The 72089-nt window shown below is 40.0% G+C and overlaps 1 protein-coding gene and 1 pseudogene across 7 annotated transcripts; both read left to right on the top strand.

The window, feature by feature from the left end:
• Positions 1-11777: 11777 nt before the first annotated feature.
• Positions 11778-48399, top strand: LOC109694664 (antigen-presenting glycoprotein CD1d). 7 transcript variants are annotated; one of them, XM_074047758.1, is made up of 8 exons: positions 11816-11940; positions 12475-12884; positions 40873-41024; positions 44758-45024; positions 45324-45602; positions 46085-46363; positions 47089-47191; positions 47291-48399. In XM_074047758.1, the coding sequence occupies exons 3-8, from the start codon at positions 40991-40993 to the stop codon at positions 47310-47312; spliced, it is 984 nt and encodes a 327-aa protein (XP_073903859.1). In that variant the 5' UTR covers positions 11816-11940; positions 12475-12884; positions 40873-40990; the 3' UTR covers positions 47313-48399. The 7 variants fall into 7 exon arrangements, with proteins under 7 accessions (XP_073903858.1, XP_073903859.1, XP_073903860.1 ...); XM_074047757.1 differs by having other exon boundaries at positions 11778-12594; XM_074047759.1 differs by lacking the exon at positions 12475-12884 and having other exon boundaries at positions 11828-11940.
• LOC109694662 (dihydrofolate reductase pseudogene) lies at positions 35795-36550 on the top strand (annotated as a pseudogene).
• Positions 48400-72089: the final 23690 nt, after the last annotated feature.

Below are 72089 nucleotides of genomic sequence, written 5' to 3'. Positions count from 1 at the left end.
GGGAAAGTAGGCTTTTTTGGGGACTTTATTTTGTTTGTGCCTTTGAGCATTCTGGACTGCATCTCTAACATGTAGTTTAGGATGTATGAGGCAAAAAGAAAAGCCGTGGACTCATTGCTATTTCAGTACTCAGGTTCTAGAGTCCCCAGTTGATCTGCCTTCTTATCCACCATTCAGAGTCTTCTTATGTTCGTTTTCTGTATAATGTTTAGGGGTTTTTTAGCTGTGTTCATCAGGAGGAATAGGAGAAGTGTGTATGTACTCTAGTCTGGATTAGAACTTCTTGATGCTGTACCAAGATTCAGGCTGGTGATGGCGGAGTAAGACCCACAGGATTTGGAGCCCAAAGACTCACACTTTTATGCTAGTGACCTCAGTTAGGTCACTTAATCTCTTTGAGCCTCCATGTACTCATCAGAACTGGAATTATAGTGATAATACCAATTTTATAGGTTTTTATGGGAATGAAATGAACTGATAAATGCACAATAATTTTTCATACCATTAGATTTCATATAAATGTAAGTTATTTAAGTAAAACTAGAATGGAAGAGAAGGAAAGTGAAGAGAGGTGTCTAGAAAAGATAAAGCAGCTCAAATTTTCTCAAGTTGGTTCTCCCAGCTCTCTCATAAACTTGCAAAGATCTATAAAGAAATTGCTTCTCTTTCAACTCCCTGGAACAGGTGAATGTTACCTTACATGGAAAAGGATGTGATTCAATTAAGGGTTTGCAGGGGAGGAGTTTATCCTAGATTATTCAGGTAAATCTTAAAATATAATCAATGTATTCTTCTGAGAGAGAGGAAGAACAATTTTATAGTTCTTGTTTGTTTGTTTTGTTTTTTGATGCAGAGTCTTGTTATATAGCCAAGGCTGGCTTTGAACTCATGATATGATGAGCAAGTTTGGAGAGGGACAGACACACAGAAGAGAAGGAGATATGAGGACAAAGCAGAGAGATGTGGCTACAAGCTGAGGAATGACCACAGTCACTGACAACTGGAAGAGGGAGCATGATACTGACACTTTGATTTTCTTTTTTTTTCTTTTATTATTCATATGTGCATACAAGGCTTGGGTCATTTCTCCCCCCTGCCCCCACCCCCTCCCTTACCACCCACTCCGCCCCCTCCCTCTCCCCCCCCTCAATACCCAGCAGAAACTATTTTGCCCTTATTTCTAATTTTGTTGTAGAGAGAGTATAAGCGATAATAGGAAGGAACAAGGGGTTTTGCTGGTTGAGATAAGGATAGCTGTACAGGGCATTGACTCACATTGATTTCCTGTGTGTGGGTGTTACCTTCTAGGTTAATTCTTTTTAATCTAACCTTTTCTCTAGTTCCTGGTCCCCTTTTCCTATTGGCCTCAGTTGCTTTAAGGTATCTGCTTTAGTTTCTCTGCATTAAGGGCAACAAATGCTAGCTAGTTTTTTAGGTGTCTTACCTATCCTCACCCCTCCCTTGTGTGCTCTCGCTTTTATCATGTGCTCATAGTCCAATCCCCTTGTTGTGTTTGCCCTTGATCTAATGTCCACATATGAGGGAGAACATACGATTTTTGGTCTTTTGGGCCAGGCTAACCTCACTCAGAATGATGTTCTCCAATTCCATCCATTTACCAGCGAATGATAACATTTCGTTCTTCTTCATGGCTGCATAAAATTCCATTGTGTATAGATACCACATTTTCTTAATCCATTCGTCAGTGCTGGGGCATCTTGGCTGTTTCCATAACTTGGCTATTGTGAATAGTGCCGCAATAAACATGGATGTGCAGATGCCTCTGGAGTAACAGTCTTTTGGGTATATCCCCAAGAGTGGTATTGCTGGATCAAATGGTAGATCGATGTCCAGCTTTTTAAGTAGCCTCCAAATTTTTTTCCAGAGTGGTTGTACTAGTCTACATTCCCACCAACAGTGTAAGAGGGTTCCTTTTTCCCCGCATCCTCGCCAACACCTGTTGTTGGTGGTGTTGCTGATGATGGCTATTTTAACAGGGGTGAGGTGGAATCTTAGTGTGGTTTTAATTTGCATTTCCTTTATTGCTAGAGATGGTGAGCATTTTTTCATGTGTTTTCTGGCCATTTGAATTTCTTCTTTTGAGAAAGTTCTGTTTAGTTCACATGCCCATTTCTTTATGACACTTTGATTTTAGATTTCTGGTCTCTATACTGTTGGAGATTGAATTTCTCTTGTTTTAAACCACCAAATTTGTGGCTGTTTAATGCTGCATCTTCAGAAAATTCAAGAGCCTTAGCAATAATCTAGTCCAACTCCTTTACCTAATAGATGAGGAACCAGGTATAAAGGAGGAAAGTCACCAGAGTCACAGTTATTGGCACAGTAAATTATGGACTGTAATTTTAGTGTCTCATTTCTTAATCTATCAAAACACATTGTCTATATCCTCTTTTTTATTACATCCATATTGAGATAAAATTGATATACTATACTATATAATCTACTAATTGAAAGTGTACAGCCAATGTTTTCTAGCATATCCAGGGGATTGTTCAAATATGACTGCAATCTCATTTTAGAATGTTTCTATCTTCCTCCCCAAAAGAAACTTTATACCATTAGCAGTTTTATCCATGTCCCTTATGGTTCCTTGTTTCAGAGATATTGATCTCATCTCCCCAGCCAGACTGGGCTTCTCAATCCCTTATCTTTTTATATTCCTCTCTCATTGTCTAATCCAGTGCTGCACATGAGGTTATGGTTTGATGGGCAACCTCTAACTCACTTTACACTTGAGATTAGGTCACTGACCTGTTCAAGCAACTCATCATCCCCCAAACGCACTATCAAAGACATCAAGGCAGAATTGTTCTTCATTTATTTCTAAAGAGGCAGGGCCTAGCAATGGGGTCCTATTAAAGTGCTAGGAAGCTTAAATTCCCTCTAGGATCCCTAGGACAAACTTCACTGAGGAAGCCTTTATTATTGACTGAGCCAGCATGTATGGCTGTCTTGGATGGTGGCATCTGGAGGCCTATGCAAAATAAAGAAACAGAACACTGCATTGAGGTAACACTTTCTCCACATTCTTAGTGTTTTCTTTTTTGGGTGTAGAAGCCATATTAAACTAAGACTCCTGACCTCTTTCCACATTGGTGTCATTCCTTCCCTCAGCATGTAGAAAGTACCTATTTGGCCTTTCTTTTCTTAAGTTTTAGGGGACATACTCTCTTAAGTGTCAGGCCTGTAGTTTTCCGCTGATAGTTATAGGGTGGTGAGTCAGTCTAATCTTGAATTTCCTGTTGGGAAGCCCATTGTGGCTGCATACCTAAGCCATTTCTTCCAATACAGGCCATTATCAGCTAGAAAGGAGAGTTCTGCCATCTTTCTCACTTCTCCATCTCAACTGCCTACGTGAGGAAAAGAGACCTGTTATATATAGAGGTGCGGGGGGGAGGGGAATAGAGGTGTCATGGACTACTTGAGTCCTAAACACCCGAATCCTCTATGATTTCTGAGTCTTTTCATCTAGAGTCTTAAGATCCTCCAGGGTCCCATGTCTCTTGTATCATGTGAGCATTTAGTTTAAAATGGATAAGAGGAAATGAGAATTTACTGAGACTCCATTAAGATGCTGTCCTAGATGCTTTGACATATTATTTTATTTATAACAACAGTCCCAAGAAACAGTAATAACAATAATTTATTGAATTATTTCTTTCTTTACACCAGCTACTGGCTTAAGTGCTTTACCTGCATCATCTCACTTTATTCTCACAGGTAACTGAGGCTCAATGAGATTGGGTAAATTGCTCAAGGTCAATGAGAAATTAGTTTTAGAATCAGGCATTTAATTTAGGATTAAAAAAAATCAACACAAGGCTCTTTTTTATAATGTGCTTTAAATTGTAGTGCTGTTCTTATATCTCTCAGAAACCTAGGGTAATTAGATTTTTTTCTAATTTTTATTTTGAATTTAAATTATATATATTTAAGCTATACAACATAATGTTTTGATATATATAAGTATATATCATATGTGTAATTGTACATATGATTACTAATATAGTCAAGCAAATTTACACATTCACTTCCTCACATAGTTATCCTTTTCCCTCATAGTGGTGAGAGCAGCTGAAGTCTACTCTCTTAGCAAATTTCCAGCATAGTGTACAGTATTATCAATTATTGTCAATTTATTTGTATCGGCAAAAACTCATTCTTTGGCACTTATGATGCCCTCTACTGATTACCAGCTTAATCATTGTTTTCACTAAAGGGGAAAAACTTGACTCCCACATACCTGCTTGCACTTCCAACTTTCCCTTTTCTACCTCTGAAGAATTTCTCCTCCCACCACTCTCACCCTACCACTTCTCTACCTGTTCTTGTACTGGTGGTTGAACCTAGGGCCTTGGGCTTACCAGATAGGCTTTTAGCACTTAAGCCATACCTCTAGCCCTTTTTGCTTTAGTTATTTTTTAAAAATACGGTCTCACATTTATGCCCCAGCTAGCATGGACCACAAGTGTCCTATTTATTTATAGCTGGGATGACAGGTGCTTGCCATCACAGCTAGCCTTTTTTTTTTTTTAATTTTTATTGGTTGAGATGGGAAATATCCAAATTTCTCCCTTGGACTGTGCACACATGATTCTTCTGATCTCCACATTCCCTTCCTATTCCTTAAGTTCTCTCTTTCAACCTCACTTATGCAGGAAGTCTTCTGAAGGAAATCTTCCCCATTAGAAGCTGCTATATTCTGATCACCCTACATCAATATTCTCCCAGCCTATTAAGGTGGTTCATTTGTTCTTTCATAAATTCATTTATTTATTCAGCTCAAAATATTTAGTGACAATCTGTTCTGCAAATCAGAGCATCTACTTTTCAAAAGAGATGGAGCCCAGAACTCTGAGAGAAACAACTATAAGTTGGAGGTACAATTCGGAGGTGCTTGCATGACAGTATATGGTGGGGTTGTCAGGCTGAAGTAGAGGCAATACCATGATCCTTCACTGCTGTAGGCACACTCCAGGCATAGGAGGAAAACAAATACATAGTGAATGCCACATTTCAAAATTATTGCCCGCTAAGTGTGTGTTATCTCACTTACTATGCAGGGGCAAAATGTTCTTCCCTGCAGCTGTATCTGAGCCCCATCCCTTTGGGCCTAAGGGGTTGCTTCTTTCTCTCTCTGAGTCTCTCCCTTTCTCTCCTTATGTTTATAATGTCTTTCTTTCTGATAAGTCTCTCTCCTCAGCATAGAAAATTAATATTATTAGTAATAATATTTTTGTGTACTTATGTGCCAGCCAGATACTATATGTTGTAGGCAGAGTAATGCCCACCCCAAAGATGTCCATATACTAATATTCAGAACCTGTGGATATGTTCCTTATATGATAAAAATACTTTGCAGATATGATCAAATTAAGGATCTTGAAATGAAGAAATTATCCTGGATTATCTGAATGTGCCCAATGGAATCACAAGCATCTTGTAAGAGTCAGATAGAAGACAATGCGACAACAAAAGCAGAGGGAGGGAGAGAGGGAAGAGAGGGTGAGAGAGTGAGAGGGAGAAAAGGAGAGAAAGGTGCTAAACTGCTAATTTTGAAGATTGAGGAAGGGATGCAAACCAAGAAATATAAGAAACCTCCAGAAAATGGAAAAGGCAAGGAAATGGATTCTTTCCTAGAGTTCCAAAAGGAATGCAGTCCTGCCTACCCATTTAAGTATATCTGGCCTCCAGAGCTATAAGACAGCAGCTAAGTCACCAAGTTTATAGTAATTCGTTATAGCAGCTATAGGAAACTAATATATGGCTTCTTAAAAAAATAAAAACCCAAATCTCTTTTATCTAAAAACCAAAAACAAAAGTCAAAGAAACAGCCCCCTACTGATCAGGGTTTCTCTTTTAATCAAAGCCAAGCTTTTTGAATAGTTATGTCTCTAACCCCTCCATCTCCTCCCGAACCCCTACTTCTAAACCCACTTTCATCTCCTTCCATCCCTACTACTCAATCATTTTTCCAAAGGGCCAACACTTCATCCCAAGTATACGAACACTTACCAGATTTTGCCTTGACATTGGAATTGTCTAATTCCTCTTCCTTGTAACCCTTTTCCCCCTTAGCTTTAGTGGCACATATCTGCACAATTTTCCTACTATATTCTTCTTAGCCCCCTGTATCCAGTTGGCCTTCTGTGTGTTTGGTGTTTCTCTAGAGTCCACCCTCAATCTTTTTGTCTACTGAGATCTTCTCTGGGTTATTGCAAACATTTTCATTGTTTCAGTGACAATCTATTTGCCAAAATCTGTCTAATCTATATTTCTTCCTAGATTTCATTCCTAACCACACAGGGGTGAATTAATTTCCCATTGCCCTCATTAGTTTAATCTTCAACCATTCATAAGTGTTTCATACTCATCACATCCAAACTCATCCTAGTTATCTTCCCATTCAAATCATGCTCCTGCCATTGCAATACTCTCTGCCATGAACACCTCATTAGACCTGAACAGATGCTGGTGCCACGCTCTTGAATCTCTAAAACTGTGACCTGAATAAATTTACTTCCTTTACAAAATATTCAGCTTCAGGTATTTTGTTATAGCATACATAACAGACTAATACATCATGCCATATCATCAGTAGGCACATCTCTGAGTGTTGAATTCCAGGTAGCCACAGATCATCTTCTGTGTATCACTTGGTCCCCTTTATAAGCCAGTCATTTACTTGTGGAGCCTACTAATCCCTTGGAGATCCTGTCTAGGCCTAATCTTGAATGTAGAATTCCATTTGAAAATTGAACTCTGTTGAGACTGTCCAATCTTATTTTAGAATGATACCTTGGGTTACAGTGGCACATGTGCATTCTGATGCTCAGTATCCATCAGTGCCCAATAGAAAGCAAGGAGATACCATTCAAAAGACTCATATCTGACAGATGCCTCAGCTGACTTTTAGACTGATATACTCCAATAGTATTTTTCTTTTGCAATGGAATCCAATTGGCAGGCATGGGATTGTAGGCACCTGCAATTTTTCTGAGATAATAGGCTTTAAAGGTTCCAAAGGGAATGCCTGGTCCATGACTTGTTGAATGGCTTCCAAGGCCTGCTGCTGCAAAGAGCCCCATACAAACTTGGCATCTCCATTATTTACTTTAATGGAGCCAAAAGAACCCCAGGTTGAATAAATACTACCTCCAATACCCAGAGGCCTGCTAGCAATTGGGCCTCTTTTTATTAGTGGAAGCTGCCAGGGTTAAAAATTTTTGCTTAATATATGGGATACTTTTTTGGCTTCTAGCCCAAGTGAGGTTGGCATTCAGCTTGTGATAGTTCATTGTGAGTTTCCACATCCTGAAGGCCTTTTTGATCAGAAAGGCTGGGCAGTAACATTGTGACAAGATAGCTTATAACATTTTTATTTATAGCAAGTTTTGAATTAACCAAGTAATGTCCTGTTTTCTTTTTTAATAGGTAGTACTGCTTTTGTTCAATAATCCAGTAGGGCTTTGGTAATTTAGATGGCAGGCAGGAATGGATATATCTCACTGTTATGACTTGAATTATTTTTGTTTTATTTTTTTTGGTGGTGGGAATTGAATCTAGGACCTTAGGGACACCTGGAGAGCACCCTACAACTGAGCTATATCCCCAGCTCTTGTTTTTTTGAGTCAGCATCTCACTATGTAGTCCAGTTGGCCTTAAACTCATGATATTCATTCCTCAGCTTCCTAAATGCTGGGATTACAGGTTTTCAACACCATGTTTGACTGGCCTGAATTCTTACCTGTAAAGGGGCATATCCTTTAGGTGGCAGTGATGCTCTGTGCCACAAGCAGCCAAAATATCAATGTCTATAATGCACTCAGTGGTGAGACCCACTGGAACTCAAAATGGCCCAAAGAGACCTGCCTACCTGCAGATAAGCACCACAAGCAGATAAGAACCAGAAGCACTAGAGGAGTGGCTCAGATGGTACAGCTCCTGCCTAGCAAGTGTGAAGTACTGAGTTTAAGCCCCAGTATCATCAAAAAAAGAAAAAGAACCAGGAGCTGCTATGTTCACCCCAAAACCTCCTAACGTCATCAGTTTAAAATTTCCCCTAAGGGAACCTGGAAATATTGTTGTATGGGTTCCAGTACCCAAGATCTCCAGGAAAGTCTGAATTCCCTTCCTCCCCACTTTAATCTTGACAGATGTATACAGCCATTGACCTCACATGTGGACCTGAAGACCTTGACCCCATTATAATTGTGTCATTCAACCTGAGACATTTGGGTCAGCAGTGAAGACCCAAAGGTCAAGATCATGAAGAAGTCTATATGAGACTTCTCTGGCCTCCCTCTAAATCCATCCTTTAGATAGTGAATCTCCCTACTGTGGAGGCCCACATTGCATGTGTTGATTCTTCTCAGATGTCCTAGGGCCTTTCCCAATTCCTCTCAGGTGCCTGGAGTTTTGACTTCCTGAGCTCTCTGGCCCCAGAATAAGTACTTACATAGGTACCCAACAACTGCAAGACTATGCACCATTCTTCCCTATTTTCACATTCCATTCTCCCTGCTTCAATGCATGCAGTCAACTCACTCACAGTTGTAGGGGTAAGGGGAGATGACCTATGTCCTTTATATCACTCTTCCTACACCATACCTCATACTCATCCAGCTTCATGTTCAGCTCCTGTGACCCAGGCTAAAGTCTCTGCACTGGTCTGCATACTGGGGGATACCCACTGTACCCAGAAAACTTTGGTCCTATGACAAAAGTTTTCTGTGACCCTACTCACAGCACCAACTTTGTGAAGCAGGTTCATTAACAATCACCCCAAGAAGTGTTTCCATGGTATGGAGGACAACAGAGATAATTGCGATAATGAAGAATAGAAATATGACATAAGCACTTCCACTCACTGCATCATGGGCTGAAGTGATACTAATAACAGTATTCAGTGATACAGAACACACTCACATACAACAAGTAACATGAAGCAAGTTTTATTATCTACAGATAGTCAGCAAAGGACAAAAAGAAGCTTTTCCCTTTTGAGCTTGACTTCCCAGGCTCAAGAAAGCTGCCCTGAGTAGATGGAATCTTGCCTGCATATGTTTCACCTGCACCACAGCTGAGGAACCCCAAAATGCAGCCCACTCAGAGTTATATGCTTCAGAGGCAATGTAACTTGTTAGGCAAAGCTCTGAAGAACACCCTGCTTCCGGGGAGGTAGGGTAGGGTTTGAAGAACATGGGCCATGCTGTTCCGGGCAATTTCTCTGTAACATAAAATGCCTTCCTTAGAAGGGTCGGGAATGAGACCTGGCAGCATTCAGGTTTTTGCATTCTCAGCATATTCTACAGTTATTCTGGAGAGCTACATACAAGAAGAGTGGTGGATTTGGATTGATTCAAGGCTACTTGGAGAATTGTACTGTTCTAACTTTCTAGAGGTGTCATTAAAAGGTGAACAGTTGGGCTGGTGGAGTGGCTTAAGTGGTAGAGTGCCTGCCTAGCAAGCATGAGGCCCTGAGTTGAAATTCCAGTACTGAAAAAAAGAAGAGGTGGAAAGTCAACTGGAGGTGTGGCTCAAGTGGTAGAACACCTGCTTTGCACGTGTGAAGCCCTGACTTCAAACCCTAGTCATACCCAAAACAAACTAACAAGAGGTAGAAAGTCATTTCTGCCATCCTAAATCATACCCAAGTACACTATCCTCTACTTCCCAGAGAGATGAAAATTAACAGGACATTTCTGAGATCATGTATCCTCAGCCAAGGGATCAAGTACTATGCTTTTATTATCCTTTAACTGATGGGTCTTCAAGAGAATAAAAAATTGGTAAACTGGCAAGGACAGACTGACATCTCAATCTCTAGTTGGAATTCTAATGATGAGCTTGTCGATCTATTCTCTGTGATCACTGGAGCAGGGAGAGCGGACTGACAGGGAAACAGCCATCATTCTTACCACTTGGTTTAGCAAGAATATGTGAGTGAAATGAAGTGTTGAAATCAGTGTGAGTTTTCTGTGAATCAAATGAACAGTGTGGAACTCAATAGGATTTGAGTTATCTTGTTGGTTCTTTTCTCAAAAAGACTAGCAGGCAAGTCAGGGAGCCTAGTTATACTGAAAAGGACAAGAAGTGAGGGTTTGTAGGAAAACGTTAAGCTGGAGCATATTTCCCATCAGGAGACAGTGCACTTGGGAGGATCCCAGGAAACTAACCCAAGTGCCCATAAAAAGTGGTTTCAAGGGAATCTTATAAGCAGAGGGTATCCATGACCAGTCAGCCTTTGCTTGAAAGGCAGAGACCATCAAATGACTACAATTACATGACCAGTTAGGCAAAACGACTTCCTAACCCCCTTCACCCCTCATCCAGTCCTAACACAGTAAGTTTTTTAGGTAAAAAGGAGACTTTATTGAAGGATAGAATATACCAAATCAGTATATTCCCCAAATCAGTATATTCCCCAAATCAGTCCCACTGGTGAAGTCTGGCTGGTGCCAAGGGAAAAAAAGTGTAAAACTTGATGTGAGAATGCAGTTTTAAAGTGGACTAACTAGACTGGATTTCTAACAATCAACTGGACAGAAAGCTACAAAAGCTCTCAAAACTGGAAAGAGAGAACTGAGAATATGGTGAAGGCAGTAATTAATACCATTGCAGAGATCATGCAGAGTTCAGAATGTTCATTAAATTGTTTCTATATGCAAAACTCCCTCCAGTTGAGAGGCAGTCTGGTATGTTACAGGAACCTATGGTATCTGAAAATGACAGAGAAGGAAGGAAGGCTGGAGGACAAAGAAGAGGTTAGACAATGATAACTTAATTAAGGTATTTGGATTTTATTCTAGGGCAAAGGGAAGTCATGAAATACTTTAATGATCAAATTTGCATTTTACAAAGTGGAGACTGGAGATAGGGAAGGTAATCTGTATTGGCAGAAGGGATGAGAAATGTGAGAAGAATGTAGGTAATCATCAGGAATTCCAGACTGATGGTATGTGGGGTCCAGAGAAAGTCTAATTGAAACTTCTTTTTACCGACCTGTCCTTCTGGATGTCCTGTTTACAATTTTTTGTTCTGTCTTCATTCCTGCTCAGATTTTTGTTTCTCTGGTGCATTGTGCTTGGAGAGGCAGGTTGGCCCAGAGACCGCTGCCCTAGAACCTGCAAAGCTGTGGGTATTTACAAGAATCCTCTCATCAGAGGGAGGAGGCAAGCTGTGTCTCCAGTCATTTGTCTTCACAGATGAGGAGAATGGGGTCTCAACTTTTAAGCCACTTGTCCAAGACACCAGAGCTGGTTTGTTACTGAGTCCAACTCACCCTGAGCTTTAGGGGACTCTCAATAACATATCATGCTGCATCTCAGAGTTAAACATGGGGGAAAAATAATGATTAAAAAAAAAGCATCACCCTAAATAAGAAGCCTGGAGCATAACAATGGATACCACTAAAGCAAGCTAGGGTGTCAATATCTCTAGGTGCGCATGCGCCCAGGTCTCGGTCTGTGGCGAAGTGCGCATGTGCTCTAAATCGGAGCATTGGTGGCTAAGTGCGCATGTGTAGCTGGTCCAAGTCTCGCCCCGGAAGAGGTGAGGCCGGTCCTACAAAGAGTCGGTGGAGCAGTCCTGTGGCCTACGGAACTTGCCTTTCGTGGAAAGGCAAATGAGGCGACGGAAGATCCTTTTCTTTGGTTTAGGGAAAATGTCTTACGGTTTCGCTATAATCATTGTACCTCGGGGTGGGCAGCGCCCACCATTCCATAGGTAAAATTTGCTAGGGATGACCGGAAAGGGCAGGCCACTCGGCTTGCGCGGGGTCCTATGGGTGTTGTAGTTCTGGAGACCAACAGCTAATCCTTAGGGAGGAAATCTGAGTCTAGTAGGTCCGAGCTGGCTCAGGGAAGTTGCTTGCACACGCGTAGCGTATGTGGCCTTGATCTGCTGTTTCTCTTTCGGGTGAGACCTCGCTCTGTCACTCCTTCAAGGACGCTCCATTTCTCCTGTATCTTTGGGTTCCCCCTTTATGAGACCCCTGTCACCTACGGCCTTCCTTGATTATCCCAAGCTGGCTCCTACTAGTTTTAAGTAGTCCCCGTCCCTGGAATTTTCATCCTTTTTTCCCTTGTGAGTACCTTTTCTTGTTTTTGTCCTGCACAGAGCCCCTCTAACACTCTACTCTGTCCCAGGAGTCATGCCAAGGACCCGTGGAAAGGATCCCGCAGTGGATGCACGCAGGCACAAGTAGATCTGAGCCATCCCCGTCAGCAGCCTTGCAGTTGACTTCCGTTCTGATCCTTGTGTCTTCTGATTCCCACTGTGTATAGCCTATTTGCTTTTTATTTTTTTTTTTCTGGTACTGGAGTTTGAACTCAGGGCCTTCACCTTGAGCCACTCTACCAGCCCTTTTTTTTGTGATGGTTTTTTTCGAGTTAGGGTACACGAACTATTCATCCGGGCTGGCTTCAAAACACGATCCTCCTCTGTCTCCAGACTAGCTAGGAATACAGGATTGAGCCACCGGCGCCCGGCCGCTTGTTTGCTTCTTTTAAGTATGATGGGCGATTTTTGGCCATTGGACCTACCATTTTTTCCTATGGGCTCCCCAGCTTGGTAAGTCTACAGAGGTCCCAACCTTGGGCTAACTTAAAAGTCAGAGAGCAAAGATTGAAAGAAACTGGAGAGAAAAGTGAGGAACTGCTGGTCTTTTTTTGATGGAATTCAGGGAGATAAATGCTAAAAGAAGGGGAGGAGAGAGCAAACCTTACCTTATTGTGTCTTCAAAAACTGTTCAGTGCTGGCTGTGTGCAGGATTCTGTGGGCTCTGTTCTAGGCATGCATTAGCCAAAATCCACCTAGATTTTGGGTGTCCAGCCCAGGAGGACACAGACATAGACATGCAGGTAAGCAACACTGCAGGACGACATCAATCTTTTACCTTTCTGAGTGTTCTCATTCACATTCTTTCCTCAGTTCATTCCAGATTATTTTGTCTCTTCACATCTTCTCTTCCGTTTTTCTCTTTCCACCTGTAAATCCCTGTCTTCCCTTGTTCTGACCCCAGCTAGTTAAATATGTTGCTGTTCGGTCACTTTTACATCAGACACTTTTGAGGCATATCCATGTTTGGTAACAGAGAATGCTGTATGCCTGGCCTTCATCTTATATGTAAAGTGTGTATTAACCTCATTCCAGGGCCCTGCATTCTCTCAGATTTAATCACATTAGTATTCCATATAAATAATTTATGCTCGGTGCTTCAGAATCAGAATGTCAGAGGCCCAAATTGACTTAATTTTTCTACTGTGTGTTTAGTGGTAGGAGGAATCTGAGGTTTGGGAAATTAATCTCATGGAGGCAGTAGTTAGTAGAGTCCCATTAATGTGTAATGAGAAGTAGAAACCTGCATAAGCTTCAGCATTTTTTAAAAAACATAATTTAGTGGACTGACTAGAACAGGTATTACCATTTAAAAAGATGTTGTTACAACTGTTAATTCAAAAATCTTTTTTGCTAGTCTATTTTAGATTGTTTTATTGGAGGGAATGCAGTGGAGGATAGATCTTCTAAAGATAAATAATCATGTTCTCTTTCATTTAAACACACACACACACACACACACACACACAAGGATGCTCTGCAGCACCTGCTTTGCAATACCTGTCAACAGTAGCTCTACCTGTAAGGTTGTTTATGACTAATACTAGCCTTCTTCACATTCCTTGAGAGTGGGATCAACCACAAAATGGTGAACTTCATATGGGGTTATGCTCAGACTGATTCCTTTTCATGCCCCTAAATGATTTGATGCCCAGATGCTTTTCTTATTACATCTCTTACACTCTTTCTTGTTATCACCCTGCTGTGTCTGCCCTGGCTTTATTGGTGTTCTGTAAACATCCCAAGTACACTCCCTCTGCTTAAAATACTGTTTTCCCAGGCAAACCGTGTTCAGGTCTTTATCGTTTATCTTATCAGAGAGGCTTTCTCTAACCACCTTATATAAAACAGAAGCTTTATCATTCTATCTCTGTCTTCTTCAATGTCACTGAGTATGTTATCACCACTTGCAAATTTGCTTACTTGCTTATTGTATGATCTCTCTCCTGCCTTTTTGCAGTTATCCTCCATAAGAGCCAAGATTCTTAAACTGTGCTTTCCTTTCTATTTTCTATTCACTGTAATCAGGCCCACAGCTCTGCCATTTTAAACAAACTACTGCGATAAAATTTACAACTAATTTAATTGCCAAAATCAGTAGACTTTTTAGTCTTTTCTTACTAGACCTCTTGCAGCAGAATTTGCCTCTATTCACTGCTTTCTTCACGAGACTTTCCTATATTAGTTCTTGGTTCTCCTTCTTTCACTGTTTCTCTTACATCCCCCTTATATACTGCCAGTGCACCAAATGTCTATGTTTTTTGAGATTCTATTCTTGGTCTCATTGTTCACAGTTTTCTTGGGTAAACTTTCCTCTGCTTTACCATTTACTTACTATCGACTCCCAAATCTATATCCTCCATCCTGATTTCTTCCCCTGGCTTCTATTTATTCATAGCAGCATGAATACTTCTAGTCTACCACCTAAATTCTGATTTTTACCATGTCCATGTAAACTATTGCTTATATTCCTATCTGGTATCCTTGCCTTCTGTCTCACTTGCCTCCCAGGGCATCCAGTTCACTGCCACCACTAATTTGTTCTTAAAACCCTTCAGTTATTAACTCCTTAATTTAGTATTCCAGGCATCCCTTTCCACTCTTCCATCCCCATCCAACTCCTCTCTACCTCAGTACTCTCATCTTCCCGAACACCCTCCCTCACTTGATTCAGAAGTGGGAAATTTGAAACGTCCTTACTGTATTGCTATTTTATTTTATTTTTTCTGTGTTCTCTTTGCTCAGCATACCCGTTGCTTTTAATCTTTACCTTTCTTCAGTTGCTGGTTTCCTTAAGTAACCTAAGAAACTCAGCTAGAGGAGCTTGTCTTCCAAGAAACTTTCACAACTTTCCTCTCCTAACAGACCATTTCCCTATACTGTGCCCCTACTCCTTTTATAAGAAATGCAAAAACACATTACTGTACTTAATAATTTCTTTCTACGTGTCAGATTGATGGTGGTTGTGTGAAGGACTCTCTTCAAGGTAATTAAGAATATAAGCCCAGGTTTGAATTTCTGCTCTGCCACTCACATAACTCATTGAGCTATCGTTTCCTCCTCAGTAAAATTATCTACACCACATGGCCTAAACATCACCTCTATCTCTTTCTCAGAGTTAAGCTCACTGTCCTGTTTTCTCACATCTAAGTGCACTTACATTTGTAATTATAGTATTAGGGGCTCAGCCTGTCTCAGTTCTAGTCCTTTTTCCTCACCTTGTATAATCACATCCTTTTCCCTCTTATCTTGGCCATAACTGAAAGTAGAAAAGACATTACTTGAGGAAGAAAAGATATTTATTTATAAGGCTTTTCACCTTGACATTTGCCTTGGCTTCTGATCTCCTTTACTGAGAGAAGCCTCTCCTGACCCCTCACAGCCCAGGCTGGGTTAGAGGGCCCTCCTCAGGCCCATTTGCCCCTACTTTAGCATTTACTTATGCTATATTAACCATATTTGCAGGTTTGGGGTGTGTACCTCACATAATGTAAGCTCTGTGTGGGGATGGACTGTGTCCTTTTCATCATTGTTTTCCTCATACCTGTTATATAGTTGGTGCTCAATAAACACTTGAAGAAATAGGTGAGTGAATGATACTTGTCTTCATTAGTATTCTTTTAAACCTCCCTGTTTCCCGTTTCCTCATATTTTTCCCTTAGCTCTGGGCTCCCCCTTCACCCTGCTACTGTCACCATTAATGCATACAAGTTACTTAGTTAAACCCAATCTGCTTGTTACTAGCTACGTGAAAAGTTAATGGATATCAATGATTTCTTCTGATGTCAGGATATTCAAGAAATGTCTGTATAGTTTTCTTTCAGCCTTAGGTTTATTAAAGTAAACATAAAGACTGTATTACTTTAGTTAGTATAAGGTAAAGTAATATGAACATGGAATTTCCTTGATAAAATAGTTTCTAGCTTGCTGTTGGTATTGAAATACAAGCAGTTTTTTCTAAAGGTGAGGGAAGTATGTCTTCCTGTCTCCAACCTCCTCAGAAGCTCCTTCTTATATCCACCAATGGGGTTTCCATAAAATAGGATAAACTATGTTTTTTAGCTTCCCGTCAACCTTCAGTGGCTCCCTGTCAGTGACCAAGTAAATGACTCCTTACAGAAGCACTCAGTGCTATTTACACTTAAGTTCCAACTTTCCAGTGTCTCGCCAAGCTTTTCCAACATCCATATCTGTTTACTCACTGATATCTAAACACAGTGTCTCATGTGTCTGTGCCTTTTTCTCCTTCCGATCCAAAGCAGTAATATTCTGCTCTTATCTGCTATCTACTGAACTTTTCCTTATTCTACCCAATTTAAACGCACATTTTGGGGAGGATATAGACAACAGTGGTTATCAGTGAGAGAAAAGAACTTAAGTATGAACCCAAACCCTGTCATCACAAGCTGGGAAACTTGTATGAGTAACGTGGGAAGACTCAAAGGATGATACATTATGTAACTCCAGGGAATTCGCAGTTTTAGGGAAGCAGCAAGACTTAACTGTAGCTACAAAAAAAAAAAAAAAAAAACCCACTGGGGGTGACCTCAGCATTTAGCTAGTCCTTTCACTTTTCAAATGAAAATGAAATGCACAAAGGGGAACTATTCAGTGATAAGGAACCTAAATTTCAGCTCCTGAATCCCAGCGTGGTTTTTCAGACATGAATGTAAAAAGGGAAAAGAAATATTGACAAAAATAGAGGCCATTACAGAGAATGCAATTTTGCAAAGAATTAGGTGGGCAAGAAATGTGATTTTTGATGTACTTTGTTCCAAGGTACCTACATCTATCAGACAACATGTGTCAGAATTACACAGCTGAAATGAAGACAAATTGAGCAGAAAACAAAAGAGGAAGATTTCTAGTGTTTCCTAAATTGGGATTTCACAGCGTAGTGTCATGATATGCTGAGGTGTTAGGATTTCCCAACATTGCATGTAATAAAATGAAAACACAGCTCTCAACTAAAGATAGATATGGGTCTCTTCTCAAGCTTCTCCTTATGCTGTGACCTTGATCACTCAGAGACACCATGGTGATGTACTCACCACGACACCATGGTGATGTACTCACCACAACACCTTGGCAGCATGGAGACACAGCAAGATAAGGAGGCACAATTAAGGCAGAATGGGAAGTGATCTTGGTCCTGGGATGTCCTTGGAGACTCTGCCGTTTCTTCTCAATTTCTCCCCTATTTTTTGGTTTGGTCATATGTGAGTCTGGGGTAGGATGTCTTGTGCTTAATAAAAAGGAGGAGGGAGCATTGCTGTGTGCCACTGGCTCTCAGTTGTAATCCTAACTACTTGGGTGGCTGAGATCAGAAGGATCACAGATCAAGACCAACTAGGGCAAGTAGTTCACAAAACCCCCATCTCCAAAATAACCAGAGAAAAATGGCCTGGAGTTGGTAGAGTGCTTTTGCAAACATGAAGCTTGAATTTGAACCCCAATCCCACAAAAAAAAAAAAGAGGGGGAGACCACACAGTATTCTGGCACCTATGACTTCATTTGCTTTTTTGTGCAAGAAGATCTTCCCAAGAAACCATCCTCTACCCTCCCTGTTTATTGAATTTATATTTTTATCTTTAGAAGCCCCGGACTACCTCCTGTCCTTTCCACTAAAAGGCTATATTAGTTCATTTTGTATTGCTCTAACAAAATACTTGCTGTTGGTACTTTATGAAGAAAAGAGTTTTGTTTAGCTCACAGTTTTTGAGGCTGAAAATCCAAGATTACATGGCCCCATCTATTTGGATTTTGATGAGGGCCTTCTTGGCTGCATCACAGTGTAACAGAAAAATCAAAAGGGAATTGGCTGGATGCAGATGGGTCCATGCATTTTGGGAGTCTCACTTTATAACAACTCAATCTTGTGAGAACTAACTCCATGAGACCAGTATTAATCCCTTCTGGGGGCAGCATCCCCAATGACTTAATCACCTTCCAGTAGGTCTTTCCTCTTAAAGGTTCCACTGTCTCTCAACACTGACACATTGAGAACCAGCCTTCCAACATGTGAACTTTCGTGGGGCTAGGCCATTGTGGCTGGTCTCCTAAAGATGCATAAAGAGAATCATCTAATAGTTTGGATGGTTTCATTTGGTTCTCGAGTTAGCAAAGTCCATAGGAAACTTACTCTTTGTTTTGTCTTTATATCTCTGGGGAACAGACACTGCTTGTGTCTTATCAGGTTTGCTGTTTGATGATAAACTGGTTTCCTCCCCCTGGCTTTGATTATAAAAGCAATATGGGTATATTGTAGACATTTTGAAAAAAAAATCATAAAACTGTGAAACCAAACAAAAATCACCCATTTGTGTCTTTACAAAGAAAACACTGTTAACATTTTAGAGACTTCACTGCCAATACTTTTATCTGCACATATATGAAGGCTTAAATATTGCATATGCATCTATTTTCAGTAAATTATTTAAAAATGTCAAACTTAAAAAAGTTTAAACAAGGCTGTGGAGGAAGAACCAAAGTGTTTATAATAGTTGATGAATGATACCTACAGAATGTTAAGTGGGACTAACAGTATAGGCAGGGCTGCCAAAACTGTGAGACCACAATCTAGGTAGAACAGTGGCACTCGAATATGTTGAGCACAATTACCTCAACGTGACACTGTTGTCCATGGTTTGATTTTCTGTACTTGTCACTGCATGATTTATGGAGGACCAGGAGTGTCTTGAGGTCAGGGTAGAAAATAAGTCAAGGAATGAAGAAAGGCATTATTGCATTAGGCCTGAGGTTTGAATAAGGCTTTGATTAATTCCAAATGTAGAAGTTAGAATGGGTCTAGAGTAGTGTTATCTAATGAAAATATAATGCACACCATTATATAGTTGAAGTTTTTTCTAGTAGTCACGTTAAAAAAAAAGGTAAAAAGAGCCAGGTACAATTAATTTTAGTAGATTTATCCTAATATATAAAAATACATGTAATCAATATGTAAATAATTATTAATGATCTATTTCCATTATTTTGCATGATTATCCTTTTAAAAGTGGTATATATTCTTCACTTAACACATCTCAGTTTGGGCTAGCCATATTTCATATATTAACGGCTACCATGTTTGATAGTGCAGATCCAGAGAAAGCTGGAGTTTTGTAGTGGAAAAAAGGATAATGTAAGTGGTCTGGGACTGAGGTTGTGAATACTGTAAAGACGCTGAAGTTCAGTTTTAATGTGCTGCCAAAATAGGAGACATGAGTAGTTGGGCTGATGATTTAAAAAGGGCTATAACATACAGGGGTAGACAGTTTGAAGCAGTGTAGAAAGTGGGCACACCTTTAGCTTAAAACAACTAAATTTATCAACTTGCTCTTGGGACAGTCAGAAGTCTGAAATGAGTTTCATTGGGGTAAAATGAAGGTGTCAGCAGGACAGTTCCATGTAGAGACTCCAGGGGAGAATTGCTTTTTCTAGCTTTTAGAATCTATCTGTATTTCTTGGCTTATAAATACTCTTCCATTAATGTTGGAGAGAGCTAGCAATGTTGGGTTGAATCCTTTTTGTGCTACACTCTGTGACTTTTCTGTCTCCCTCTTTTTTATTTTATTTTATTTTTATTTTATCATTTTTACATTTACTCATATGTGTGTACATTGTTTGGGCTACCTCCCCTCCCCACCTCTTATTTTTAACCATCCTTGTGGTTATGTTCAGTCTACATGAATAATCCAGGATATTCTTATTTTAAGGCCATCTTAAATTAGATTAGCAAACTTAATTTTATTTATCTGCAACCTTAATTTCCTTTTGCCAGGTAACCTGACATAATCACAAATTCTGTGCATTAGGATTTGGTTATCTTTGGGGGACCCATTGGCTAGATCTAGAAACTAACTAAATTTCTGCAAGGACTTACCCCATGAACAGGTTTCCTGCATGCAACAATGTATAATAATACAACGCATATGTATTTTTCTCACACTAACTAAATATGAGGGAGTCTTTTCCAGTATCACTTCTGCAGCTACCCCAATACCAACAAGATATTGTATAATTCAGTTTTGACACTCATTTCAGGTAGTGTTCAAGTAAGAGCTCATTCCCATAAGACTGTAGTCATTTTGGATGTCAATCACAAGTATCAAGGCCCTAGGATACTCACATTACTGTCCTACTTTGCTACAAGGTAGGGAATTCTCATGCCCTACTTCTTTTCATATTTGGTAATTTGCAAGAATGATTCACAGAACTCAGGAAAATGCTGTACAATAACAACTAACTATAGAGCATGCAAATGAAAAGTCGGATAAGAAGGTATATAGGGCAAAGTCTAGCACAGGATCCTCTTCCCCGTGTAGTTGCAGTGTGCCACCCTCCTATGAATATGTTAACTTGAAAACTCCCTGTGCTCTATATTTAGGGATTTTTACATAGGCAAGATTAAGTCATTGGCCATTGGTGATTAATTCAATCTCCAGCTCCTTTCTCTTCCTCAGAGCTTGGCAAGGGTTGGGGGTTGGGGACCTGAAAGTTCCAAGCTTCTAATCAAGGCATGGTCTTCCAGGTGGTCACATCGCCAAGTTAAAGCCATCTGGGAGCTCACCAAGAGTCCCCTGATTAGAACAAAGGACTATCCCGTCATTCTTGTCACTTAGAAAATCCTAAGTGTTTTAGGAACTCTTTGCCAGGACCTGAATAAAATAAAATAGCTGTCACTTATCAGTGCTTAGTTTATACCAGATACCATGTTTAGCATTTATATTCATCACAACAAAGTCCCCAATCTCTCAATGCTTATATTCTAGTGGGGAGCAAAGGGCAATGAACAACTAAGCCTGTAATATGCTATATGATATCAGGTGAGTATAGTCCAATGAGGAAAAGTGTCAGGCATAGACAGTTACAGAAAGGAAGGGTGCTTTCTGTAAAGTAACCAGGAAAGGCTCACAGAGAAGATGATGCTTGAGCAAGGTTCTGAAGGAGAAGCTGGAAGGAGCCATGCAGATTATCTGGGGACAAGTATTCCAGGGAATACAGAAAAACAGAGCCACATTCCTAAGGTGGCAGTTCAGTTGGCAGTTTTGAGGAACAGTGAAGAGGCCCAAGTGATTGTTATCAAGTTGAAAAGGAAAGGCATAGGAGACCAGATCAGGGATGTATAGCCCTCAGTAAGAACTGTGGATTTTACTCTGAGTGAAGTCTGAGCTATTGGGGGGTTCTGATGCTATTTAAAAGTGGTTTTAATGTATTTAAAAGATCTCTTTGGTTGTTAAGACTAAGGACTATAGAATTCAAAGGTGAAGCAGTAGCCAGTAAGGAGGCTATTGCAATAGTCTGAGAAAACAAGGATGATATTGACCAGGCTGTAGAGGTAGCAAACAGTGTAGGATGCTGGATAGATTTTAAAGGTGAAGTTGATAGATTTCCTGATGAGCTGGGATGTAGAATGGAGTAAAGAATGGTTCCAAAGCTTTTTACATGGACAACTAACTGTTGGAATAAAGGAATGATTACCATGAGAAAATTGTTACAGAGTAGGTCTGAGGGTAGAGCAAAAGCTCAGAAGCTCAATTGTGGACATATTGGGTACTTTTGTTTAGCACATGATAATGTACTAAATACATGTACCACTATTGCGGGAATCTCAAGCTGAGATATGAGACACTGAAGCAATTTAGCAGGAAGCAACATTTTATTGTGCTAGCATAGACTCAGCAGACTTGTGTCCAAAAGCTGAGCCCCAAGAACAAAAAGGTCTCCCCTTATATACCTTGCAAGCTGGTTACAGATGCAAAAAGCAAAGCTCAACCCACATATGGCTGCATGTGACTTTATTGGCTATATCATTCCCCCAGTGCACTGTGACCTTCTTCATGTTTCAGTTGTTTAAGTTTTTTCTCTCTGCTTTGCCATCCCTTCTTCCTGCCTCATTATCAGAACACAGCCTGTCTGTTTCTCTTCTGGTCCTCCGCCTGCTACATCATTCCCCCCTTTGATGCTTGGACCCATCTAGGGTCAAAGAGCATCATCTTAATCTAGAGTTTGTATTTTCATAGCATCATTACATGTGTGGCCATTTTTCTTTTATAGTGGCCTCCATATGGTCCTGATAGACCACACTACCAAGGGGACCGGGCAGGGTAATATTAAGCATGCTCCCAGGATAAGACTCATTGCCCCACTTTTTATGACAAATGTAGTTTGTATTGTCTTTTTTTACTCTTGGACTTTTAGTATCACTTACCAGCAACCTCTTTAACCTGGAAGCATATGAATCAATTTAACATCTGACCCATTGGTGGGTGCATGATACAAAGTATGGCTGTGCAGAGGTCCCAACAATGGCTCTCTTATAACATTTAGTACATTGGAAGAACCTTGTAAGGGCCAGCCCAAAAGGTAAGAGTCCAAGTGTGTAGAGGAGAGCAAGGGTGCATCCCATGTTTGGGCTTCCTCTGTGTGTAGACTACTCAGCTTTTGGAGTGGCTAGAGCAGGGCTGTTGTCCCATTGTTCATGGTCCCCTGTTGTCTCCTGGGAAGTGGAGTCCTGTCAAGGAAGGGCTCATATGTTCTGGAGGGTGATCTTGAATGGAGAGGCTGAGTCAGGGATGCACTCCCACTTGGGAGAGGGTGGCTTCACTTGGCTGTGGTGGATCCAGGGAGCAATTTTTGTTATTTTAACTGTAGTTGGGATAGACAAGTCAAAAAAAGGACCTCTCTAATGGGGTTTTAGTGGTTGGACATTTTATTCTTTTACCAGGACAGTATCTTTTTTTTTTTTTTAACTGAGTAGAATTACCATGTCAGCAATATATTATTAGTATATATGTCCAAGAAAACTCATTGTTTAAATCAATGAAGCAATAAAGAAATGGGCAATTGAACTAAACAGAATTTCTCAAAAGAAGAAATTCAAATGGCCAAAAAACACACCAAAAAATGCTCACCATCTCTGGCCATAAAGGAAATGCAAATAAAAACCACACTAAGATTCCACCTCACCCCTGTTAGAATAGCCATTATAAAAAACACCACCAACAACAGGTGCTGGCAAGGATGTGGGGAAAAAGGAACCCTCACACACTGCTGGTGGGGATGCAAGCTAGTGTAACCACTCTGGAAAACAATATGGAGGCTTCTTAAAAGACTAAACATAGATCTGCCATATGATCCAGCAATCCCACTCCTAAGGATATACCCAAAGGAATGTGACTCAGGTTACTCCAGAGGCACCTGCACACCCATGTCTATTGCAGCGCTATTCACAATAGCCAAGTTATGGAAACAGCCAAGATGCCCCATTACTGATGAATGGATTGAGACAATGTGGTATTTATACACAATGGAATTTTACTCAGCCATGAAGAAGAATGAAATCTTATCATTCGCAAGTAAATGGATGGAACTGGAGGATATGATTCTGAGCGAGGTTAGCCAGGCTCAGAAGAACAAAAATTGTATGTTCTCCCTTATATGTAGACTTTAGATCTAGGGCAAATGCAGTAATGTTGTTGGACTTGGGTCACACACTAAGGGGAAAGCACAAATGGGAGGAATGGGGATAAGTAGGAAACCCAAAACTTTAGTGTTTGATGTCCCCACTGCAAAGGAGCTAATATAGAAACAAAATGACAGAGGTCAATATGGGAAGGTGACTGGGAAGCAGTGAAGAGGTCTGGTAGAGATGAATCAGTTTGGGTTGTAATACACTTGTGCATGGAAGCAATGCTAGGAATCTCTCTGTATAGCTATCCTTATCTCAACTAGCAAAAACGCTATGTCTTTATTATTATTGCTTATGTCTATTCTTCAACAAAATTGGAGAAAAGGACAAAATTGGAAGCAAGGGGGGTGGTGGGAGGGGGGAGCAGAGGGGAGAAATGGCCCAAACAATGTATGCACATATGAATAAATGAATAAAGAAGAAAAACCTCATTGTTTAATAAAGTTAAAACTACAATCTTTAAGTATCAAAGGACATGTTTAGAGCCAGTAAAAATAGTCATTTTGTCTTTAAGTAGAAGACCCTGTCTAAAAATATGAGTTTGCATCTGGAAGGGCTTTAATGCCAGATGTCCACATGTGTATAAGAACCTCTTCCTTAATCCTCTCGGCCTTGGTTATTTTTGAGAGGTCTGGCACCAGTGACTTCACTTGAACTTTGATGGCATTCCCCCCTTGTCTCCAAACTGCTTGTCTCTGAGCAGTCTCTTGAAAATTTGCCTCCCATCCAAGTACTAATCAGGACCAACCCTGCTTAGCTTCTGAGACCAGACAAGACTGGGCATTTTTAGGGTGGTATGGCTGTAGACTGAAGATCTTTCTTGATTTATCATTTCTTTCTTCATCAAGAGGATTTGCTCTTTCCTGGATTTTGTTTGTTTGGTTTTGGTCCCACGTCAGGGGAGGGGGAAATAATGAGCAGATCAGGTGGGAGTCAGTGCCAACTAGACCCTTTTGGCTAAATTTAAGCAACAAAGAGGCTTAGAAGGAGTGGCCCTTAGGCAATTGGCTTTTAGACAAGGATGGTACAAAACAAAATCTAACAAAAGCAGATTTCTAAAAAGCTAACCTGGTTGACACATAAGCACTTATTAGAGTCATTTTTCATGGACATGATTGTAAACACCCCAGAAGGATCAGAACAGTAATGACAAAAAACTTAAAAGGCCAAGGTTAAAATTTTGATGGACAATTTAGCAACTAACAGAACAGTATATCAGTACCACTAACTTTTGTTACTGTGTTTATCTAAATTTTGTGTTTTAAAAGCCTTGCTATACTTGAAAAACATTAATATTTAGTATAAGGCTCAGATGTTGATAAGGGATCATATCCCAGATTGTTGACATTAACAGATGGCTCATGACATACAGCAGGATCCCATCAACCTGTCGTCAATGGAGTCCCCCTAAAATAACAGGCCCAATCTGGCCATCCCAGGCCAAAAATTCCCTCTGCCTGCCATGTGGAAGGAGTAGGACTAATAACTCCACTTTGCTGACTCCAATAAAAACTGGAGGTCTTGACCTCCAGTGTAGTATTCCTTTTTGAGTTTTTATTTATCCTATGTGGAGGGTGTATGTTGGCTTTGTGGTTTTTTTATTTTTACTTTGCTTTACTTAAGTAAATTTGTCTCAACCTTCATATCAGTGCAGCACCACTCCCTGTGCTCAGCTGTCTCCTGCCTCTCTGTGTTTAATAAACTCTTGTTTTGATAAATTTGTGGCTTAACCTGTAGCATAAAAAATTTCTGACAGTTGTCTTGACAAAACAAAAACCATTTTAAAGACAGTTTTTGTAAACATTATTAAGAACAATATTCTAAAGAAAGTCTTGTTATTATGAGCTTAGAGAATTAAGTTTAACATTGGTACATTAAATTTTGACCTTACAAAACCTTTAATGTAATGTAACTGGATTTTAGTCAACTCAATCACTTACATAAGCATTTATAAGCTCCATCTTTTTATGACAACTTACTCTATACTTTTATAACAACTTATTTTGTATCCTGGGGAACTTGTCTTTATCCTTTTTTTTTTAAATTTAAAAGTATTTTTTAACCTTTTATTTTTAAAAACCATATCATATATATATACATATATAAAATATACATATATTTACTTGTTGAAAATAACTCATAAGACCTTTTAACTTAGAACCTTATATTTGTATGGAAAAAAACAGAAAGAAAGCAGCCTTAAAATTATTTTTGTATAAAAACAATTTATAGAGAGCCCATTTGTTAATAGACCCATGTGCTATAAGAGAAAATTAAATCCCAGGTTTTATTTATGACAGAATGAAACAGGCTAAGGTTATTTTTAACTACCCAAATTTTAAGATTCCTGTTGCAGACTATCGCCTCCCTGTCTTTCTTTTTTTTCCTCCTCTGGTCTGAGCCAGTGTTAACCCCTGAATGTCTGTATCCTAGTGAGACCTGATTGAAATAAATTTGAAAACCTGTTTTCTTAAAAGTAGCAGTAGAATAGGGTAATATTTTTTTACATTTACTTTATAGTAAGAACCATCCTCAAGATGTTTACATATCCATATGTAAAAAGCTTAAGCAGTGTGTAATAGAGATTTTTAAAACAAACACTGTGGGTTTTTTTGTTACCTTGACTATCACATTAACCTTATAACAGCAGTTTAAGAACCATTTTGAAGATGCTTACATATATACACATATACACACACACATAAAAGTTTTATAAATTATGTATGCTTGGAAAAAATGTCAACTTAAGTGCACATAAGATGAGCTGGAATTCTGGAGCAAATTAAATTTTTCCCAGTGCTTTAAACAAATTCACACACACACACACACACACATTAGAGTGCAGTCTCAACAGAAGAAAAAACTTTTAAATTATACCCAGAGGGTTATCTGGTAGCATGGTGGATGATGCATCTGTTCTCTTAGGAGTCTCCCTCTTTGGAACTGTTTTTTTTTTTTTTATCCATCCCTTAACCTCAGTTGTGGCTATTTCCTGGGAAAAGCTCAACCCTGCTAACTCTTGGGGTGTCTTATATACTTTCACATAGCACAGTACTTCCACCTGTCTCCCTGAACCCGAGAGAAATGGCTTCACCCCAAAGGCAGTTACTAGTGGTCTCTGGGAGGTGATCAGTCTCCCTTCTGCCTCCTGAGGCAGGTCTGAATTTGAACCTGGGTTCTTACCAGTCTGATGAGTAGTGCTTCCCTCTCCTTGCTGGTTCCTGTGCCTCACTGGGTTCCATTATGCATCTGAGGCCTTCACCCCGACTCACCAGGAGGATGAGTTCCCCTTGGATCAAACTGTCTGTTGGCACCTGGTGGGATTTTCTCCTGGTGGTCCCAGGGGCACACCCTGGCAACAAGGGAGGTGACAAATCACCATCTCCACAATCCTGGATGAGCCCTCAAGAAATGTTGTGGGAATCTGTAGCTGAGATATGGGACACTGAGACAGTTTAGCAGGAAGCAACATTTTATTGTGCTGGCACAAACTCAGCGGACTCGTGTCCAAAGGCTGAGCCCTGAGAACAAAGAGGTCTCCCCTTGTATACCCTTGCAAGAAGGGTACAGAAGCAAAAAGCAAAGCTCAACCCACATATGGCTACATGTGACTTTATTGGCTATTTCATTCCCCCAGTGCATTGTGACCTTCTTCATGTTTCAATTCTTTAAGTTTTATCTCTCTGCTTTGCCATCTCTTCCCCCTGCCTCATTATCAGAACACAACCTGTCTGGTTTTCTTCTGGTCCTCCTCACTGCTACACCACTACAATCAATCATAACTCCACAAGTGAAAATAAATTGTCTTCACTTCCTGATAAGGAAATTGAGATTCAGGGAACATAGGAGGCTTGTCCAGATTGATGCAATTGGTCTGAATTACCTTTGATGTTGAGACAAGGACTTTCTGTGGTTTTGCGTGTTCTCTTAAGGGCTTGTTTTTTTTTCTCAACTTTGTAGCATTACAATAAAGCAAAACAGCCAGGCAAATGGGGACAGGGCTCTACTATAGGCCTGTCACATTGCTCACTACCTGAGTCACCTTCTTTATCCCCTCCCACATTTGTTCTCAAGTTGCTTCAAATTCTCTTCTTACTCTGTGATCCATGGTTTCTTCTTCCTCCCTCATTTGGTTCTAGGTACCACTTTTTCAGACAGAAATTTTTTTTTTTTTACCTTGTCGTGGTTCATTGAGATTGTGACTGCAGCTTTTTGTGACTGCAGATTGATAAATGGAAATTTTAAAACACAGGCTTAATAGGGAACATGTGTCTCCACTTTTACAATTCACACGCAACATTTTTTATATAGGGTTTTTATATTCATATATAGCCTTGGAAAAAAGTGAAAAAATGGCTAATTTGTGTACATATTTTAATCCATCTGGCCATTTTGCACTCACAGATGGAAGTGCTATCTTTTTTATTATTTTTGGCATCTCATATGTTTAATGTGGATTTATAAAGCTTAAAAAATCAGGCATATGCCAAACAATTATATTAGCTGGAAATTCTAGACTGAAAGAAAAGATTAGCCACTAGATTCTTTGATATGCAATTTGTTTTCTCTACAAATGAGTGCTTGATACTAAATCCTTAGCAACAAGGCGAAAAGCCATTAGGCAACATAACCTAAAGAGAAAACGAAACTTTGCAACTAAAGGTCAATGTGAGAGGCAAGCCAGGGCATACTGAAATAGCAACATGAGGGAATGTGAAACTAAGGTTTTGTTATCCACCAGGTCAATTTTCACTAAACTTTCTGTGAATATACATTTTAGTCAATGAGCTATACTTAAGCACTAAGTGGTAATTACATTTAACTATTCTTTCATTCAATAATGCTAGCTACTTTTTGAGTACTAGGTGATTTAGCAGTAAAGAAAACTGTTAACAATCTCTGCCTTCATGAAGAGTGATCTTTAAATGAGGAGAGCTATGTCCAGTGAAAAGATTTAGTTAAAGTTGTTAAGTTCAGATAAAAGAGGACTTAACTGTAGTGGGATTCTGTGGCAGAGAGTTTAAAGGAACGTTGAGGGACCCAGGAGGAGTTAAAATTAAGTGGTGAGACAGTGTTAAGATGGGGAAGCTAGCCTCTGGGGGTGGGAGAGGAAGGAGTTATCCTGAGAAACTTGTTCAGTGTGCAATAGACTTGAGATCTACCCAGTGCTCATGAAGTATTTACTGAATTGAGAAGAATTAATTTCATTCTCTATGCCCAGAGAACTTACTTTATACAGGTCTTTATTTTTTATACACATCTTTATTTTATTAAAGACTTAAATAGAATTCTCTGTCAAAGGCTGATAGAAAATTAAATAAGGAATATTAGAGAGAAGTTATGTTATAGTGAGAGAGCTGTTTAGAGACAGGTAATACAGGGTGGAGATAAGTGAGTACCCTTTTTGAATGGAGAAGAACAGATTTGAGGTGCTCTCTGACTAGAGAACACTTGATTTGCAGGATAGATCAATTCTATTAATTTTCCATGCCTGTGAAAGAGGTAGCAGAAGACACAGGGAAGTCAGACACAGAAGGCCTTGGTGGTATACCAGCACCTTGTCAATAACCCCATTTTTGTGGATGACACTAAACTCTTCCAGTATTCCATTAGTAAAGTGAGGATTTTCAAAGAAGAGATTCTTAAAAAAGTTTATAGGTCCAAGTGAAAAGCAAACCCCTAAGTAGAGAAATACAGAGCTAACATGATTAGGAAGAAAGTAATTCAAGTTGTTAATATTAGATATTCTAAAACATCACTTGAAGTATTTGAAGAAGAAAAACTCTTCATACAAAAATTCTCTCAAAGCTAATTATATATAGACAAGATTATAGCTATAATCTATAAAATCATAAAATTTTACATTGGAAGGAACTCAGAGGTTCTTTGGTCACCCTATTCAAAGTTTCTATCCATATATTGGGGAAGGGATGGACCATGGGTTTATTAAAATTGATTTTCTACATATATTTAATTTTGTGCTGATGCATCTGAAGCCATACTGTGGTAGAGCAAAACGGAAAAATCAATTTTTACAGCTTTTCTGACAGGCAGTAGCTGAGCTCACAGACACTTAACCACAGAAGCAAAGCAGAGGCTTGCAGCTGCTGACAGGCAGTAACTGAGCTCACAGGCAGTAGCAGAGCTCATAGACACTTAACCACAAAGGAAAAACCAGGAGCTTGCAGCTGGAGGTTCAGCAAGGAAACCGCAATAGCAAAAGCAGAGCAACAGAAGGAAGGACCCCGTCTCCCCGCTTTGTCTTGCCTTGGTAGAGACAGGCTTGTACCCAAATTAGAAGTTTAAAAGCTGTCCTCCAGTGAGCATGCATTGACCCTCTGCCTTGATGTACTTATAACCTGCTAATGTATAAAAGTAATAGCTCTACTGTGTTCAGGGCTCAGACTTTGGGAGTTATCCCACTGAGCCGCAGTGCCACCAATAAAGTTCTGCTTCCAGATCTAGGTGTCACGACCCCTTTGTTCCTGCTACAATGCCAAGGCACTATTAGGAACTCCATGGCTTGGAAAATAAACATGGTTCTATTCTTGGTAAATCCGTGCTTAACCAGATCAGGTTAAGGCAGATCAGAACTGCCTTAGAGAAGGGAGTCAAAATGTGGGTAGAAGATTGAGTAGCTCTATAAGAATGGGAGGGAATATATTCATCTGGAAATCCAGATAAAGAGAACAATGCTATGAACACGGGCTAAAAAGATTATAGTCTCTAAAGATGTACACTAAAAAAAATTAGGACACAGGGATTAGAGTATGAAGCCAAGAAGAACGTGGGCCAAGCCTAGAATATATTTAAGGGAATTGAGGAAAAAAAATAAAACAAGGCAATGGTACTATTGTAGGAATCTCAAGCTGAATTACGGGACAATGAGGCAGTTTATCAGTAAGCAACGTTTCACTGTGCTGACACAGAACCAGCGGACTCATGCCCAAAGGCTGAGCCCCGAGAACAAAGGGAGAGGTCTCACTTTATATACCCTTACAAGCAGGTTACAGAAGCAAAAAGCAAAGCTCAACCCACTTGTGGCTGCATGTGACTTCATTGGTCAGTTCATTTTCCTAGTGCTATGTGACCTTCATGTTTCAATTCTTTAAGTTTTATCTCTCTGCTTTGCCATCCCTTCCCCTTGTCTCATCAGAACACAGCCTGTCTGCTTCTTTTCTGGCTCTCCTCCCTGCTATAGTACTTTAAAAAGAGAAGAGTCAATAAACCAAAAGAAAGCCACAAGATTTTTTTTTCCTCAGGATGGTAGGGACTGGTTTATGTGCTTCTTCCTTTAATAGTGCCAAGATACAGCTACTCTGCCCAATTTCCCCTGTTTAGGTAGTTGATACTGATTGCTATCCCTTGATCTTTACCTTTACAAAGCCTGGTTACACAAATGGGTGTAGTTAATGCAATCTCTTCTTTCTTCTATACTTCCAAAGACAAATATAATAAACCCTTTCTTTGATTCTCATGAATTTATTTTTAACTATTACCAGGATATATAGGAAAGTAACAATGAATCCAGAATCCTACAAAGAACATAAGGTCATGGCCTCTGTGCTATGGTATCATATTCCCTGAAATAAAGTATGGATGTGAGGCAAACTGGATATAAGCATCACGGAAGTAACTGATTTATAGGACTGTGTCAAGAATCCAAAGAAATAAAATACTTGTATAATGCTGGCATGTAGAAACTACTAAATAAATATTAACAGTCATAGTCTGTGGTTGTTAATTTTATGTGTTAATGTGACCAGGCTAAGGGATGCCCAGACAGCTGGTCAAACATTATTTATGGATATGTCTGTGAGGGTTTTTTTCAGAAGAGATTAGCAATTAAAAATTCAAAAATTGTTAGGCTGAGTAAAGAAGAAATGCTATTACCAATGTGGAGCATCATCCAATCCACTTAGAGGCTGAATTCAATAAAAAGATGGAGGAAGTACAAATTTGCCCTCTGCAGACTTGAGATACCCATTTTCTTTTTCTCTCAGGCACCAGTGCTCCTGGTTCTAGGGTCTTTGGACTATGACTAGGACTCATATCAGTGATTCCTTTTGTTCTCAGGCCCTTGAGTTTGGACTGGAATTGTACATAGGCCTCTAGCTTACATATGGCAGATTGTAAAACTCAGTCCCCACAATTTTGTGAGCCATAATAACTCCCTGCCTCTGTATATCTCCTACTGTCTCTGTTTCTCTGAACAGCATTGAATAATACATGATCTTTATAACAGGAGGAGAAAAATTCCCCCAAATTATCTATCTCACTTGTTTTGACAAATTTTCCACCCAAAACACAGACCCTTGGTGATAAAGATACTACTCCCTTAGGAGACCAGATGGAGAGGGCAAGGGGGTGAAGGATATGAGAGGGCAGTATGGGGGAGGGGGATTTGACTATAATAGAAGTACATTATATACATGTGTGGAAAAAATAATTAGTATGTACTAATCAAAAAATGAATGGAGAAAGAAGAAGACAACTCTACCATGGTGCCTCTCCTCAACATTTAGGCCTTTGTTGCAAATGCCTTTCAAGCCTTTGCTTGGGTCTGTCATTAAAAATCACATTTTTCTTTTTGACCCAACACACATTTCACAAGTGGCTATTTGTACTTCATTCTGATAGTTGCTATCCTTTTCTACCCTTTTTATTCTATTTCATCAAAACAAATGCTTACACTGACCTACTAAATTGATTCTAGTTTTTAAATGAGTCTTTCTTTACAAAAATTTGAGAAACTCTGCTTTAGAGGAAAAATGCATAGAATACAGGCAAATTCTTGCATTTTGAGGTCATCTTGGCTGGGTGAGAATCATGTAACTAGGTCTCTAGCCTACAATAGAGTTGATTCCCCTTGACAACTCCTCTCAAAAACAAAGCTTGCTCAATTAAGTTCACATGGACATATTTTAAAAGTGGGACTTCAAAAACATTTGTTGAGCACTTGCAATGTGTCTAACCTTGCGCTTGGCATTGGCATATTGAAAAGTCTCCATACCTCAGGAACTCATAGTCTATCTAGTTGGGGAGACTGCCTGGTAGATAATGACACTCTGGTGAGAGTGGTAAAAGACAAGCAAAGGTTCTATGGAAAAATGAAACTGTCACATATCCCTGATTGGGTGGTGAGGTGTGGTAGTGAGAGGGGTTCTTGGGTTAAATTAAAATGGTAGATACCTTAAAATTAACCTGGAGATAGGTTGGGGAAGCTGGAGTGTGTGACTAAGAGACACTGGGTTAAGAGTCAACTAAAAGATACTGAGTATCTTACTGTGCACCAGATGATTTGTATACAGTGCTTAATCTACATAAGCATAGTAGGAGATTCTCCTACTTATTTCTCAAATAAGGAACCTGAGGCTCAAGAGATTAAATGACTTACCCTTAAAGTGAGGAAATTTGTTTGTAACTCTTCCTTTTAGATTCTGATAGTCTAGTGTCTCCACTTTTAAAAGTGTAGGAAAACTGATCAGATCTTCTTGACTAATTTTTCTTAGTGTCATTAAGAAAAATAAAACTCTGGTATTATTGTTTGCATGGATGTCTCACCCTACAGACCATTCCTGCTTCATGCACATCCTGCATGGGACAGAGGAGGAGCTAAGGCCTTCTCCCCACATTCCCCCCACCCCAGTATTATCTAGCTGTATTATCTAGCAGTTAAGAACCTGGTCCTAGGCTCAAATCCCTTTTCTTCTACTTTCTAGCAGTTTAACCTTGGGAAACTTAATTATCATTTCTAAGACTTGTCTTTCTTATCTGGAAAATGTGGCTGATATTGGTACCTAACTTATCAAGCTGTAGTGAGAATCAAAAGAGAAAAATGAATGTGAAGTGCTTAATGTATTTTGCTACACAGAAACTGCTTATGAAATATTAACAACTAAAACACTGTGATAAGGGGCAAGTTCACTTCCCTAAACTCAAGTTTCACACCTTGATCTGAACCTTAGTTGACATCTTACCTCTTGTGAAAATTACATTGTGGTTGGAGGTTCTGGGTGAAATAGGAACTGACTAAAGTGGTCAGAGCTCTGTCAGAGAAACCCAGGTGGAAACTCAGTTTCTATGTCACTGTATACAGTGCTTTTAGCTCCTATTATAAAACAGGCACATTTCCTTTTGGGCTGTAGGTAAGTACACTTGTTAGGAGCTTCAGCAGAAGGGAGGAATGAGAATAAATTAAGGAAAAGGAAGGGAGAATATTGAGAGAGGGAATGAGGAATAGGATGACCTGTTGGCTGGATGAAGGGCAGCTAAAAAGAGAGAAGATAGTAGATGGAGGTGGGGAGAGAGGGAGAATGAAAAGAAAAAGGAGAAGAAAAAAATGTGATGAGGAAGAAGGAAACAAGACCAAGAGATAAAGCAACATATGGTTTTGAAGAAACAGGCATGGGAAACTATGTATCTATTTATTCTTTAAAGACATTTGCTTTGTAAATTGTTGGTCTTGGAAGGAAAAGGGAAAATCGCAGAATGGCTTCTTCTCTTTGAAGTCAAAGTTGGAGATTCTGAGAAAGTCATTAAAATATGTTTCCCTCTATCTTTTGGCGACTCTATCTCACTGGTGGCTCCTCTCTCAGCTCCCAATGTCTAAGCTATATGTTTAGATTTCCAGGCTACTTGAGCCACAGATCATGAAAGTTAGTCCCAATGGGATTAAAATTTTGCCACAAAAGCAAAAGAATATAAGGACTGGAAGACCCCAAAATTCATGCAGTAATTTCTTCAGCAGCACATTTGGCACATGGTCATCCAGGTCCAATCTGGACCTCCCCATTAGAAGAATTCACAAAAAATCAGAACATCCTTTATTGAACAACCCTATAAAAGAAACCATTTTCTTATTCTGTGTTGAGCTGAAATTTGTCTTCTGGTAACTTTTCCCACACTAGACCTACTGCCACTATCTGAAGCAACTGAGAAGTGAATGAGTTCCCATTCTTCATGACAGACTTTAAAACACTCCCCATAATCTATGATGTAAGACCTTTCTCTATGACTTCTTCTGGACAGGATATAATTGTAAATGCTCTTTTTCAATTAAAGGGTGTCAGAACAATGTAATGTCAAACATTAGAGTGGATAATTTCTGGCAACAAGGCAGGGTAAGATATTAGAGACTGCCCACCCATCGCAATGCGTACTTTTTTTTTGAAGTACTGGGTCTTGCACTTGCACTTGCTAGGCAGGTACTCTCACCTGAATCCCACCTATAGCACAATAGATACTTCAAAGACTTGTAAATGCTGACTGAAAGGTAACCTAAAGATTAGATTTTAAACAACTGGGTAAGCTCAAAGAAGCCTGCCTGTAACAAAGGGAAACATGAAATCTAGACTAGTAAGAGTGAGCTGACAGACTGACAGCTCATGGGTGTTTTGGTTTTGCCTAGGTGCTAGATACTGCTTTCTACTGTCTATATAGGAACAGGAGACTTAGCCTTGGGATAGTGGGAGGTGATACCCTGTAAGACAGATCCCTCTATAAAGCTGGATTCTCTAACAGGTGTAAATTCTATACTAAAGGGGTAAGAAAATTCTTGTACACTGGTTCTGGGGAGTGATGAAAATGCTAGAGCCTTTTAAAAAGGAGAAAAAAAGATCCTGGGGAAGTTAAAATGACAGGCCTGTGATATGCACTAGTTTGGGGGATTCAATATTTTATTGACTGCATAAAATGAACCACAAACTGAGAAATGAAGAAATTGTCCAGGATCCTTGACAGACAAGGGTCATTGACATTCTAAGGGTTCTGACAGAAACAGATGTGAAATGGTTCTATATGGACTTTCTTTCTTGCTTGTTTTTGGGGGGGCTCCCACAGGGGGCAACAATACAAAACATTAACAAAACCCTCTATGAAGATGAAGCCACACTAGGAAGGACAAGTTACATTGGAAAAGAGTCAGCAGACCCAGTGAGAAACTTCATATTCCAAGAACTGAAGGTAGTGAGATAATGTGCAGTTTTGAAGTGTTTAATAAACTAAGAGAAGAAATAGGAACCATACTGAAAGAAAAAAGACACTATGATAAAATGAATAGGAGGATTAAAAAAAGATTTTGACTGGGAGTGTAACTCAGTGGTACAGCATGTGCATAGCATGGATAAGGCCCTGTGTTCAATCCCCAACATGAAAAAAAAATTAAAGTAAATTTAAAAAAAGAGCAAAATCTTTAAGAAATGTGAAATTTGTCACTAATATCAACAAATCCTTTGCATCAAACATGGTGGTGAAACTGGGTATTGTGATCACTGCTGTTGTTATAGTTTACTAAACAGCATGGTTACTGAATTCCAGAACGTGGGCAAAGGCAAGAGTGGTGGCCTCCCCTAACCCCTTCTGAGGAATGATTTCAAGTTCTTCTCATAAACCACCTCAACTTCTTCAATAGAAGGCAAAGAGAATTTGATGATTATGGGTAGCAAGACCTGGTTTTCTATTCCTGAGAATTGTCAACCTTTAAGGGATAGAATTAATATAATTCTCAGTAGAGAACTCAAGGAACCTCCCTAAGGGGCTCTTTTCTTGCCCAAAGTCTGGATGATGTCTTAAAACTTATTGAGAAGTCAGAATAACCAAGTAAATTGGACATGGCATGCGATAGTGGGAGGCAGTTCTGTTTAAAAGGAAGTCATGGTCAGCCAGGCCTAAACTATTTGTGACAAAAATCATGCAGGGTTTGACTGTGACACATTTTTTTCCCCAGAAACTGATGTGGAGATATAAAAGTTACTCCTAAAATACCTAGGTTTTCTTTTTGAAGTCCAGGAAGAAGAAGGCATTAAGTACAAATTTGCAGTATATGAAAAGAATGATTCACATGAATACGTTTTCTGATGTGTTTCAAGTTGTTCTGTTTCTCTCTAAAAAATCATGTACTTTTACATTAGAAAAAAAGGCTTTTTGTGGACTTTAGATGTATGGATAATTATTTTTAAGCCCTGTGCTTTTATTTTCCAGTAATCTTACTAGATTATATTAAGTATTATTTAGGAAACATTCCTTGCTATATCACTTTCAGTGCCTCTCCCCCAAAGCCAGGACTAAGTCCTAAAATCTGCTTAGGGTAGCGTATCTACAAAACAGTTTAAAGTGGGATAATCTCTTGGTAGCCAGCCCATAGAGATAGGAGCTGGGCAGATTATTCCAAAGAGCAGAAATGTATTATAAACAGAAGAGCTAGAACTCAGGTTTTAAAAGACAATTAGATCAAAGTAGGTACTGTGAATTAATCTATGCTCATCACAACACTTCTAAATGAAGTTCTGTTCACTGACAGGGAGTCAGTAGATTGAAAACTCCAGGTCCATAGGGGTGGGAAAATAACAAGAAGGAAATTACCTGAGCAGAAGTCTGACCTTTCAGATTTCAGTTTCTGATCTTCAGTGAGATTCCAGAGGATATAGCAACAAACAAATGAGAATAGATTGCTCTTTATAAAAAAGGGTAGTCTAATATCAAGCATAACAGCTATACTTCAAAATTCAAAGAGATAATAAATTGAGGAAGGATATTGCTTGAAACTCAAATTGCTGAGTTAGAAACTAAACTTCACAAAATTAAAAAAATGAAAATTACAACATTTCTTACAGATCATGCTAGCAAAGATTAGATTAGGTCTGCAAAGAACTAGCATTTCTTGCCTTATAAATTGATACAAAATTTTTAAGATTTAAGTTTAGTAGTAGCAATTTAAACTCAGCATATTCTACGTTTGGACCCAGAATTTCCACTTCCAGAACTTAATCCTTAAGAAAGAGATGTATCCAAGGATATTTGTTGTAGAATATTCTTTTAAACTTGGAAATAATAATTAATAAAGACATGACTAGGACTGGAGGTGTGGTTCGAGTGTTAGGGTTCCTGTCTGGCAAGCACAAAGTTCTAAGTTCCTGAGTTCAAACACCAGTACCACATGAATAAATCACCAAACTTCATCAAAACAAACAAATTAATGGACAAGTTAAACAGAATGGAGATGGTGGAAAATAAAGTTAGAAAAGTAAACGATATCTCTGAAGAAATTACCTCCAAATGTACCCAGAGATAAAAAGGAGAATATAAAACCAAGCTAAAGAAATGCAAAAGCTATAAAGAAGACACAACCATTAAAAAGATAACAAATGAAACATTCCAAAACTAAAAGTATGAATGTTCCATTTGAAGAAAAACAGATACTACTGAGTTGATCAACAAATAAGTTTTCAGATGGAGTCATTACAAACAATGCTTCTGTAAACATTCTTGTACATGTGTCTTGGTGCATACTTCAGACTCCACATATAACCGAGATCATGAAGTACCCACTGTGGACTTATTTTGAGACATTGGGTAAATCATCACTTCTCTGTACTCCGGTGTTCTATGTTTGCCTGGCTATGAAGGATTCTTTATAAAGCATTTGATAAAATTCAACATCCCAGGCTGGGGAAATGTAGCTTAGTGGTAGAGTGCTTGTCTAGCATATGGGAGGCCCTGGTTTTGATCCCTAGTCTTGTAAATAGCACCCTTCCCCCAAACCAAAACAGACAAAATACCCTAACATCTTTTCATGAAAAAAGTCCTAAAGCATGAGTTTTAGAAGGATCATACCTCAGTATAATAAAGGCTACTTATGACAAATCCACAGCCAATGTCATACAGAATGAAGAAAAACTAAAAGAATTACCTAGTCTAAGATCAGGAACAAAACAAGGATGTCTACTCTCATTGCTCTTATTCAATTTAGTACTAGAAATTTTAGCCAGAGGAATTAGGCAAGAAAAGGAAATAAAAGAAATAGAAATAGGAAGGAAAAAAGTAAAATCATCCCTGTTTGCAGATAATATGATTCTATACATAGAAAAACCTAAAGATAACACAAAAACTCTTAGAACTGATAAAGTCAGCAAGTTACAAGATACAAAACCAACATTAAAATCAATAGCTTTTCCATATATCAAAAATGAATTGATGAAAAAGAAATAATGAAAGCAACCCCATTTACAATAGCTACAAAAAAAGCTAGGAATAAATTTAACCAAGGGAATGAGAGAAATCTTCAATGAAAATTATAAATCATCTCAAAGAAATTGAAGGCACTAGAAGATGAAAAGACCTCCCATGTTCACAAAGAGTTAATATTGTTAAAATAATTTACAGATTCAATGTAATCCCCATAAAAATACCAATGATGTTTATCACAGTATTAGAAAAAAAAATCCTAAAATTCATATGGGAGAAAATGAACCCAAATAGCCAAAGCAATATTAAGCAAAAAGAGCAATGTTGAAAGGATCACAATACCTAATTTGAAGAAATATGACAGAGCAATAGTAACAAAAATAGCATGACATTGGCATGAAAACAAACACATATGTGCTGAACATAATAGAAATTTCAGAAATAAATGTACACTTCTACATCCAACTGATTCTCAACAAACGTGCCAAAAACATGCACTGGAGAAAAGGCCGTCTCCTTAATAGGTGGTGCTGGGAAAGCTGGATATGCAGAAGATTGAAACCTGACCACTGTCTCTCACCCTGTATAGAAATCAAGTTAAAATGGACCAAAGCCCTCTACATAAAACCTGAAACTAATAGAAAAAAAAAACATAGTGTAAACATCGCAAGACATTAGTACAAGCAATAATTTTCCAGATAGGAACCCCAAACTGTAGAAAACAAAAGCAAAATCTGCTGGGCACCAGTGGCTCACACCTGTAATCCTAACTACTCTGGAGGAAGAGATCAGGAGGATCACGGTTCAAAGCCAGCCCAGGGAAACAGTTCGCAGATAGCCAGACCCTATCTCGAAAAACCCTTCACAAAAATAGGGCTGGTGGAGTGGCTCAAGGTGAAGGCCCTGAGTTTAAGCCCCAGTACCACAAAAAAAAAAAAAAAGCAAAATCTAATAATGAGTTTCCATCAAACTAAAAAGCTTCTCCACAGCAAAGGAAACAATCAATAGAATAAAGTACTGGAGAAAAATAAGTGAATAAAAATAAATAAGTGAATAAAGTACAGTTATACTACCAAAAAAGTAAGCCATGGTGGTGAGGATGTGGAGAAAGAGGAACTCTTATGCACTGTCGGTGGGAGTGTAGATTAGGACAACCACAATGGGAGCAGTGTGGAGACTCCTCAGAAACTAAAAATACACCTGCCACAAGATGCAGCTATAGCACTCCTGGATATGGAGACAAAAGGAAATGAAGTCAGCACACCAAACGAGTAATAATTATGTTTAATACTTGTTACATATTTACCTTCACTCATCACATTGAAAACATGAAATATAAGACCTGCTGGATGCCAAGCTTGTCTCCTGAATGAGTTTTTTCTTTTTTTTGGTGGTAGTGGGGTTTGAACTCAGGGCCTTGCACTTTCTAAGCAGCTGTTTCACCACTTGAGTCACACTCCTATCCTTTTTTGCTTTTAGGTTAGTTTTCAGATATGATCTTGCTTTTTTCCAGGGGCTGGCCTTGGACCACAATTCTACTACCTCAGGTCTCCCAAATAGCGTGGATGACAGTTGCAGGCCACCATGCCCAGCTTATTTTGTTGAGATGGGGGTCTCACTAACTCCGCGCCACCCCCAGGCTAGCCTCTTCCTGATCTTCCTGATCTCTGCCTCCCAAGAGCCTGGGATTACTGTATCTGGCTTGTGATTTCCTATTGCGACACATTTCCTAGTATTTGGAGTCAATTTACACTGAGCGCTTGAATGTGACTTTCATGGTGTCCTCAGCAAAGTTCTCAGCAATGTGCCTTTCACTTGGGAGCGTCATTCCAGATGATCTGTCCCATGGTGTCAGGGGGTCTCCTTTTCCCTATGATGCCTTGTCCCTGCAGGAAGAGACAGGAGTGTCAATATGGAGGGCAGGTCACAGCTTTGACTTCAGGAATCTCAAGACACTTCTCTCAGACACAGTTACTTTGTTTCACTCACATCCCACAGTGTACAGAAGTGTGTAGATAGGCATCTCCGGATGCCTGACTCTGGGCTGTTGAGGGACAAGGTAATAAGTTTCCATCCCATAAAAAGTCCCACACAATGTTCAAGCTAGTGAAAAGGAAGGGGGCAGGAAGGGTTACCCTGAGCATCCTGTCCCAGGGCTCCTTTGCTTTCTGTTCTCCCTGGAATCCACAGGTCAGGATGGTCAAGTCCTGCTGGGCAATTCACATGTATCCAGAGAGTAAGACGTGCAGATGTGTCCCTCCATGTTCATGAATTATCTCATTTCCAATCCTTGCAGATCACGGTGTAGGGGGCCACCCCAAGTCTTGTCCTTCCTCAGTGTCCACACCATGGGGTCTGTGCTGGGAGAGTGATGAGAGTCACTCCTACACCAGGCTCAGCTGTGACAGCTCCACATGGTGCTGTTCTCCATCTGTTTTCTCTGTGTGGGTAAGTGTCCTGATACTTGCAGGTCTATGTTTTTTTATGGCACTAATTCACAATAGCTAAGACATGGAATCAGCATAAGTGTCCATCAACAGAGGAATGGATGAAAGAGTGTGGCATATATAAACAATGTAATATTATTTAGCCATAAAGAAGAATGAAATCCTATCATTTGCAACAAAAAGGAACTGGAGGACATCTTGTTAAGTGAAATAAGTCAGACACTGAAGACAAGTACCCCATGTTCTTTCTCATATTTGGAAACTGACAAAAGTTGACGTGGCTGTAGAATACTGATTAATAGAGGTGGGAATGGTGTTGGGTAGGGAAGGGTGGATAAAGGGAAGCTGGATTTGATCAGTGCATGCTGTATACATGTGAGGGAATATCACACTGAAATCCATTAATATGTACAATTAATCCATGTTAATACAAAGTAAAAAAGGAAATATGCTTTCTAGTTAACACATTACCACATGTCCAAGACTCAAAACTTCTCTTCCCAGAAGTAAGTAGGGAAATATAATTGCCAAAAAGTGCCTGGCTCAACTGACCTTTGGGGGGAAAAATACTGTGTAAGTTCGGATAATCCTAACTAGAGGTTATACTACCTGGCTTTTATTGACTGAAAAAACAACAAAATGAAACAACAACAACCAAACAACCTACCCCCAGTTTTTTTGTCTTTAAGTCTCAAAGAATAGTAGCACTCGAAAAATTGTGAGATGGCTGGACTAAACCAAAGTGTTCAAGTTTTTAAAGAATGGTTTGAAATTTAGAGGACAGTTAGATATTATACCATGGTTCATGTAACCACTTCTCTTTTTCACTTCCCTCCTTACGGTTTCCTTCCTATGTACTATTTCGACAATTTTGTGAATCTAATCACTTCACTCCTGGTTTGTAACAAAAATAAATTTTTGATGTTATTTCAAACTCTTTTGACGTGACAGTAAATAAAAGAAGGTAGGTTCGGTTAGGAATACTTCCAAGATTCCAACCTAGAGCGAGGGGCAGAATTCTGTTCTCCAGGGCTCTTATTACAATGGGGTCTGGGAGGAGAGAAGTGTTAATTTTGGCAAAAAGGGAGGAACCAGGTAAGAGGTGTGATCTTTACTTTCTAGTGTCCCTCCAGCTGACTGATGAGAGGACACAGAGGAAGACAGACAAACGGACATTTCTATATGTACTGGGAGGAAAGGTTCACAAAGCTAGCTAGCTAGTGTGCAAAAGGAGTGGAGGTGGGGGCTGGTTTAGGTCTGCTGCCTTTGCGTACACAGTCTGGGAGGCCTGATTTTGGAGCTTGAGGTCTGAGTGGAAAAAACTAGGGATAGGGAATGAGGAGAGGAGAGGGGGAAAGTGTTCCAAGCAGGGAGAACTGTTTGTGCAAAGACCTTGAGCAGGAAGAAGCTGTGAACATTACAGGAACTGAAAGCATGTCAGCGAGGCTAAGGCGCAGAGCAAGATACTGGGTGATATTCAAAGGTAGACCAGGGCAGGGCTGGTGTGATCTTGTAGACCACGCCAATGATTTCTTTCTTTCTTTAATTTTTTGTTGTTGTTACTGGAGTTTGAATTCAGGGCTTCATGCTTGCTAGGCAAATGCTCTACCACTTGAACCATGCACTCCAACCCTTATAGCTCTGATTATTTTTGGGACACGGTCTCACTTCATGCCCTGCTGTCTTGAATGGTTATCCTCCCTATCTTAGTTTCTTGAGTTGCTGGGATGACAGAGTGTGCCATCGTGCCCAGCTATTGACTGAGATGTGATCTCATTAACTTTTTGCCCAGGCTGTCCTCAAACTGCATTCCTTCCAATCTCCAACTCCTTAGTAGCTAGGATTATAGGCATGAGACTTCGGCACCTGGCTTTGACAATGATTTTGTTTTCCTTCCTAAGAAGACTATTTCCAGAGATTAGGAAAAAAGGTTAGGGTGATGGTGGAGGGGGAAAAGTAGAGAGGGGGCCCATTTAAGCCATATGTAAAGAGAGGCAAAATAGATTCAATTTGGTGACGGAGTGTTAGCGGTGGTGTTAGGATGCTGTGAGGCTCTCTGACTTACCAAAGAGGAAATCTGTCTCATGCCAATTCAGGCTCTGAACCACTGTTTTAGTCACTGTTTATTTTTAGTGGGAGAAATAGGGAGCTGGCTGCCTAGGTTCACAGTTACACACTGTAATCTTACCTCTGGTCTTTAAGCAGAAGCCTGTATTTGGAGACTTGAGTGTGCAGGCAGAGGAGAAAGTGAGCAGGCAGAGAAACCAGGTTGGAGGGTGACAGGTGGCAGAAAGAAATATAGGGATACCAGCATATCTCCTGCATATTTTGGTTTGGGTTCCAGACCATTGTGATAAAGTGAATAATACCAAGTACCACAATGTTCTTGGTTTTCTTGTGCATATGCAAATTATGTTTATATTATACTGAAGTCCATTAAGTGTGCAACAGCATTTTGGTGGAAAAATGTGCATCCATTAATTAAAAATATGCTAACAGTCATTTGTGATGTTGGGAAAATGTGGATAGATTTTCTTCACACATGGTTGCCACAAATCTTCCATTTGTACAGAATGCAGTATCTACCAAGCATAATAAAGTGAAGTATAATAAAATGAAGTATGCCTGCCTGTACACTCCCAAAACAGAGTCAGGCAAGACAGAGAAGAGGCAGGGTAAGAGGAGACCAACCACTAAGATGGGAGGAAAGAGAGGCTGGCAAGCACAGACATGGATGCTGGAAAAAACTTTAGCCAACCTAGACCAGTCCTCATTTTAATGTTTTTAATTTGTTGTGTGATATTTGCACTGGTAGAGATTTTGAAAGACTTAAAAGCATAAAGCAAGGGCTGGTGAGTTGCTCAAGTGGTAGAGTGCATCCCTAGCAAGCATGAGGCCCTGAGTTCAAGCTCCAGTGCCACCAAAAAAAAAAAAAAAAAAAAAAAAGCGTAAAGCAAACTAAAATCAATAGTCTTTCCACCTGGAGACCCCCACTGCCAAATCAAAGAATTTCCTTTTATTTTTTTCTTTGCATTTTAAACACAGTTGGAGTTGTAACATAGATACAACTTTACATCTTGCTTTTCACACTTGGACAATGGTTGTAAAGCTTTCCACAAGCCTCTCAGGCTCTGTTCAGGGAAACAGAAGGTTGAGACAAGTTGGCTATGAAGTGAGTGATGGCTTCAGGATGTCTGGAACCACGTAGGCATAGTGGGTGCTGCCTGTACTTGGCTCTGGGAATAAATAGGTTGGCAGTAGGGACAACAGAGCTTCGAAAGGAGCTGGGCGGGACTGACCAGGCGGGGGCGGGGACAGGAGCACAAAGGTCTGAACTCAGTGTTGGGTGGAGCTTCTCGAGGTTCTCATGCCTAGCAACATGGTGTGCGGGCTGTGCCTTCTGCTCTGGGTACTCCCTCAGGTTTGGGGAAGTTCTAAGGGTGAGTGGAACGAGGGTGCATGGGTACGCGCTTCAGAGGGCGGAGAGAGGGAGCGCGGCATAGACTGAGGGGGAGTGGAATTAGGAACTCATCTCCCGAGCTGGGAGCACGCTGATTCACCCGAGATCTCCAGAGCTCCGCGGCTCTGGAGGCAGTACGGATCAGACCTCGCACACACCACCCTCTTTCCCAAGATCATCTACTGATGTTGTCTCCCCGCCTCCCCTCCTTAACCTTATGCTGTTTGCACTCCTGGGCACTAGCTATGTTCGTTCAATTCTCCTTGTCTCCCAGTCCAGGAAAGCAGTTTCCCCTTCCGCTGCCTCCAGATCTCTTCCTTTGCCAACAGCAGCTGGATGCGCACAGACTGCTTGGCATGGATGGGGGAGCTGCAGACTCACCGTTGGAGCAACGACTCCGACACCATCCAACTAGTGAAGCCCTGGTCGCAGGGCAAATTAAGCCGCCAGCAGCAGGAGAATCTGCAACATTTATTTTGGGTTTATCGAAGCGCCTTCACCAGGGACATACAGGAGTTTGTCAAAATGCTGCCAGAAGACTGTAAGTTGAGGGATGGGATCCTGGGTGGGAATTCAGGAGGAGAGAGTGGACCCAGTAGCCCAGCTGCGAGATTGGGACCACACCTGATCAGTCTCTGCTTTCGCCATCTCCTTGGATTTCCACTTCTCCCGGAGATGTCCCAGTCCCTGACTCCTGAAAATACCCCTTGTTCCTGTCTGCTCCAGGACATCTACTTTAATTTCCCTAAACCGTGGGCCCCACTACAACCCTCATGCCGGTTTCTTGTCCTCTCTTCTAGCCTGTTGAATCCTTGTTTGATCTTTGTTTATCCACTATAGATCCCGTTGAGCTCCAGTTGTCTGCTGGCTGTGAGGTGGACCCTGGGAATACCTCCAAAAGCTTTATCCATGTAGCATTTCAAGGAGTACATATCCTGAGTTTCCAGGGAACTTCTTGGGTCCCAGTCCCAGATGCCCCATCTTGGATGAAGTTGGTTATCAGAATACTCAATGGCGACCAAGGGACAAGAGAAATGGTGCAGTGGCTCCTCAATGATACCTGTCCTCAAGTTGTCAGTGGCCTCCTAGAGGCAGGGAAGTCAGAACTGGAAAAGCAAGGTCAGCCTGCTGTTCTTGCCCTGCTGTCTACTTGGGTTCCATCTGGGTTTTTGCATCCAAGGATTCTCCTCCCTTTAAGAATCAGAGAAAGGAAAGGCTTGGGAAGGGATAGAGAAGGAGTGATGATATTTGTTCATTTTACTGAACATCACTGAGTACCTATTAGGTTCCATGAATTAAACTAAATAAACACTGGGGACAGAACTGAGTCAGTTAAAATTTGAAGCATGCTGTATGTTACAGCTGAGCTCAGGATGTTAGAGAGTACAGAAGAGGGACATTTATAGGACAATGGGATCAGAGAAGAGTAAGGAGGAACATTAGGGAAGGCTGTTTTGGAGAAGGTGACAAAATGGATTAGAACTACCAGGAAACTTCATCTCCAGAAGTAGACACGTAGGAAACATGAGCCTGATAGGAGGCCTGCCACTTGTAAAACAGAATTCTTACTTTATGGCTCCTCCATGTTATGTTGGCTACAGTGAAACCTCAAGCCTGGCTGTCCCGTGGCCCCAGTCCTGGGCCTGGCCATCTGCAGCTGCTGTGCCATGTCTCAGGCTTCTACCCAAAACCTGTGTGGGTGATGTGGATGAGAGATGAGCAAGAGCAGCTGGGCACTCAGAGAAGTGACATCATGCCCAATGCTGATGAGACATGGTATGTTCAAGCAACCTTGGATGTGGCGACTGGGGAGGAAGCTGGCCTGACCTGCCGAGTGAAGCACAGCAGTCTAGGAGGGCAGGACATCATCCTCCACTGGGGTAAGAACTGGGACCCAGGCTGGGAATGGGAGGAGGTAGTTCTCCACTGTAGAGAGAGAGGATATGATTGACACATCCAGTTTCAGAGATGAGGCCCCTAACTAGGAGGGCTAGAGGAGGGAATTCCAGTACAGGAAGGAGGGAAATAGAGACTTGAAACTCAAAAGGTTTGAGATAAGATGTTCTGTATACAAGAAAAAACAAGATTCAAAAACTCAGAGATCCAGAAGTAGGTGTCAAATAAAAAATTCCTGAAAGTTTCATTCCCCAGCAGGGAAGGGGTCAGGGACTTTAGAAAGGCAGTTTAACAGAGACAGATGTAGTTTACTGAGTGCTTCCTGTGTAGTGGCTACTCTTCAGCAGTGTCTTGTCTCATCATCACCATTCTCCTTTGAAGCAAATACTGTTATTCTTATTTTACAGTTGAGGAAATTGAGGCTAAGATAGGTTAACTGCCCAGGGTTACATAGAAAATAGAAGAGCCGGATGTAAACTCAAATCTGTATAGCTACAAAGCTTTGCTTCTGTGTTATACTATTGTATGCTAGAGTGGACAGATTTAGGGATCCCTACACCCTGAGGAAAAAAATGGGGAGACTGTGCGAAATAGAAGTAGATGCTTTACATGGAGGAGGAAATAAGAATTTGGCCTCCTCACAATGTGCTTAGGTCAGTGGACTTGAAGCTCCTGTGCTGAGAGACATCCTTTCTGTGTTCTCCCAAAGCAGATGGGAGACGCACATCCTTGGGCTTGACTGTCCTAGCAGTACTGGCATGTTTGGTGTTCCTCTTTGTGCTCCTAGGTTTAACCTTCTGGATTAGGAGACGGTAAGTCTCCCCTTTCCATTTCCCCCTTCCCCCACCTCTTTTGCCTCTATTCCCTGTTTCCCTTTTCCTAATGGTTTCTCCCTTTCTATTCTCTCTCAGCCATTATCAAGACATTCTGTGACTTTCGTGGCCATATCTGCCTTTCTGGAATTTAGGAATTCAAGAACCCAAAACTTTAGTCCAAGTCTGCTCAGGAATTGAGGATGAAAGGAGAGGTACTTCAAAGAAGTAAAGAATACTCATCCTATCTCTTAAACACTTGTCTAAAATAATTTAAGTTCTTTTGCATTATAAAGTAGTTCTTTACAAACAGGAATGCAAACTCAGATACCTACCAGAAAGAAAGCAAATAAGGACCTGTATAAGTCCTGTGATTGTTGTTTGAGAGATAGAATCTGCACTGAGCTGGAAATCACAATCCTGTCCCAAAGCAGTAGGTACAGAGGTTTGTTGGCAAGTACAAAGACAAACTCTGGCTTGGCTGCAAACTGCATTTGTCAAGAAAACTGAAATTCTGGATTTTCTTATGACACGCCTACTTTAAAAATGTTAACTCAAGTTTTTGATAAATACTGTATGTGTGACACCTAAGGTACATACTTGCTGGCTGATAACAACTTCGTAGTTTCCAGATTGTATCACTTTTATAAAAAATTTTCCCTGAATGACATATTGCAGTATTAGGACATAGTTTCTATTGTGAATTTGGATTTATGATGGACACTTTCTCTTTTAAAGAAAGGTAGAGTGTTAAGAAACAGAAATGTCTTGAGCTTTTACTTGTTGTTACTCCAATAAGAAAAGACATATATATATATATATATGTATATGCATTATTTTGGGAAAACCACTCTCCTTTGCGTATTTCTCTCAAATTCTGCAATATTTGGATGTGGAATGTCCCTCAAAGTTCGTGTATTGAAGGCTTGGTTCTCAGCCTGTGGTGCTGTTGGGAGATGGGCCCTTTAATAGGTAGCACCTAGTGGAAGGAAGTCGAGTTACTACGGGCAGACCCATGAGGGGGATATTGGGACCCTGGCCCTTTTCTCTCTCTCTTTGCTTTCTGGCCACCAGGAGCTGAACAGCTTTGCTCCACTGCATGCTCCTTGCTACAGGCTGACTTACTACAGGCCAAAATGGTGGTGCCCAAGTGACCATGGATTGAAACCTCTGAAACTGTGAGCCAAAATAAACCTTTTCTCCTTTAAGTTGATTTTCTCAAGTATTTTGTCATGGCTATATAAATTTGATTAACACAAACATTCAGTTGCTTTTTTAGTTTAGAAGAAGATAGTCTTGAAGGTATTGTCAACAAAAAGACAATAGTCTCTCCTACCTATAGATGTTAAAAGTGACAATGTAGAGAAAAGGTTAAGACCACATGGGCAGTCATGAGCAGTAGTGATGAGGTTGATGCTAGCCTGGCTATATGGTCTACTGTTAGCTTAGAGAGGACAGAACAAGAAGGAACAGCCAAAGAAAAAAGAACACAAGTTAAAAATTATCTGTTTTCCCATCTGGAAAGTATTCTGTTTATAGTCAGGTCCATGAACATACAGAAAAAGTGAAACCTAACTGTTGGAGAGTCTTTACTTGAGCAAATTAACATTGGGCCTCCTCTATACTAGACTTACAAGTCTGAACCTAGCACACAGGTAATGGCACTGATAGCTTCTACATCATTGGTTCTCTAGCCATAGCACTTTAACTTGTTAGAAATGCAAATCATTTTGAGTCTTACTCTATACATACTTATGAGAGTATCATTTTGGGTTTTACTCTAGACATATTGGCAGTGGGGACCAGTAGTCAAGCTCTCCAGTGATTTTGAAGCTCAGCTGAATTTAGAGAACCTCTGTTCTTAGGCTTCATGTAATGCTATGCAGCAAACTCCCCAGAATGCTTAGGGAAAAGGAGGTTGGCCTGGGGTTATTCACAGAAGCCTTCCTGGAAGAAGGGTAATTTGAAGCAGGACTTTGAAAATGAGTAAGGCAGTGAAGTAAACTTCAAGCACACTGGATCAGGGCACTAGAGTTCTATCCTCCGATTTAGTTTCCTTCTGTGCTAAATGGGGATGATCATGTCTGCTTTGATTAGCTCACAGAGGTTGTGGGAATCAGTTGTGTAAAAACATGTGATAAGTAACACCTTAAAAAACATGGGTTCTGGTATTGTCTTTGGCACCACACTGCCTCAGGTGATGCTATTCAGTTTAGCTCCCTCAAGCAGGATTAAGTTTGTGAACCAACTGTTACTGGTGTTCCAAATATTCCTTAGTTCTTGGATACAACGTGTAAGATTAAGATGCTGCCCCAAGTGTAGCAAAAGAACAAGAGTAGGAATGAGGCAGGATAGATCAGGGAGAATGAGGCATGGGAAACAGGAGCCTGGAATTTAGAGATAAACATTGTATTAATGAATACCTTGATTAAAAACACATACATGCTACTTTCTTTGCTTTAAACATCACATGCCCTCACTAAACTGCAACATGTAGTTAAAAAAAAGGAGGCAGCTCTCCCTCTCACCTTGCCCCCGGCACAAATAATAAGTGTGTTCTGGGAACTAAGCAAGAATATATTAAAGAAACATACTTATCCTGGGGAAAAAATTTGTTAATTACTTCTTTGAGCACAGAAGTGTTTGTAAAAAAGAAAAAAAAAGATCATATGTTAGGTTACTTGTCTTAAAAGGAACATTCGACAAAATCCATGCTCTGGTTAAAGGGATGCTCAGACATCTATGTCACAATGACCCAAATTTAATTAACTGATCAGATTTGATATCTCTGGGCCCAAATGATAATGTCAAAACAGTGTAACTGTAAGAATGATTAAATGTACCAGTTATGTAAAATGAAGGGAAACACTTATCCTAAGGTGAATTTAACCTACTGTTTGATCATAAATACCCTTCAAGTTAGAGCCCTCACTATACTTGTTATCATATATTCCTGCACCCATGTTTGGATTGTATACTATCCTTTGTTTTGCTTTTCTAAGGAATGGACTTGGTCTCTACCTCAATGTGTTCTACTTCTAAAATCTTTTTTTTTTTTTTTTTTTTTGGGAAAGTGTCACTGTCACGTGCTGGTGTTGAGGGTCCTTGCCTTCACAGGCCAGAGAACTAGCTTGTGAGGCAGTTGAATGATGAGCCAAAGCCAGTATGTAAAGTAGGATTTATTAGAAAGAAAGGAAAGGCTACAGCTAGAGAAGAGTAGTGGAGCCCTGAAGCTGGTAGCTTGCTGCACAGGTGAAGACTGGGGCTTTTATGGATGTCCCAGCTCTGAGGTAGGTGGGTTTTTTCTATTGGCCATGTATTTGCATGTGGGCTGTCTTAGATGAGCTGGTCTGTTTGCCCCTTATTGGAGGAGGGGGAACAACTTGAGAGCATTTTGTTTATCAGCCCCGTGGCAGATTTGTAAGACTCTGTATCTCTTCTTTAGGATGCAGGCATGCAGGCCTCTAACTCCTCAGGATGCAGGAATTATATTGCTCTCCATGGGGGATGGGATACTCAATCATCTGTCTTAGGGCTCCAGACCCAGCAAATCTCCCCTCTGATACAAGCACCCAACTGCTGTTGGGGAGAGGGGCGATGACTCATCTAGCTGCTTTGTGCTGACAATGGAGTAACTGGGGAGGTAGGGGGAGATGGGGATGGGGAGAAGGTACTTGTCTCAGGGGTTGGCCCGTGTAGTCTCTAGGGGCCTCCCCTAGAATGGGATGGAGGGCTTATGCCTAGGCAGAGGTGAGCATTCCTTGACTAAAAGTTGAAGTTTGATCCATTGGACCTGTTGAGATATAAATCTGGAGAAAGCATTTATTTATGCAAGACCCAAATAGGAATATTAGAAGGAGCATAAAAAGGTGTCTGGCAAGGGCTGCATATCTAGGGATCCAGATTCTGTAAAATCCTGTAACTCCCAAGAAAGCTCTAAGCTGCTTTACGGTATGGGGGTATGGGAAATGGAGGATTGGATCGATTCCCTCATGACTCAGGGAGTGAGTCTGTCCCTTTAAGACCACACCTAGGTAAGTGACCTGTGGGAGGCATAATTGATCTTTCTTCTTAGAAACTTTATATCCCTGGGAGGCCAGAAAGTTTAAAAGAGACTCAGTCGCCCTGCAGGTGAAGGGCTCTGTGGCTTTGCACAGAATTACCTTTATCAACATATTGAAGAAAGAAGGGTGGCCTCTGGGTAGTGCCAACCTAATAAATCTCTGGCTAGGGCTTGTCCAAAAAGATGAGGGCTCTTTTTAAACCCTTGTGGTAAAACTGTCCAAGTTAGTTGCTGTGAAGGGTTTGTGGGATCTTTAAAGGCAAACAGGGGCTGACTGTCAGGGGCAGGTAAAATGTAACACTTTTGGATGAAAGAGAGCTTTAGCTCATCCTTTTACATAAACTGACACTTTTAACTTTGTAAATGTTTTTACCATATTTAGGTAAAGTATAGACACAACACAGTTATAAGGTGGTCATTTAAGACACATGAGAAAATATGTAAATGAACTCTGATTTAGTAGTACTTAAAGCTTGACAAGATCAACAGAAAACACAAGTAATTTTTTTGATAAAATCTTTCCCTATAACAGTTGTTTGTAGATGTTACTCAGAGCAGAACAATATTAAGATAACCTTGTTATTTTATAGACATAGAGAATTAGATTTTAGTTTGACATGACCCTAAAAATCTTTTAGGCAACCCTTAGATTATAATTAAGTTTAATTTTATCACACACTGAAGCTTTTATTATACACTTTTAATATTTACTCAGAACCTTTATATAATATTTTGAACTCTCTGATGGTTTGTCCTTTTCCCTCCTCTCCATATTTGGAACAATCTTTAGGACAAATCTTTTTTCATCTAAAAACAATTTTTATCTCCTTTAACTTCCCCCCCCGACAAAAATACACTCAATACCTATTTATTGATGGGAACTGTCTCTTATGCGGCCTAAGCCACAGCTGGTTTCACTCCTTGCAAACAAAACCCACCGTTCCTTATGTGCGGCGTTTTCCTAACATTTATATCCTTTTTATTCATTCACTTTGTAACTTGTATTTTAAAATAATTTTCATAAGACTTTTAAATTTACGTAAAATTGTTTTTCTAATTAGTCTTATTTTTATTATATTAATAGATCTAGTTATTAGTTAGACCTGATTGACATAACTTTAAAAAAACTGAGTTTTCTTAAAAGTGGCAGCAGAAGAGGTGGGGGAGAGAAGAGAGCAGAAGCCTTGTATTTTTTTTACATTAATTTTATAATAAGAATCATCCTAAAGATGTGTAAATATATGTATATGTAAAAAGTTTTAAATTAGGCATGCCATAAATGTCAGTTTAAGCATGCATAGAGTTAAGAACTCAAGAACATGTAAAAACTAACTAAGTGGCCACAAATACATTGATTAGTAGTTAAAAAAAAAAAAACTTCTAGGAGCAGATTGAGAAGTGTCCCATTTTGTTCTTTTAGGACTCATTTTGGGTGGAGTGATAGGTGAAGTAAGAGTCAATTTTAGGAATAGTGTTTTGAGTCAGTCTTAGTTTTTAATAAGACTGTTATAGCTATTAGATTTTTGTCTCTAATAAATTAATCATATCATAGACATACACAACTTATACAGTGAAACACAAAACCATTACATTAATTTTGAGTGCACTCTTGAACATTGAAAACTTTAGATTTAGGAATGCAAAAGAAAGTGTCCTTTATTTTTTATTTTTTTTTTTTTCATTTTTCTTTTATTATTCATATGTGCATACAAGGCTTGGTTTATTTCTCCCCCCTGCCCCCACCCCCTCCCTTACCACCCACTCCACCCCCTCCCGCTCCCCCCCTCAATACCCAGCAGAAACTATTTTGCCCTTATCTCTAATTTTGTTGTAGAGAGAGTATAAGCAATAATAGGAAGGAACAAGGGTTTTTGCTGGTTGAGATAAGGATAGCTATACAGGGCATTGACTCACATTGATTTCCTGTGCGTGGGTGTTACCTTCTAGGTTAATTCTTTTTAATCTAACCTTTTCTCTAGTTCCTGGTCCCCTTTTCAGAAAGTGTCCTTTAAATCTAGTACAGAGTAATATTGGGCTTTTGAGGATATTTGAGGCAATAGAGTATAGGGATTGGGAACAACTGGGTGGAGGGGAATGACTGTTTCATCAATGAGCCGGAGGTCTTGAAGCAATCTCCATTTGTTTGGTCCCTTGTGGACAGCAAGTAGTATTATATGGGCTGGAGCAACTGATTAGTAGCCCTTGGTTTTTTTAAGGAATTTATGACAGGTATAAGGCCTTGTCTTCCCTCAGACTTGAGAGGATGTTGTTTTGGGCATGGAAACTGTGAGGGATTTTGAGTTTGATTTGAATAGGGAGGGCCATCCTAGCTCACCCTACAGTCATCCCATCAGTCCACACTGTGGGATCTGTTTGTTCCTGAAGGAGGGGGCAATAGAGATAGTTGCCTGGGGGGGAGGAGAATTTGAGCTTTTAGTTGAGATAGTAAATCCCATCCCAGCAGAGGCACTGGAGTTTCAGAACTATGAGGAAACAATGACAGAAGAGCAGGTCTCCCCAAGAGCAGGCCAGAGGCTGGGTAAAGTAGCGCTCTAGAGGCTGGCCAGATATGCCCTGAATGATAACCTTGTCATTGGACTGGGGACCGGGAGAAAGGTAAGACACAGGAATGAGCTCCACTGTCTGGCCAGAAAATGACCTTTCACTTTTCTGCTATTATAGCTACCCCGAGGCTCCTCAATATTGATGCCAAGAAGTGGAGTGTGGACAGGAGACTGGGACCCATCAATCCATAGGAGGTGGCACCCCACCTTCCATCTGAAGACGGGGGCACTTAGACCGCCAGTGGTTACCTTTGCAGAGAGGGCAGGGTCCTGGTTGGGGGTGGGACTGTCTTCTGGGCTGTCCCCCATTTGAGCATTTTCTGCGGAAGTGCCCCTTCCAGTCCACAATGGTACCAAGCTTGGGATGTAAGCCCCAGTTGGGTGGGGCCCTCTCTGAGAGCAGCAATGAGGTCATGATGTCTCTTATCTTTTTCTCTCCTTTTACTAAGGTCCCAGTTATAGTATACAGATATGGCTAGCTGCATTAGTTGGTTCAATGACTTTTCTCCTTCAGCTACAGACTTTTGGAGTTTTCTACGAATATCTGGGGCTGTGTTAAAAATTTATCTTTGAGGAGAACCTCTTCCACCTGTGACTCTGGGTCCACTGTGCTATGCTTTCTGATAGTGTCCTTAAGATGCTGTAGAAAGGTAAGGGGGGTTTCTTCAGGGCCTTGCTGTACTACAGTCACCTGGGAATAGTTCAGAAGTTTGACTTTGGTCTTTTTTAGCCCTTCCACTATGAGATGGATTAAGTGGTGTTGACACCATTTGTCCTCCTGACCATTTTTTTTTTTTTGGATTTAACAATGCTGGGAAATTGAACCCAGGACCTTGCACATGCTGGGCAGACACTCTCCCACTGAGCTATGTCCTCAGCCCCAAATATCTTTTTTTCCTTTGACTGTACTGAGATTTGAACTCAGGGCTTTATGCCTGCAAAGCAGCATTCTACTGCTTGAGCCACACCACCAGCCCTTTCACCATTCTGATTTCCAGTGTAGATCTGTCAAGGCGACTGTCTGTGCCCCTGTAGGTATAGGTACATTTATTTCCTCATTTTTAGGTGCCACGGGCATTGGGGCTCATTGTAAATAGTAATCATTTTCAACCTGAGTGGCCTGGGCCAGACCCATTGTTTTTCTAATTAGGAAAGAGTCTGGTGTAGTAGAAGCCTAATATCCTTTTATGCCAATTCAAAGGTATGGATTACAGAGATAAAGTTTGAGTGTATTTTTTTGGGGAGTCAGTATAGCTGTCCATATGTTTTTAAAATTTCCTTTAGATCTGATAACTATAAGGGGACATAGACTCACCCTCTTCTTACCATTGCCTGTTGAAGAGGGAAGCACCCATTAGGAGGTTCTGAATATTGAGATTCTGAATATTGGGGCTTAGAGGGTAGGGCAGAGGGTGGAGCAGTAGGGGTGGGTCTTGCCATTGATAAGGGGTTTTTCTGGTCCTCCTTTTCCATGCTTATCCTATGGTTTACAAAGAATAACCACTGTTTGAGTATCTAAATACCAATTATGGAGCCAATCTGGGTGGTCTCAGAGATGAAAGAAAATTTATATAAGGTATCTCAATCCACTTTTTCCTCCTTTTTACAGAAAAGGTCTAATTGGAGTATGGTCTTGTAATTTAAGGAACCCTGTGAAGACCACTTCTCTTGGTCACTCAAGGTATACTGAGGCCAGGCCTCAGTACAAAGCTTTCAACATTTCTTCTCAAAGTTTTAATAGACAGGCAAGCGGAGACCACTTGGGTACTGAGGCCAGAAGATTGGAAGGGGCAGGTCCCATCCAGAAAGACAACAACGATAAACCGGATCAGTTCCCTTCTTGTCAGCGTCCTGACTGGGAATGACCTTACTAATGAGACCAGACATCTCTGTCCCGTCCGCCCCTCCCCATCTGTGGTCAGGACTGAGGAAAGTGAACTGGTTGGATGAGACCACCTGACCGATGCAGTGAGAAGAGAAAAAAAACCCAAAATACTACGATCCTACCTTTTTGCTAACAGCAGGCAGCCTCTTTAATAAAGGCTACCTTTTTAACAAAGAATACATTGTCTGTAAAGTTAGAGAAGGGCATTCAGGGGGCATCCCGGGGCAGTAACAGTACATTAAGGGACGATTAGTGCTAATATTTGGAGGGAAAATTTATGCTGAGGCCAAAAATACAGGAAATTTTAAATAAGTTTGGAGACCACAGTAACGCCCATTTTGCTGTTTCTGGGACTATAACCTTGAGATAACAATTGGCTTACAAGGGCTGGGTCTGGTGGCCTGAGGCATGAGGTGGGGCTGGGAGCGGGGCTTGTGCAAGGTGCCTGCCCCGCCAGCCCTGGACAAGCAACCCTGTCTGCCTAGGCCTGATCCTGCGGCCCGTCGCCCCTCCCCCCTTCCTAAGTATGTGTGCCTGTGCGCGTTTATTTTTCCTCTCATGCTTTTTAGGGGGAGTGGTGGCGGGTCGCAGTCATTACCATGTGTGGCTGGCGGCCCAGTATGTGTGCTCAGTCCTCACTATGGATTTTCTTAGCCATAGCAGGTGCTCCCATTCTGCCCAGGGACCAGCATCCCTGCGTATGACTGTGCCTGTTTGTTTTCCCTCCTCCCCTTGTGGGGGTGGAGTTAAGGCATGAGTATGGTGGCTGCAGTTTTTTTTTTTTACTAGTTGGGGGAGTAACTTAAGTCATAACTTACTTACTGTGTTACAAGTTTTTTTATGGGAGGCCAGGGTCCCAGTAAGCCCAGGGAGGGAAAGGCAGACAGAGATAAAGGACATGTGGTGAGACCAGGGAGGGAGCAGAAAAGGTGTCCTGACATCTTAGGTAAAGGAGAGGAAGGCAGAGCCTGGAGGCATGACACACGCCTGAGGCATTAGCACTCACATGTGCTTCTGGGTCATTCGCACTGACTGGTACTGGAACACTTTTAGCAACATGAAACCTCCACTCTCAGGTCACTGTCTCAGGCAGAAGGGGCATTAGACAGGGGGGCAAAAGAGAAGCAGTCATCAGGTACCATAACCAATCAGGACTTCCCCAATGTAACATGAGGCATACCCGAATAAACCCTGGGCTTGGTCTTGGCCCACAGGGAGTGAGCATGAGCTCCCCAGAGCTGGAATCACCGTGAGGCCAGAGTTGGCAAGGAGCAGCTGGCTTGACACTATGACAGGAAAGTCCCTCAGGAAGACAAGAAGAGACAGGCAGGGTGAGCAGAGCAAGGAAGTCTGCTTTTGGCTAGTCCTCAGCATGGGGTTCCCCCAGCAGGAGCATCCAGCAGGGCGCCAGACACTCAATGGTCGCCAGACACTCAATGGTCGCACCTTAGGCATGGCCCTGTTGGTTTGGTGCTCAAGTCATACTGACCTTGGTCCAGAAGAAAGGAAGCCCCTTTGTGAGTCACCAAAATGTTACGTGCTGGTGTTGAGGGTCCTTGCCTTCACAGGCCAGGGAACTGGCTCCTGAGGCAGTTGAATTATGAGCCAAAGCTGGTATATAATGTAGGATTTATTAGAGAGAAAGGAAAGGCTACAGCTAGAGAAGAGTAGTGGAGCCCTGAAGCTGGTAGCTCACTGCACAGGTGAAGACTGGGGTTTTAATGGATGTTCCAGCTCTGAGTTAGGTGGGTTTTTGCTATTAGCCATATATTTGCATGTGGGCTATCTTAGATGAGCTGGTCTGTTTGCCCCTAATTGAGGTGGGGGGAAACTACCTGGAGAGCATTTTGCTCATCAGCCCTGTGGCAGATTTATCAGACTCTGTATCTCTTCTTTAGGATTCAAACAGGCAGGCCTCTAACTCCTCAGGATGCAGGAATGATATTGCTCTCCATGGGGGATGGGATACTCAGTCATCTGTCTTAGGGCTCCAGACCCAACATCACCAACTTGGTACCCAAGGCCAGATAGAAGCTTTCTCCTGTTTGTAGACCTCCATGGAGCCTCACTTGTTCTGGTAGCAGGAAGAGAATAAAGAGTGATTTATTACAAAAACAAAATTGTACCTCCAAGGGTAAGGTGGGAAGTTTGGGTAAGGACTCATTTCCTGGAAGCTGTTGGGGAGCTAGGGTTTCTCCAACAGGGTGTGGTGACTAAGTGATGTGAAATCAGGAGCCTTCCCTTGTAGCCCACTCCAAATGGCTTGGTCACTGGGTAGAGGCTTTCCAGGTTTGGGAATGAATATGCCTATGCATTTCATCCTCTTTGCTTTTCTTGCCTTAAGCTTAATGTGGGTAGTGGGCTTCATAAGATATAGGGCCATTATCTTAATCATTGATCCAAGGTTTGGGGCCATCTGGGATTTTATAATGGAATCTCCTCATTCTTTCTCATGCTTACCTAGCTGTCTATGCTAACACAGCCCTGCAGGCCTTCTCAGGGTGTCAGTGTTAAGGCTACTACTGAAGCCCTTTTCTAAATAATTCAGCATTTAATTACAATAGCTCTGGTTCATCTTGAAGCATTTTTTATTTTGAAAATAAATGGTTATCTCTCCAGGAAATTTGGTCTACTTCCTTCAACTACCCAGTTCAAACCATCTCAAAAAATCCTGATAATTCATTTCAGAACATATTGTTTTTATGAATTTCCTGCTCCTTGTTGAGTGCTATGTGCTAATGCACAGAATTTCTTTAATCATTTTTCCCTTAAAGTCAGTACAATGTTAAGGTTTTCCAGTAGGGGGCTCTGAAGGAATACAAAAGGAGGGAGGGGATCTCCTGTAGTTTCAGATTCAGCAGGGTGGAGAAGCAGAAACAGTATGAAGGCCTAAGCCACCACCCAGAGTTCCTGCACACTCCTGAAGACAGAAGAGTACTCTTTTCCAAACTAAAAGTAGTGACTATTTGTGTTAGTAAGCCTCATTGCAATCTCTAGGCAATGACCTTTTGTGACACTCTCAAGATAGAAACCAGTGCTTCAGGGGCTTCCTGCCCCTTGCAGATCTTCACAGGACCTATACTTTATATACCTGCTGCCTGCAAGCTTCTGCTGGGCTGCACTTTCTCTGTATGCCCCTGCCAGTGACCTGGAGGTTTGCTTTCAGTTTGTCTAGTGACTTTAGCTCAGCTCTGCTTTGAACAAGCCAGTGAACTCTGCTAATTCAGGGGACTAGACTACAGCTTCTCCAATGAAATCTGCAGCCCAGTTTTGGGGAGTGGGGGTCACCCTTCCAAGTTGCTCTTCATTGAATTTTCTCCTTCAACTCTAAGAATTCATGTAGAGTTTTCTTTTATCTTGTAGTTATTTTCTTTTTAGTTTAATAATTCTATTAATTTTTCTCAGCTAACTCAATGTGGGCTTTACTTTCTAAGGTGACACATATGCCTACTTGTCTATGCACAGGAATCTGTGAACTCTCCAAAGCTGGTATTTGAATTTGCTTTTGCTTATAAGTCTATGGCAAGGAGATGATCCACTTCACTGTGTGGCATAGACCTTCCTTCAAGTGCTTAGATTTGGAATTCCTTGCCAGAACCATTCTCAGAAGTTGTTATCCACCTCACTCTTAATGCATCTGCTCCTCTTAGTCTCTGGGACCTCCATTGCTTAGGGTAGTCATGTAATGGAGAGGTGTGCTCTTAATGATTAAGCCAGGATAATAGATGTAAACTGGGGCTGGTTCAGGCAAATTTTCTTCCTGTTTTCACCAGACTATCTTGTCCTTTGGGTCTTCCTTTGTGTTCTGTGTTCATTATTATCCCTTCTCCACAGATTGGTACCTACTCTGAGATATACGATGGTAAAGACCTTATCCCTCTAAAATTCTTTTTCTTAAAATTCTGGAAGGGTCTTGGCGATATTTGCATTCTTCTTTTACTTTTTTTTTTCACATTTTTGTAAATTATTGTTTACCAGGGGTAAATTGTGACATTTACAAAAGTTCTTACAATATATCATAGTTGAATTCACCCCCTCCATCATTTTCCTTTATCTCCCCTTCTCCCATTCCTGGAACAGTTTCAACAGGTCTCATTTTTTCTTTGACATCCATGTGTACATACTATTTCCACCATATTCACCCTCCTACACCCTTTCCTTATATCCTTCTTCCTCCCACTGGTACCAGACTCCTAGACAGGACCTGTTTTGCCTTCCTTTTCTCTGTTTTCATGAAAAAAAAAAAAGAGACGTTTTTGTTTGTATAAGATAGCTATTTCTATTACTCATTTTTATATGAGTTCCTATACATTTTTGTCTCCCTTGTTTTCTTACCCATTTTTTCTTTTGGCAGCACTGGGGTTTGAACTCATGGATTCACCCTTGCTAAGCAGGTGCTTTCCCATTTGAGCCACTCCACCAGTGCTCTTACTTTCTTTTGAAAATCAAAATTGTCCAGTAACTTTTTTTCTTCTTTCTTCCTTCCTGTTTTGAAGGTGGCTTTTGACTTCCATCTGTCTTCGGAAGAGGTGCCTATCTCTGCTGAGACCAGCCTCTCCAACTATACTCTCCTGTCATAGTCTGAGGACTTATGCCCAGTGTGTCTCACCATCTGGTCTCCTTACCTTTGCTTCTGATGTTCACAGACAGTCTCTAAAATTAAGAAAATCAAAAACACTTACTGGTTCCTGCCTGCTTTTTGAGGTAAAATTCTGTTCTCCCTCCCTTGCTGACAAACCTCTCCCACATCCAGTTCAGAATGGGGTTGCTGCTTCCTCACCTTGTCCCTGTCCTGCCCAGTGGGTTCTGCACTCCTGATTCTCCTGAGGCCAATTGTTCTTATTTATGTTCAGGTCCCCTTTGCCTCTCCTTTAGATGGTGTTAGAACTTTTCTTCCTCACTGGAGTCCATATTACACAACATTGTCTTCCTAAGAACACTTGTCATTTTCTTTCATAACTCTTCCTAAGTTTCTGTTTGCTTTTTTTTTTGTTTCCTAAGAACACTTGTCATTTTCTTTCATAACTCTTCCTAAGTTTCTGTTTGCTTGCCAAAGACTGGAATCCACCCGGGGCATTTGCAATCATTAGGTTCTGGGGACAACTTGTCTTCCACTTGTTATTCCATAGATGCTCCACTAGTTCCTCATTTACAGTTCACTTCCACTGGGACTCTATCCCATAGTATGAGTGTTTGGAAGGCTGGTGTGGTAAAGGCATTGGGGACTTCCTTTATTTGCCTACAGACTGGATGCTCCAGAAGAAATTCGGTTGACATGTATCCTTTTTCTAGATATCAGTGGGGGAACACTGACTCATGTCACAGGGGACACTGACTCACATCACAGGAAAAGGGACTAACAATCAATACTTGTCTTAGAGACTGGCATGTCTATCATCTGTTCTGATGGTTGCTACCCAACAGACTTTCTGCACAATAAGTCAGTCTCTACTCATCATGCATTTCCTCCCCTCATCTTAACATACCTGGTCACCACTTTCCCTCAGAAGTTCCAAGCCCCTATTACTTTCTGTAGCAGAAGATACTTTTTTAACCATCTAGCCCTTGTTTGAATCTTACATTTTGTGAGAGTCCTGTGCATATTCACATAATAGGTTTGTTTTTTCTCTTGTTGATCTGTCTACTGTCAGTTTATTCTGGACTCAAGTATGGAAGCTTCTGAGGGTAGAGGGAAGGCTCTCTCTCATGCTCCTACCCTTCCTTCATGCATATTTCTCCTCAAGGTTCATCTTCAGCACCCCTCCTACCACGACAACTTCTCTGACCCATCAAGAAAAAAAGTATTTCTCTCTTGAGCACTCCCCTTATAGATCTTACCAATGCTCTTCAACAATTTTTTAAATGAAATAAACATAATTGAGGTATAATTTATATATAAGAAAATGTTCTTAATTTAAGTGTGTAGTTCAATGAATATTAACTAATATATACACACATGTAACTAGTTTCCTACCTTCCCAAAAGACAAAGAAGCTTTTGAATTCTCCAAAGTCTCTTATGTCACATTATCAATGCCCCCAACCTGGTCTTAGGCAGCTGTAGATCTACTTTCTGTCTCATTGTTTCATCAGGTTGAGAATTTCATATAAATGGAATTGTGCTTCTTTTTCATGTGACAGTGTTTTTGTGTTTATTGGTAGTTCATTCCTTTTCATTTGTGTACAGAATTTTTTGTATGGAAACACATACTATAATTTGTAGAATAACATATTTATGAAAATTTAGTTATTTTTACTTTGGGTCTGGCAGGAATACAGTTTCTGTGAACATCTGTGCACAAGTTTTTTTGTGGGGACGTGTTTTTATTTGAGCAAATATCTAAGTATTGGATTCTCTCAACTGAATAGTGTGTTTAACTTCTTGACCTTAGGGTTATTTAAAAGTATATTTTGTTTAATTTCCAAATATTTGGTGATTTTTCCATGCATATTTTATTTATTGATTTTAGTTTGAATCCCTAAACATATTTTGTTTGATTTCAATGCTTTGAAATCTACTGAGATTTCATTGGTGGCCCAGTATGTACTTCATCTTTTTGCTTTTTAGTTTGTTTTGCAGATAGGGTCTTGTTCTTTTGCCTGGGTTGGCTTCAGACAATGACCCTCCTACCTCCACCTCCCAAGTAGATGGAACTACAAGGATGTGACACCATGCCTGACTTTCTACCTGTTCATTTTCCTTTTTAGAATTCCATTTTATTACCATTAGTAGCATATTGGCTGTGTTTCTCCAGGTAGAATGGTGGTCAAGGGTTCACAATTTTTTTTGCTATATCACAGGTTATAATAACATTGTACCACTTCATATATTTTGTAAGTACTACAAAGTAGTATATTTCCTGTTCTTCACTTGTGTACTTTGTATATTTGTATCATACATGGTGCTTTTATATATGAATTTAACTTTACCACACATGACCATTATTTTGTTTTGAATAGTTACATTTAAAGTAAATTAAAAATATTTAAAGTAAATTATCTTTAAAGTAAATTTAAAAATACCATTTCTAACACTCTTCATTCTTTTCTGTAGACCCAAGGATTCATCAAGTATCTTTTTCTTTCAGCCAGAAGAAATAACTTTTATGTTTCTTATAGTGTGCATCTGCTGTGAGCAAATTAATGTAACTTTTCTTTTATTTTTTCCACACACTTTGTTGGTTTACTAGGATGTCCATTCAAGATATGTAAATGGTCATGCTACCAGAAATGGAAGTTCACTATTTGTGTCAGAACTCAGTATTAGAATATTGATATTTGTACAGAGATAGATAAAAATGTTCATTTCTATAATTTGCAAAATTATTTTTATTAGCATATATTGATTGTATAAAGTGAGAGGTTTCATTGTTGTATTTCCATACATGCATATAATGTACTTGTTTATCTCTCTTACTTTCTTATCCCTCCTTCTCCCAAACCCATTCCATTTTAAACTTTCTTGCATATTTTAAAAATGAGTTTCATTATGACCTTTTCATACATGCATATGGTGTGCTATGATCATATTCTCCCTCTCACCTTCTCTTTTCCCCTCCCACCTCCTGCTGGTTTCCCCTCTAAATAGTCTCTCTTTTATGTTCATGTCCATTTTTTCAGATCTAGATTCTGCTCATAAGAGGAAACATGTAACATTTGTCTTTCTGAGTCTGGCTTATTTCTCACTTTTTGTTTTCTGAAATACCTTTATTTTGCCTTTATTTATTTATTATTTTTTGAGATAGAGTTTTTTGAGTTTGAGGATGGCCTCAAACTCAAGATCCTCTTACCTCGGCCACCTGACTGCTGGGATTATAGATGTGCTCCAGCATGCCTGGCTGCCCTCATTTTTAAAAGCTAGTGTTGGATATATAATTCTGATTTGGTAATTTTTTTTTGGGGGGGGTACTGAGGTTTGAACTCAGGGCCTCACACTAGGCAGGCACTCTACCACTTGAGCCACTCTACCAGCCCTCTGGTTTGGTAAATCCTGAAGCACTTTAAGGACATTCTCCTATCTGTTGGTTTGCATTGTTATTTATAAAGGGTCTGTGTTTATTCTTACTTTCCCCCTATATGTAAGGTGTTTTCCTCTGGTTGCTTAAACTTTTCCTCTTTATCAATGTGGTTTAGCAATTTGATTTTTTTTAAATGGTTCTGGGATTTGAACTCAGGGTCTTATGCTTGCTAGGCCGGAGCTGTACCACTTAAGCCATTCCTCTAATCTTAGCAATTTGATTTCAGTGTGACTCGTGTGTATGTGTATGTGTGTGTGTGTGTGTGTGTGTGTGTGTGTGTGTATGTGTGTGTGTGTGTGATACTTAGAGTTTGTTGGGCTTCTTGCTTTTAGAGCTATAGTTGTAGGTATGTGAGACCAGTTGATATTTTACATAGCACACTGAGAATGTCTAAATTTTAATCTTTGTGAATTTTAATCCTTCTCTCTTCAATTTAGTGAGATCACTATGCTTGCTTGGGTTCTGTCTCTTTGGGATGTGACTTGAAAATAGCCTGTAGGGGCTAGAGGTTTAGCTTAAGCAATAGAGTGCCTGCCTAGAAAGTGCAAAGACCAGTACCACCAAAAAAAAAAAAGAAAAGAAAAAGAAAAAAATGCCCCTAGGTGGAAAGGCTAGGGATAGCAATAGGCCTATCTGGATTATTTTCCTAGTTGGTATCACAGTGCTCATTTTCTGGTTTTCTCAGTGTCTGAAAACATTTGTTCCATATATTTTGACTAGCTTCTACAAATTTTTTTATTATATGAAATGTTACATACACTGTAGTTAATCTTTTATTGTCAGAAATTCCATTGCCATTTGTACATTATGTATTTCAGTTATTTACTTACATGTATTTTTGTCTCAGCCTGCACTATCTAAGCTCACTAAGGAAATCTTTTTATGGGTTGAGTGTCAAGCACTCTGAAATCCTGCAGCTCCTAGGAGATGAGGAAATTGACTGATTCCTATACTTCCCTGATCTATTTGGCAAAAATGAAAACAAGCTGGAGGCATTGTTTGTGAAAACGAGTTTTAGTGAGTAGAGGGTGGTGGGAGGAGTAAGAGGCATGAAGATGAACAACAAGTAAAATGACACAGTGTTGGTGATGTGCATTCTATGTACAGCAGTGATAAAGAGTTATTCGATGAGGTAAGTTTACAAAAACAGAGAATCATTTAACTTACCAAAAGTCTGTTCTGTAAAGGTAAAAACAATCCAAGTTGCAGAAGAAAAAGAAAGGTAGAAAAGGAAAAGGCAGACAACAACAACAAAATGCAAAGATGCTTTAGAACAAGAAGCTAATAAGAGACCATTGGAATCTTATAAAATTATGTATTTTTGAAAGTATTTAAATAAATATTTTTGAAAGAAAATTCAATCTCTTTTCTCTTTAGTTTCTCTATGGAAGTCAATGCTTTAACAACACAGTGGATTCATTGGCTCTAGACTGGGTCACTAGAAATTCATACATTCCCTTTACCTTCCTTTGTTCCTGTGCAGAAAACAAATACAACCATTTTGCCTTTTACCAGTGGGAAAGGAGGCAAGTGAGGGTCTCTGTGTTAGTGCTCACAGTTCCCTGTGTTTTATTGAGTCAAATGGACATTAGTGGCTATTATCCAGGTGGGCCCTGGAAACAGTCATTTTCATATTCGTTCATTTGGCTTTTCTTAGTGTATTTATAATTTAATTTTAGTACATATTCTTTTGAAAAATTCAAAAATTATGTAACTGGACAAAATTTTAACATGCATTTATTCCTTTTCTTGCATTTTTCTCTTTTCTTCCCCTTATCCGTGCTAATTAATCATACAGTTCTCTTTGCCTCAGGGGAAGAATGTAGCAGGATTGAAAACAGAAGTAGCTTCCCAGTCATTCTGCACTATTTTTTAAATGCTTGGTGATTATACTGGGCATATGACATGCACAGAAAGTCTTAATGAAATATAAAGTGAGAAATAGTTTTTCCAGACTAGAATAAGGTCTATTTGGAGAGAGATGCTTTGGAACTCTATGGGCAGAAGGAGGCTGCTACCTTTATTTGCAGCAGCACTGCCAGGGAGATGGTAAGATCTCAACAAAGTGACTGTGAGCTACAACTGGACAGCAGATCAGGGGTGGCCTTAGCAAAACTCCCATACTTGTAATTGTGGCATAGAAATGTCAGGATGGATATGCGGTCTGAAGAGGCTGTGTGGAAGTGATGTTGATACTTTAACAATTATCTGTATGGTTTAGTGAATGAACTCCAGGAGCCACTATAAAAGAATTAGAACACCAAGATTGGATTGGGTGTAATAACTAGGAAAAACTGCCACGTGTTCTACCATGTGATACAATGATGCCTAGAGTTAGAAATCAAGTTAACTAATGGAAAATAAAGAAAGTTATATTTCTTGTACACTCACCTTTTAGTCTTAAGATTTACATCTGCTGGATTTTCACATCACTGGGATTTGTGTGGAATTGCTAACTATCCTGCAGTACATATGTGCATCCCACATAAATTAACACCTCTAGCAATGAGTCAATGCATTTTGAGACAATAACTATGATTGTGTGGGAAAATTTGTTAAAAGTCTTGAGATGGGATTTGAATCTAATAATGATTGTCAGAATTCCTGTGGACTATCATGAACCCAGTCTGAAAGATGACAGAAGAGTGCTTATTGTCCGTAAGTGGGCACCCGATAGTTGGCAGATGGAAGAAACAGAAGGCAAAAGCAGCCTTGATAGAACTTTCTGAGATAAATTTCTGTTAGTTCCAGGAAAATAACTAGAGATGGAGAAAAGTAGAAAGTTACATTTATGGACAGTATCTCAGATCCTACAGCTCAACAATAGCAGCAACAGTTACCACAACACATCAGCTTAACATCTTGGTGAGAGAAGGGAAATGCCTGGAGAAATTTTGACTTAGAAGTGTGAATCTCACTGATAGCAAACAGTTTTTGGTAGTGCAGAATTACTTGCTTTGCCCTGTGTTTCAGACTTTCAAGGACTGAAACTCATTAACTAGAGACAAGAAGTAGAGTTGTGTCTTTCTACCATGATCAAGGGGAATCTTACCCAAATAATGTAATTTTTGTACCAGATGAGCTGGTACAGAAATGTGACAGTTGAAATATCCTACTGACTCTGAAGCCTTTGTGGACTCAAGAAAAGCACCCTTTTGTTGGGCCTGAGAGTCAGCTGCTGGGGCAAAGGGATGTACATGCCCCCCACATGACACTTAGCTCTTTCACAGATGATGTGAGCGAAACTAAGCATCAGCGTTTGAAAAAACAAAGAATTACTGTAATTTGTAAGAGAATTTAATCAAGCAGGAAAGATAAACTTATGGAAATCAAAGCTATTATTTCAATTATAATTATAAACAACTACAAATGGGAATGTGAATAGTCTACTTAAAAAGTGACAAAATTATAAAGTACTTAGAAATACACTTCAAAAGAGTGGTACAGATCCATAAAAGAAAGCTATTTAGTCCTTCAAAGGACAAAAACCATTTTGGATTAGTGAAAAGATATACTGTATTCTTGGTTTAGAACACTAAATACAATAAAATACTAATTAAGCCCAAATTTATAAATTAAATGAAATTTTGAGTAGTATTAAAATGGCCCCGAAAATATGGAAAAAAGTACTGGTGGAGGTGAAGGATCTGTCAGATAAAATATTAATCTCATCAAAATATTACAGTAATAAGATAAGAATTAAACAAATAGAAGAACTAGAGAAGGGCTGGGGAGCATGGCTCAAGTGGTAGAGTGCCTGTCTAACAAGGGCAAGGCTCTGAGTTCAAACCCCAGTACCACCAAAAAAATTGAAAAGTAGAATAGAGAGCTAAGAAATAGATCCCAGTATATATGGAAATTAATCTATGTATTAGATGTTATTTTATATTGCTATAAAAAGTAATGATTCATAAGCTGACTATGCAATTAGAAAACAAATTAATATTATAACTCTAATAATTCCGATGAGTAAAGACTTTGAAATTTATGATTGTATGTATATATGTATATATATATATATATATATATATATATATATATATATATATGAAGGTGGAAGATAAAATTTGTATATATTAGAAATACAAAAATGTAATGCGTGGTACAAACCATGCATGTAGATTGCATGTAGATTTGGAAAAATATCTGTATTGCAAATGACGGGTGGTGTTAGCTAATATTAGTGAATGCAGTTTCTTACAAATTTATAGGAAAAAGTTCAGGACTCAAACTGGTAAGTGGGAGGCTAAGAAAAGGACAGCTCATAAAAAGAAAATCCAAAATGACTAATAAGGATAAGATAATCATAATCATTAGTAATCATGGAAATATGAATTAAATTCTTAATGAGATAGCTATTTGAAGAAGAATAATATGTCTTTGTTCTGTCTTTTTTTTTATGTCATATTAATCATGGGTTCTGTGATTTTAATTTTTCATCTACTTAAATACCTACTCACTCCTATTGGGAGGAAATATTTGAAAAACAGCAAGAAAAATCAGAGAAGGAATTTTGATGTGCACTTTATTTTTTTAATAATTTTTATTTATTTATTATTTTATTATTCATATGTGCATACAAGGCTTGGGTCATTTCTCCCCCCTGCCCCCACCCCCTCCCTTACCACCCACTCTGCCTCCTCCCTCTCCCCTCCCTCAATACCCAGCAGAAACTATTTTGCCCTTATTTCTAATTTTGTTGTAGAGAGAGTATAAGCAATAATAGGAGGGAGCAAGGGTTTTTGCTGGTTGAGATAAGGATAGCTATACAGGGAGTTGACTCACATTAATTTCCTGTGCATGTGTGTTACCTTTTAGGTTAATTCTTTTTGATCTAACCTTTTCTCTAGTTCCTGGTCCCCTTTTCCTATTGGCCTCAGTTGCTTTTAAGGTATCAGCTTTAGTTTCTCTGCGTTAAGGGCAACAAATGCTAGCTAATTTTTTAGGTGTCTTACCTATCTTCACCCCTCCCTTTGTTCTGTCTGTTTTAAGACAGAGTCACTCCATGTTGTGCAGGCTGGTTTCATGCTTATTATCCTCCTGCCTGAGCCTCCCAAGTGCTGGAATTACAAGTGTGTACCATCAAGCTGGGCTTTTATTTTTTAAAATAAACTTTCGGAAATATATCTGGCAAAACCTCTTTACAGGAAAAATTCACTGGCCCCTCAACTTAGAAATCATATTTTGGAAGCATATTTTATTAAAATGAAAGCATCAGAATTTGAGGATATGTGTATAATTGCTATAGTTCTTTATGTTTGTATATAGGTATACATGTATTTGGTACTAGTGAAACACTGAAAAAACCTATTAATTAGAGTTAAGTACAACTGTTTAAAGCAGAAACAGCCCAAATTACAAGGGCTCAAAAAATTAAAAGCTTCTGGGCTGGTGGAGTGACTCAAGTGGTAAGAGCACTTGCCTAGCAAGCTGCCAAAATTAAAAAAACTTTCATGTCATGCATGGTGGTGCATGCCTATATTCCCAGCACTGGGGAGTCAGAAGCCAGAGGATGCAAATTTCAAGCCATCCTGGGCTACATATAGCCAGACCCTGGTCTCAATAAACCGAAAGATGGGCAAGTGAACTAAACAGAACTTTCTCAAAAGAAGAAATTCAAATGGCCAAAAACACATGAAAAAATTCTCCATTTCTAGCAATAATGGAAATGCAAATTAAAACCACACTAAGATTCCACCTCACCCCTGTTAGAATAGCCATCAGCAACACCACCAACAACAGATATTGGCGAGGATGAAGGGGAAAAAGGAACCCTCTTATATTGTTGGTGGGAATGTAAACTAGTACCACCACTTTGGAAAAAAATTTGGAGGCTACTTAAAAAGCTAGACATTGGTCTATCATTTGATCCAGCAATACCACTCTTGGGGATATACCCAAAAGACTGTGACACAGGTTACTCCAGAGGCACATGCACACCCATGTTTATTGCGGCACTATTCACAATAGCCAAGTTATGGAAACAGCCAAGATGCCCCACCACTGACGAATGGATCAAGAAAATGTGATATCTATACACAATGGAATTTTATGCAGCCATGAAGAAGAATGAAATGTTATCATTCGCTGGTAAATGGATGGAATTGGAGAACATCATTCTGAGTGAGGTTAGCCTGCCCCAAAAGACCAAAAATCATATGTTCTCCCTATATGCGGACATTAGATCAAGGGCAAACACAACAATGGGATTGGACTTTGAGCACATGATAAAAGAAAAAGCACACAAGGGAGGTGTGAGGATAGGTAAGAAACCTAAAAAACTAGGTTGCCCTTAACTCAGAGAAACTAAAGCAGATACCTTAAAAGCAACTGAGGCCAATAGGAAAAGGGGACCAGGAACTAGAGAAAAGGTTAGATCAAAAAAGAATTAACCTAGAAGGTAACACACGCGCACAGGAAATCAATGTGAGTCAATGCCCTGTATAGCTATCCTTTTCTCAGCCAGCAAAAACCCTTGTTCCTTCCTATTATTGCTTATACTCTCTCTACAACAAAATTAGAAATAAGGGCAAAATAGTTTCTGCTGGATATTGAGGAGGTGGGGGGGAGAGGGAGGGGGTGGAGTGGGTGGTAAGGGAGGGGGTGGGGGCAGGGGGGAGAAATGACCCAAGCCTTGTATGCACATATGAATAATAAAATTAAAAAAAAAAAAGAATTAACCTAGAAGGTAACACAAATGCACAGGAAATCAATGTGAGTCAACTCCCTGTATAGCTATCCTTATCTCAACCAGCAAAAACCCTTGTTCCTTTCTATTATTGATTATACTCTTTCTTCAACAAAATTAGAGATAAGGGCAAAATAGTTTCTGCCAGGTATTGAGGGGGTGGAGGGAGAGGGAGGGGGTGGAATGGGTTGTAAGGGAGGGGGTGGGGAAAGGGAGGAGAAATGACCCAAACTTTGTATGCACATATGAATAATAAAACAATAAAAAAAAGAAGAAAAATCTCTGTCTCTCTCTCTCTCTGTCTCTCTCTCTCTCTCTCTCTCTCTCTCTCTCACACACACACACACACACACACACACACACACACACAAAATAGCAGCCCAGTGGTATTGCTCATGCATACTTAAGTATTATCCATCACAATAGCTTTCTGGTAGCAGGATAGAGGAAAGAAAGAAGGATACCTCCCTTTTCACTTTTATCCTGAATTATCAAAAGTAACACAATTAGTCACAGTATATATAGGATATAATTTGGTGATAATGTGCCAAGCTAAAAAATCAGGTCTTTGACCAAACTTGAGAATCATGGGCATCGAAGAAGGAGAAGAGGTGCAAGCAAAGGGAATGCGTAATATATTTAACAAAATAATAACGGAAAATTTCCCAAATCTAGAGAAAGATACACCCATACAGATGCAAGAGGCCTCCAGGACACCAAACAGATCAGATCAAAATAGAACTACCCCACGACATATCATCATTAAAACAACAAGTTCAGAAACTAAGGAAAGAATATTGAAGGCTGTAAGAGAGAGAAAACAAGTAACATACAAAGGTAAACCCATCAAAATCACAGCAGACTTCTCAACAGAAACATTAAAAGCAATAAGAGCGTGGGGTGAGATCTTCCGGGCACTGAATGAAAATAACTTCAACCCCAGGATACTCTACACAGCAAAACTATCATTCAAAATAGATGGAGCAATAAAAGTCTTCCATGATAAGCAGAAACTAAAACAATATGTGACCATAAAGCCACCACTGCAAAAGATTCTGCAAGGGATTCTGCACACAGAAAGTGAAACCCAACTTAACCATGAAAAGACAGGCAGCACCAAACCACAGGAAAAGAAAAAGCAAGACAGTAGAGAGTAACCTCATCTTAGGTACACACAATCAAACCTTCAAACAACTAAGACAACTAAATGGCAGGAATCACCACATACCTATCAGTACTAACGCTTAATGTTAACAGACTTAATTCACCCATCAAAAGACACCGTTTGACAAAATGGATTAAAAAAGAAGATCCAAAAATTTGTTGCTTACAGGAGACTCATCTCACCGACAGAAATAAGCATATGCTTAGGATGAAAGGCTGGAAGAAGATTTACCAAGCCAATGGCCCCCGAAAACAGGCAGGACTAGCAATACTTATCTCTGACAAAGTAGACTTCAAACCTACATTGATCAAATGAGATAAAGAAGGACATTCCATACTAATAAAAGGGGAAATAGACCAAAAGGAAATAATAATCATCAATCTGTATGCACCCAATGTCAATGCACCCAATTTCATCAAACATACCCTGAAAGACGTAAAAGCATATATAAACGCCAACACAGTGGATGTGGGAGACTTTAACACACCATTATCATCAATAGATAGGACATCTAAA

The sequence above is a fragment of the Castor canadensis genome, chromosome 11, assembly GCF_047511655.1.
Source record: "Castor canadensis chromosome 11, mCasCan1.hap1v2, whole genome shotgun sequence".
Classification (NCBI taxonomy): domain Eukaryota; kingdom Metazoa; phylum Chordata; class Mammalia; order Rodentia; family Castoridae; genus Castor; species Castor canadensis.
Note: the sequence above shows the minus strand (reverse complement) of the source record. Positions and strands in the feature narration are given on the sequence as shown.

What these genes read in the sequence shown, in the direction of transcription:
- LOC109694664 (XM_020176761.2), top strand. Translation starts at nt 44,391, where the DNA reads ATGCCTAGCAACATGGTGTGCGGGCTGTGCCTTCTGCTCTGGGTACTC. An exon ending in GGTTTGGGGAAGTTCTAAGG is followed by an intron (nt 44,464 to 44,757) that starts GTGAGTGGAACG and finishes CTTGTCTCCCAG; the next exon opens with TCCAGGAAAGCAGTTTCCCC. An exon ending in GTCAGAACTGGAAAAGCAAG is followed by an intron (nt 45,603 to 46,084) that starts GTCAGCCTGCTG and finishes TGTTGGCTACAG; the next exon opens with TGAAACCTCAAGCCTGGCTG.